Below are 72089 nucleotides of genomic sequence, written 5' to 3'. Positions count from 1 at the left end.
GGATTAGATATCGGTTCAATACTGCATATTTTTGCTGGATCGGCTATTGGTCAGCTAGTACCGATCCAAATCCGATCTTGCGCGTGCGCTATATTCTGTGTTTAAAAGCCAAACAAGCCATGAAGATAGCCTATTAGATGCACTAGAAAGTTGTCATGTGGGCCCACTATATCCCAAATGTTCCGAAGCCATTCTATAGTTTAATGTGAAGCACAGATAAATATTCAAGTGCTTTAACTCATGTTGATTTCAATGCTTCTCCAATCATTCACAGTTTAAACTGCGTGTTGAGTTTATGACAAGCACCCAAACCCCCCGTCTACACATGCCGACTGTTTATAACGAAGTAAAATAAAATAACTCAGCAAACGGAGATAAACCAACTCTGCCTTCACAGTTCAGTCTGCGGCTGCTCATTAACACTTGATGAGTTCACTACACCGGTGGTCAGAAAATTGCGCACCGCAGTTATTATAAATCACAAATAATCAGTGTTTTCAATCACAAGAGACTTATTTTAGATTTCAAATGCTAAAATACACATTAGTAGTAGCAGAACAACCCTTTATAGTTCATCAAATACACCACAGTTGTCTGTGAAAAGCCCAATAATCATATTAGGCATAATCTGACAATGTGCTTCATACAGTATACACATTGTGTGCATCAGTAGACATTTTGTGTAATTGTACTTTCAAGAGTTCACACTTGGCTGATAATCAATAAAGCATAATTGGCATGCTGTCCCGGGAGAGAGCCCTGAGCTTGTAATATCCTCGAGCCCGAGGCTCCCTCTTGTGAGAAGAGCGAGAGGGGAGTTTGAGCTCAGGTAGGTCACAAAACTGTAAATACTGTAAAGCAGACTACAGAGCCAATGAGGTGCCAGCCGTGCTGATCATAAGCACGTGATCCTCTCAAAATTAGTTTATGAATAAACCACACCTTGCGCATACCGGTCAGTTTAGGACCATGATCTGTTCACACTGCAGATCTGATATTGGCCACTTTTATAACAACAGTGTGAACAACTATGCAAAAACATCAGATCTGAGAATAAATCTGATTTGAGCACTAAGAGTGAACGTAGCCTCAGTCAGGGTGTCCATGGGGTCTAAAAGAGTCTTACATTTTAAAAACTAAACTTTTATGCCTTAAAGTCTTAAATTCACTAAAATATGGTGTTGTGTGTCTTAAATTCTTTAAAACAGGCCTTAATTTTTTTTTGTCCATGTAAAGCTAGCCAATCGCTACAACCAACAATCCATCTAAAACAACACAAACTCATTTAACAAATGTGAAATTAATTAACTCTATTTGCCAATATGGTTTCATTATCTTCCTTACATCCTTACAGTAACATTTGTTCAAAATTTCTCCATGTATTTATGCATAAATGTTGTGAATAATTGTTATTTTATTAGTTTTTAAAGCTTCGCTTTTTTCTGGAAATGTTATGGTAAAAATACAAATACAGTAGTCAACATCTGAAAGTTGTTCACAATTATCCTAAGACAGGAATGGACATTGTTCAGTAGTTTTAAGACAACTTTGATGAAAGATCCACTTCAAATGTTGACTTCTGTAAATGTATATAACTGTTCTGACACGTTATTTAAACTAAGTGTCTAAGAAACAAATGAATTTCACTGGGGCAAGTAAAAAAATGTACCACTGGCCATTACAAAAAATCCTTAGCGATCTGCCCTGTTAATGTCGGAAATTTCATTTACAATGGTCTTAAATTGGGCTTGGTGAAACCTGCAGAAACCCTGCTTCATATTGACATTGCTCTTTTATATATGTATTTTACATACAGGACTGTTGTAAACCCACAAGCGTCTTGGAAAGATGCCAATAAGCTTAGGGTGTAATTTTGCCATTTGCTATAAAGGTGCGCGACTTACACGGCGCACACATGTGCAAGCGGAACACACATGAAGCGCACGCATTTTCCAGCTGCACCTAGTTGAAAACATCTGAACTTTTCTGAACGCTGCAAGCGCACCGTGATTCATTCAAGTAGAACTAACCAACCTGCTTCACACTTTGTATGGAATATACACATTTCAGTAATAACGGCAGACTAATTACCTCAGACAAACACAGCACACCCATACAATACAGCACTTTTTAATTTTCTCTATAAACTTGCTTTGGAGCTCTGAGAAAAAGCTTGATGGTCACCTAGTTAAGAGAGACGCCAGGAGAGCGCCAGCGCAAAATGCATAGAAAATGGTGAAGGAATTCTCACGCTTGGCACTTCAGGTCAGAATAACAATCCAGCTCTCTTCCTGCTGGTATTTGTATTGCATCACCAGCATACTACTACTAATAAAGGGTTTACGCATTAAAACAGCTTTTAGGAAGTGGAATTGGAGCTCAAGCTCCCTCTCGCTGGCGCTCAAATGGCTCTGTCGTTTGATCTGACAAATAGTGGCATTAGCAATTAGCATAGTAGTTTGTTTTGTTAGATTCCAGGGTTTAAATGGTGTCTCTTACATTTTTTCAGGCAACACATACCATTTGCTAAGTCAGGACTTTTGCTAAACTATTTGAATTTAGTTTGTTCTCCACAAAACCCCAGAAAAAATTGTAATATATAACATATGCTGCATTGAATCTTTATCTGCATTTCTGTATGTTTATTTGTTTAAAGTTTACTGTCATGATGAATAGATTATTTCACACTCATTTTTAACTGAAACAACACCATTAAACAAAACTACACAAGATTTATTTGAAATGCAATGCTTTTTATTCTGTTCACTTAAACACTTAATTCTTATATGAAGTGAAATCACATGATCTGCCACTGATTACAAAAGGGTTGAAGCTGTAAGATCATTCTTTAACAGAATATGAAATGATTATTTAAAAACAACAATGCTGAGTATATGTTTCCTCTTTTAAAAGTCATTAAGCAAAAACTCATTTAGAAAGGATCAAATGAAGAAGAGCGCAAACAAAACCCAATCAAAGGTAAATCAACTGATACTCTGCTGCTGAACGATCTGCTTTTACATTACAGATCTTTTTCAACTGTATTCACTTTCATATCAGTGTAAGTGACGCCTTTGTACTGGCCCTTGGTATCGTACTTTAACACACTGCCATTCTTGCAAGTGATCTTCACTGTGCCAGTGTACGGCAGGTCAAAACTGGCTCTGCCAATAGTAATGTGAACATCCACCTTCTTCTTTGGTGGGATTTCAACAGTGGTGGTCAGGGTTTCATTTCTCTCCTCTGTCTCCTCCAGACCATAAGTGCTTTCAGTTCCAACAGTAACACTGTATTCTGTAGAAACCTCTACAACTTCGGGAATCCCAGCTGTCACCGACATACGGAATGTTGATGAGAAGCTGGAAGTCTCAGACCATGAAAATGTTTTGATCACTTTCTTTGAGCTTTCGATTGTTTGGTGCTGAGTAGCTGAGGTTTCGTTCTTACAAGTGACTGACTTGATCTCTTCCATAGCCACCTTTGGGATCAGCTCCTTGATGGTGGGATACTTGACATTGGTGAGAACTGATGACTGAACTGCTTTGAGAAACATGAACCCCATGCAGGTGATGTCTTCACTTGATCTTCCAACAATGCCAAGACAAAATCCAGAGCCAACATCACGGGGATATTCAGTTTTTAAACCCCAGTCTGTCATATGTGCAAAAAATTCTACACCCTTGGTGGTCTTGAATTTGATGGCCCCGAGACGTGTTCCTGCTCCGTTCCCCCAGAGGGACAGTGAGGTGAAAAACTCTCCAGGTGAAAACACATACTCTTGATGTGATCCATAAGGTTCTCCAAAGGTTTTGTCTCTACCATCTGTAAGCCAGGCCCTGACAGCCTTGATCTGCCATCCTCCAACCCAAACCCAGATCTTCTGCAAACTGGCCCCATTTTTTTCACCAGTAAATGAAAACGGTGTACCTCCTCCTCTACCACATAGCTCTAATGTTGTTGGGTAGGCCATCTCTGAGGAAATTAGATATAAAGATCACAATATTAGCATCATGATTATTTTATAGACACATTTTAATATGGTTCATTTGTATTTTTTTTCTTGAAGACCCAACAAGCATCCATAACAATTTTATTTGTTCCTTGTTTCTCATTAACTTGGTGTCACAATTACTGCTATATTGTATAATATCCTTATGCCATTTAAAGTTTCAAACTGTGAGCTACATGCATTACATTTAAGGTGCCCATAACAAGAATTACACTCACTTGAATGAATGAAGTCTGAAGAAGAGCTTCTCAATATGCAACTCGTCAGGTGAAAGCCAGAGAAGTGACAAGCGCATGATTGGGATGCTGCTTAAATAGAGCTGGCAGTACACACGCAGACTCTATGAGTCAGACATTTGCATTAAAAAGGATAGATGCATTTGGTCATAAAGGGTTGGTCTCCTGTGGGAGAGCAGGGATGAAAGTAACAAAATGAAAAAGAAACAAAGCGAAAAATTCTTCAAGAGGAACTTCAAGCACACAAATGCATCTACTTCAAATATTTACCATGTGATCATGTTTAGGAAGTCAGTGTATTTCATGCAAATATTGACCTTATTCTCCGCAGATGAGCGGGCGCTACCATTTGAATCTTTTTGGCACGAGACTTCCGGTCTCATTCACTTCCATTCATTTTCAGACATTAAAAACTGCTCGTTTCGCTGTTTGATGTTGCAAACTGATATTTCCTTGTTATAGCATGACAAATTGTGAAGTTAGATGACTACATTACCCCCTATGCTTAAAAACTCTTTCAGATGGGGAGCTAGTAGCTGTGAAGCACAACAGAATAAAGCAAAAAGCCACTCTGGTGACATCTTTACATTAGGCTTGGGCGGTATTGCTGTATTATGGTATATCGCGGGATCTAAAAATAGCAACGATGTCAGTTTCAATACCGTTATACTGTCAAGAAATATTAAATATCCTTTATTTAATGCCTACAAAAACGTATGCATGGTTGTCATCACGGGACAGTGTGGAGGAGAGAGAGAGGGAGGGGGAGTGGTGAGGTGACGAGTCGTGCTCCAAAGTGACCTGCAGTTTGCCAGTATTTCCGGTTTCGACTGGAGACGTGGTAAACATGAACGAGAGGTCTGCATTAGAGCTGAAGATCTTTGCCCGAACCCGGCGGGACTCAAAAAAATCCAAATCCCTGCATTAAAATTCATTCCTGCAAAGGTGAAACAAAGATGACGGAGAAGTTAAAAAAAAAAAGCTAATTTTGACTGCGGTCAAGCCAGTCACTAGTTCAGAAGAAGCGGTTATTCTAGCCGCCAAGGTATTTCAGCGGTCGCTCATACACTGCGTATTATAGTAAAGCACAAACCACAAGCTGACAGGTAAAAAGACGAGGTCACTCGCTACAGTGAAACTGCTGTCATGGAAAATTAAATGGATGTTCCTGGCTGGTAGAAGATGAAAAAACAATCCTACCCAAAATTAGCCAGATCACAACTCTGCATCTCGGCCTGTAGCAGCAGGAAAGGGTGTTCAGTGCTGCTGGACACCATGAGTGAAAGACTTAGCTAAAGCCAGTGGATTTAATAATGTTCCTCCACAAACACACATAGCCTAATCTTGGTGAGTAAAGGGTTTTTAAATTAAATAAATTAATATTAGTTAAACCATATAATCATAATGTAGTCAGAGTATACAGGCTTGGCATTATTCTTTTAAAATTCAGCTTCACCTTAATGCCAGATTGTGAAGAGAAGTGGCAAAACAAATCTTGCAGAGCCTTTATCTTAATTTCGTTATTGCCAAAATACCCGACATCATTTAGAGTTTTTTTTCATTTGATAAGCAAGATTTCTTTTCATTGGTGTGTTAGCCAATTTAATGGCTAAGGGTATGTATACCTAAGTTAGGCCTATTCAGAGTGCTGAGATGTTTTGATTGTTACTGAGTACTTATTTAATTTTTTGTTCCAACTTCCAAGTGGCATATAGTCTACGTTTGTTACGAATAAATTATGTTGAAACATATAAATGACTCATTCTTGAAAAAAATGCAAAAGAGCTGTGTGCATGAGCACATTTGTATAATGTAAACAGGTTTGGGCTTTAAAAAGCTGTCAATCAAAATGTACCTGTCGGGCTCATGCCCCATCGGGCCTTATTTTTATGGCCCGATTACAGCTCTCTGCATTCCCGCTGGAGTAAATTTCTAAATAAACCGTGGGAGCGGTGTGTGTGTAAGAGAGAGAGAGGTGCTGTGCTTTTCTTCGCTTCTCTCTCTCTCTCTCTGTGTGTGTGTGTGTGTGTGCGTGCGAATGAGAGGAGTATCCCATGCAGAATACAAAGACAAGCAGATGACCGCAAGCCTAAGGTCGCAAATAAGGTATTCAGTTTCTGAATGGTTTAGGCACAAGCTAACGGTTTGGTGATGCTGTCTGAGCCTTACGTCATAATTTTTTTTTATTATGCCGGTAATACTGGATACCGGGGTAAAATATGGGAGCGGTTTGACGGTATCAAAATTTGGATACCGCCCAAGCCTACTTTACATCCTTTTTTTATTCACAATCTCCTCACTGCTGCTATACAGCACTCATTTTCACATGTATTGTTATTCTGACCTGAAGTGACAAGCGTGAAGTTTCCTTCACCATTTTCGATGCACTTTGCGCTGGTGCTCTCCTGCCGTCTCTTGACTAGGCGACTGTTACAACCCCTGGGCAGTCTAGGGAAGTGGGGTTGCACACTTGATGAAGGATTTTGTTCAAACAAACACTCAAAGAAAATTGTACTCAAAGTAATGACCACATACAAGAATTGCTGTGCAAATAAAGTGATTTATTACAAGTGGTGATAAGTGAAGCAGTGAGTGAGCTATTTACAATTTACAACCAAAACAAAAACCTATATTAGAAAGACTGGCTATGGGTGGCGCTAAAGCAAAGAAACAATCAAAACCAAACAGTCTTACTAATATCAAATCCCCGCTAATGTAGTCTAATAAACAATAATGTGAAAAATAAATCTTCAACGTCCAAGACGTCTTACCTAAACTACACTATCCACTTAACCAAAAATACACGGGTTGGTGCTCACCCCCTTCCCTAGTGTATCTCTAGACAGTTGAACTCCTATGTGTTGAAATGTATGTCACGTGACCTACTTACCTACCAGTCTTTCTATCAAAACTCTGTAGGGAAACATGAGGAAAGGGAATGAATGATTACACAGGTAAGAACAGACTGTGACTAAACCAAAATAACAACACAGTGTAAATAAAGGATAAGACGGACAATATATCACAACAAAACGGGGATATAAACAGGTTCAATCAAGAGAGCTAAAAGCACAGAAACAAGTAACAAGGTGAGCCAACAAATACTGCCCAACTGCTTCTTCTTCTTCTTCTTCAATTTAATGGCGGTTGACAAACAACAAAATGGTGTATTTCCGCCACCAACTGATATGGAGTGTGGATCATTTTGATTTAGCCCTCACCTCTGCCCAAATGCTGCTGCTTCTTCTTCTTCGCTGTTTTATGGCAGTCGGAAACCAACTTTTGGTGCATTTGCCCAACTGCTGGCAGACCCCAAAAAAAAAAGAAAAAAAAAATATATATATATATATATATATATAGTGAGCTGGAGTAATCTAATTGGTTGAACCTGGAACAGAGTTGTCACAGAGGAACCAATCAGCATAAAGCAGTGTCAGGATTGGTTGCATCAAGTGGATGTAAACCAGCCAATCAGGAACAGCAGTAGGCAAAAACAAGGAAGTGAACTGGAGTGATAAAAAGGAAAAACACAATGAGACACATAATACGCTTGTTATTACGCGAGTGTCCCGGAAGCAGTTGGCCACGGGGGACGTAGGTTGATGACGTCAACAGAGTAATGGCGGCGAATTCAAACAATCAAAATAATCCAAAGAATAGAAATCGAGAAAATAAAGTTGGGAATGGATCGGAGACTCTAAGAGTAGAGAATAGTGGTGAAGAGGAGGAAGAGGATGATATGGATATAGGATGGACACAAATAGAAGGACGATACGGGAAAAAAGCATCTAGGAAAAGGAAAAAAGGTAAGGAGGACGCATCGGAAAGTAGTTAGCTAGCGAGTGAGGAGGAAGGGGTTGGAGAAAAAGCCAAATTAGGATTTAGGATAATATTAAGATTCAAGGAAGAAATGGGAGTTTGATCAAGGAATAAATCCAAAGATGTTGACACATGAATTAAAGAAACAAGTAGGTGAAATCGCATTCGCAAAGGTGCTTCAGGATGGGGCGTTAATGATTGTGTGCAAAAACGAAGAACAGAAAAATAAGGCAATGAAAGTAAAAACAGTGGGGAAGAAGGTTGTTATGAGTAGTAAGATCATAGGTCAGAATTCATGGATATTTGGTGTGATAAAAGGAGTTCCTATTGGGGTAACAATGGAGGAATTAAAAAAGAATCTTGATGGAGGTAAAGTCATAGACGCAGTTAGATTGAAGATTAATACAGAAGCAAGAAGATTGGACAGTCTGTCAGTGCGCATTACATTTGAAGGAAGAGAAATGCCACATAAAGTCAGAATGGGATTCATCAGCTACCCAGTTATAGAATACAATGCACCTCCAATGAGATGTTACAACTGTCAGAGGTATGGGCACACAGCAGCTTTATGTAAATCAAAAATAAGATGTGCGCGATGTGGAGGGGAACACGAATTTGGAAAGTGTGAAGAAGGAGTGGAGGTGAAATGTTGCAACTGTGGAGGAGGACATAATGCTGCATATGGAGGTTGTGAGGCAAGAAAAAGGGCAGTGGAAGTTCAGCAGGAAAAAGAAAAAAAACAATCTAACTTACGCTGAAGCAGTAAAGGTAGTGAGGGAAAAGAGGAAGTCAAATGAAACAGTAAGATTTGATTCAGGTAAGAAAAATGAAGGAGAAGAAAGAATTGGTGAAAGTAGGTCATCAGAGGATTTGGTGTTAGTAAGCAAGAAAAATTTTGTACTCTTCATGGTAGAAGTAATTAACTGCACTGCCCAAACAGAAAGAAGAACAGAAAAGATACATATAATAATTAAAGCAGCAGAAAGGTATCTGGAGATAAAGGGTCTGAAGAGTGATGATATAAGAAGAAGCCTCAGTTCAGATTTTCAAGAGAGTCAGGAGATAGGAATAGGTTAGTAGGGTTATGTTGAGAATCCTACAATGGAATGCAAGAAGTCTATGTGCTAATGGACTAGAGTTTAAGGCAGGGGTCTCAAACTCGCGGCCCGCGGGCCTTTTGCGGCCCTCAGTGCAATATTTTGTGGCCCGCGCCGATCGCTGTACACTGACAGAATCAGCGGAGCGGGGAGAGAGAGCGTTTCCCGCTCAGCTGATTCTATCCGTACACAGCGGTCACTGGCATTCCCCGCCCGCTGTGTAAACAAAGGAGCGGGGATGCCGGTGACGTCACCACGCACCCCGCCCCTTTGTTAGACGCTGTGACGGGCGGGAAGAACCAAGGTAAGCTGTTCCCGCCCCTGCCTGCCACTTAGCTACAGCCTGCATCTTACAGGGCTCGAAATTGCGACCATTTTGGTCGCATATGAGCCTGAAAATTAATCTATGCGACCTCATAATATATTTGGGCGCATTAGTGCGACTGCAGATAATGGTTGTAGTGCGACCTGTTTTGATTTATGTTTTGCCGCTATATTGGTTCATATTAGCTGTCAATCACTCAAGGTATTCCGCTGTCAGATGACAGGGAAGGAGCTTTTATAACCACGGGAAATGCAAACGGCAGAAGAGTAAAAACTTAAAGCGCACAGGTTTGCAAACCCCACCTAAAGTTGAGGTGCAGATGAGAGCGATCATGACACGTCACGTGGTGAATAATGATCCACCAGCTGAGATCAATCGAGTACGCGCTTCATGGAGAAGGCGCCCGAATCTCCATGCGTTGCATTCACTGCGTGTTCAGCGCAAATGTCCGCTAAAAGTCAAATCTAATACTGTACATATCATCGCCAAAGAAGCTCGCCTTTACTAAGTTTACACTGAAACTGTGGCTCATAACAAACAGCGGTATTGCACCGGTGGTCATCGCAAGAATCCTGCGCTGCCTGCTCATAAATTGGGTCGGCTGACTCGCCTGCTTTTCTGAATGTTTCTGAACATTTAAATTGACACAAACTGAAACCAAAACTTTTAAAGAGTGATAGAAGTGAGACTTTACTTTCTTTCTTTCTTTTGTCTATTCTTTTTTGAGGTGTATATTATTTTTATTTTTTATTTATTTACTGATGACTGCTTTGCAGCTTTCATCATTGAATTGAATGATTTATTATAATATTTTGTTTGTTTTGTAGCAGAAATATTATTTATTAAATTGACATGCATTTATAAACAGCAGTACAAAATAAATATTTCTTACTGCAATGCTTCATTTATGTTTGATGCAAACTATACAATTCTTTTTCATAAAGTAACAGACTTTTTATAGCAGATAACCTACATTCATGCACATTCAAGGCAGTATCATAATGAGAAATGTTATTCATTTTTACTATTATTGTCATTTTCATCATCATTATTATTCTATAATTATTAGACAATCATTTTGGAATTATTGCACACAAATATCAATGTCATCTCAGCATTAGTTAGATAGTTGTTTCTGGTTTTTGTCAGTCCTATTGATGTTGTTTTAAAATGCAATAAATCCCTTAAAAAGCAATTTGCAGCGGTGCTCATTCATTTTTGGTGGGTGCTCCTAAATTTTTTCTGGTGCTCCTAAATTTATTTTGGTGCTCCTAAATATTTAAAGTTGGGAGCACCGGTGCTACCAAGTAAAAAAGTTAATTTCGAGCTTTTTTCCCACTTTTTCCCTAGGACTTGGCCTTTTTGGGAGCACATATTTGTGTGAGAAGTTATTCTCCACCTTGAACTTCAATAAGTCAAAGTACAGGTCTAGACTTAATGATGATCATCTTCAAGCCATACTGAGGGTCTCAACTGCTTCCGCTCTAAAGCCAAATGTGGTTCAGATTTGTGAGAAGAAGCGCTGTCAAGTCTCTGGCAGCAAGAAGTAGGCAAAAGATGCCATGTTCAGAAGAACTGTTCATAATCTTCACTCAATGTTCTATTAATGTTCAGGACACTTCATGTTCAGAAGAAATAATTAAAACTGTTAATAATGACATTTGAGGACTTTTTTTGTGAAATCCCTTATGCGGCCCAGCCTCACCAAGACTTTGCCTCCTGCGGCCCCCAGGTAAATTGAGTTTGAGACCCCTGGTTTAAGGGATATTTAAGTAAAATGAAAGAAAAACCTAATGTAATATGTATTCAGGAAACTTGGTTGAACTCAAGGTTAGATTTTGTTTTAAAGGGATATGTAAGTGTAAGAAGGGACAGGGAAGAAGGTATAGGTGGAGGTTGTGTCACGTTTATAAAAGGAATGCCTTATAGAATTTTGGAAAAAGGAGTAAACCTGGAATATATAGTGATAGAAATATGGTATGGAATAAAAGAGTATGTTATAATAAATTTTTATAACCCATGTAAAAAACTAACAATGGATAGTATGGAAGAAATAAAAGGTCTAAATGAAGAAAGGGTTATATGGTGTGGTGATTTTAATGCACATAATACACTATGGGGAGGAATAATAACAGATAGAAATGGTATGGTAATAGAGGAGATTATAGAAAAGAAAAATTTGGTATGCATGAATGATGGAGGATATACACGAATGGATGTAAATACAGGCAAAGAATCAGCACTTGACCTAACAATTGTGTCAAATTCACTGGGTGGAATTACAGTATGGGAGGTCATAAGGAAATGCTCAATTGGAAGTGACCATTTTCCTATTATTAGTTCAATTATAAATAGTGAGAATAAGAATGTTAATAAAGGTAATTCTGGAAAATGGAAGTATGAGAAAGCTGATTGGGAGAAATTCAAAGAAATAAGTGAAGAAGGGTTGAAAAAAATTAAGATGAATGAAGATATTGAAATTGAAAGGTTATATGCAGAGTTGAGTAATGTAATTCGGCATGCAGCAAATGAAAGTATTCCAAAGAGTTCAGGAAAAAGAGTAGGGAAAATGGTCCCATGGTGGAATGACCAGTGTACAATAGCAGTAAGAAAAAAAAGGAAGGCATTTAAAATTCTAAAGAGAACACATAATTTGCAAAACTTGATAGAATATAAGAAAGCTCAGGCAGAAACTAGGAAAATAATCAGAGAAAAGAAGAAAGAATATTGGAGATCATTTTGTAATGAAATTGGGAAAAGTACTCCGGTTGAGGAAGTATGGAATATGATAAGAAAAATAAGTGGTATTAGAAGAGAATATGAATACCCAGTATTAAATGTAGGAAGCAAGAATGCAGTATATGATAAAGATAAAGTAGAAATGTTTAAAAATGAGTTCTTAAAAGTAAACAGCTCCAATAACTTGACAAATGAAAGTAAGAATATGAGAGAAAGAGTGTTATCTGGGAATTGTAATATAATGGAAAAAAGGACAGTTACCGAAGGTACGTTAGATGTCTTGTTCACCTTTTCAGAAATGAAAAGGGCATTAAAATACACCAAGACATCAACTCCAGGACAAGACGATATAAGCTATGTGATGTTAAAAAAGTTAGGTGAAGAGTCACTAAGGAAAATTCTGGAATTTTATAACAGGGTGTGGGAAGAAGGGAAATTGCCTCTAGAATGGAAGGAGTCATTAATTATACCAATAAAAAAATCAGGTAAAGACCCTAGTAATCCTTTAAGCTATAGACCAATAGCACTAACATCACACATGTGTAAATTAATGGAAAAAATGATCACGGACAGACTTGGGTATCACTTGGAGAAAAAAAAACTTTTTCTCCCCTTATCAAAGTGGATTCAGAAGTGGAAGAGGTACAATGGACTCAGTTATTAATTTAGAAACAGACATTAGGAAAGCGTTAACTAATAAGGAAACAGTAGTGGCAGCTTTCTTTGATATTGAGAAAGCATATGATATGCTATGGAAGGAGGGCCTGTTAATCAAGTTGAACCAAATAGGAATAAGTGGTAGACTATTTAATTGGATTAAAGAGTTTTTAATTGAAAAATATATTAGAGTAAAGATTGGGAAAGATGTGTCGAGTAGAGGAATTATTGAAAATGGTACTCCACAAGGCAGTGTTATAAGTCCTTTGTTATTTCTAATTATGATTAATGATGTTTTTTCAAGTTTAGAAAGAAATATCAATAAATCTCTGTTTGCAGATGATGGAGCTCTATGGTTAAGAGGCAGAAATGTGGACCATATAGTTAATAAAATGCAAACAGCATTAATTAAAGTTGAGAACTGGTCAAATAAATGGGGTTTTAAATTTTCTGTGGAAAAAAACAAATATATTTTCTTTACAAACAATAAAAGTAGTATTGACCTAAAACTGAAAATATATAATATAGAATTAGAACAAGTAAAAATGATCAGGTTTTTAGGTATGTGGTTAGATTCTAGAGCTACATGGAGTAATCACATCAGTAAGATGCAGGAGAAATGCAAAAGAATTTTGAATGTAATGAGATGCATTTCTGGGCGTGAGTGGGGAGCAGATAGACTAGCTTTAAAAACTATTTATGTAACAATGATCAGAGCAATTTTAGATTATGGTTGTGTGGCATACAGTTCAGCAGCAAAGTCACAATTAGAAAAACTTGAAAGAATACAATCCCAAGCTCTTATAATTTGTTGCGGAGCATATCCTTCCTCTCTAGTTCCAGCTTTGCAGGTGGAGATGGGGGAAATGCCAATTCAACTAAGAAGGAAACAACTGATATTGACATACTGAGCAAGAACAAAAAGCCAAGAGGTTAATCATCCTGTAGAAACACTAATGGAGGTATGTTGGGAATATGGGAAAAAGAAAATTAATAGCTTTAACTGGATTATTGAGGAATTAGTACAGGAAATAAAATGAAATTAATATAATATTATACCATCAATAGTTCTATCAACAACACCTTTATGGATATTACCACAACCAAAAATAGACCTCAAATTATTGAAAGTGAGACAGGAAAAAGGACAGGAGTTAACAGAGGGATATCTAACAAGAGAGTATATCGGGACAAAATATGATCAGTATACACACATTTTTACAGATGCATCAAAAGATCCGCAAAGTGGCCGGGTGGGGATCGCATATATTATTCCAAGTTTAGATGTGTTAGAAGGGAAAAGAATATCTAATCATTTGTCAGTATTTACAGGAGAGCTGCTTGCAATTATGCTAGCAGTCAACAAAGTTTATGAAATGGATCTAAACAAGTCGATAATATGTTCTGATTCAACTTCAGCGTTACTATGCCTGGATATTAAAAAAATCGGAAACTAGGCAGGACATTATAATAGAAATTCTTCAATTATTACAAAATTTAGAACAGAAAAACTAAATAGTTGAGTTTGTATGGGTGCCAGCACATTCAGGAGTTGAGGGCAATGAAGCAGCAGATAGATTAGCAAAAACAGTCATGGCAAAAGAGAGCATAGAAATGAAAATCAGGTATAGTAGGGCTGAACTTAAATCAGTAATTAAAAAGGGAATACACAAAACGTGGCAAATAAGTTGGGACAATGAACAAAAAGGCAGACATTTATATGCAATACAACCAAAGGTAGGACAGATTTTGAAATCATGGGGGAGCAGGAAGGAGGATTGTATTCTTTCAAGAATAACGATAGGACATACAGGGCTGAACGCTACATTACACATGATAGGAAAACATCCAACAGGGTTGTGTGATGGATGCAGAGAGAGAGAGAGACAGTAGAACATGTAATCATTAGCTGCAATAAATACACAGAGGAAAGAAATATGTTAATTAATGACCTACAGATAAATGATGAACAAATAACACTGAAAGAGTTTTTATATCAGGAAGGAAAGAAATGGTTGATTCAATTCTTAAAAAGAACTGAGTTAATACATAGGATATATAATGTCTAAATATATTTATTTAATTAACTTAATTATTATTTTATTTATAACAATATTAAGCTTTCTCCTCTCTTCTACCATGTTTTTTATGTCTCGGCTGTGAAGGACCTGAGCTGTAGATGGAGGAGCTGAACACGCAGCAACATCGAATGCTCGGGTTTTGAAAAGTCAAGAGGTAAAAAATAAATAAATAAATAAAATAAAAATAAGAGGGTCTCTGATCCATAACCCACAGTAGGTGGCGGTAATGCTCTGATAAGAATGCGAACCGCCAATAAACACCAGGAAGAAGAAGAAGAAGACACATAATACAAACATCAATAACCAATACGTGCTGGTACGAAACAGCGACCATCAAGCTTTTTCTTAGAGCTCCAAAGCAAGTTTATAGAGAAAAGTAAAAAGTGCTGCATTGTATGGGTGTGCTGTGTTTGTCTGAGGTAATTAGTCTGCCGTTATTACTGAAATGTGTAAATTCCATACAAAGTGTGAAGCAGGTTGGTTAGTTCTACTTGAATGAATCACGGTGCGCTTGCAGCATTCAGAAAAGTTCAGATGTTTTCAACTAGGTGCAGCTGGAAAATGAACACGCTTCATGTGTGTTCTGCTTGCACATGTGTGCACCGTGTAAGTCGCGCACCTTTATTGGAAATGGCAAAATTACACCCTAAGCTTATTGGCATCTTTCCAAGACGCTTATGGGTTTACAACGGTCCTGTATGTAAAATACATATATAAAAGAGCAATGTCAATATGAAGCAGGGTTTCTGCAGGTTTCACCAAGCCCAATTTAAGACCATTGTGAATGAAATTTCCAACATTAACAGGGCAGATCGCTAAGGATTTTTTGTAATGGCCAGTGGTACATTTTTTTTACTTGCCCCAGTGAAATTCATTTGTTTCTTAGACACTTAGTTTAAATAACGTGTCAGAACAGTAATATACATTTACAGAAGTCAACATTTGAAGTGGATCTTTCATCAAAGTTGTCTTAAAACTACTGAACAATGTCCATTCCTGTCTTAGGATAATTGTGAACAACTTTCAGATGTTGACTACTGTATTTGTATTTTTACCATAACATTTCCAGAAAAAAAGCTAAGCTTTAAAAACTAATAAAATAAAATTTATTCACAACATTTATGCATAAATACATGGAGAACTTTTGAACAAATGTTACTGTAGAGATGTAAGGAAGATAATGAAACCATATTGGCAAATAGAGTTAATTAATTTCACATTTGTTAAATGAGTTTGTGTTGTTTTAGATTGATTGTTGGTTGTAGCGATTGGCTAGCTTTACATGGACAAAAAAAATTAAGGCCTGTTTTAAAGAATTTAAGACACACAACACCATATTTCTGTGAATTTAAGACTTTAAGGCCTAAAGTTTAGTTTTTAAAATGTAAGACTGTTTCAGACCCCACGGACACCCTGACTGAGGCTACGTTCACTCTTCGAGGCTTAGTGCTCAAATCAGATTTATTCTCAGATCTGATGTTTTTGCATAGTTGTTCACACTGTTGTTATAAAAGTGGCCAATATCAGATCTGCAGTGTGAACAGATCATGGTCCTAAACTGACCGGTATGCACAAATGTACAATCACACAAAATGTCTACTGATGCACACAATGTGTATACTGTATGAAGCACATTGCCAGATTATGCTTAAAATGATTATTGCCCTTTTCACAGACAACCGTTGTGTATTTGATGAACTATAAAGGGTTGTTCTGCTACCACTAATGTGTATTTCGGCATTTGCAATCTAATATAAGTCTCTTGTGATTGAAAACACTGATTATTTGCGATTTATAATAACTGCGGTGCGCCATTTTCTGACCACCGGTGTAGTGAACTCATCAAGTGTTAATGAGCAGCCGAAGACTGAACTGTGAAGGCAGAGTTGGTTTATCTTTGTTTGCCAAGTTATTTCATTTTGCTTCATTATAAACAGTCAGCATGTGTAGACGGGGGGTTTGGGTGCTTGTCATAAACTCGACACGCAGTTTTAACTGTGAATGATTGGAGAAGGATTGACAGGCGCAGCGGAGGGAAGCATTGAAATCAACATGAGTTAAAGCACTTGAATATTCATCTGTGCTTCACATTAAACTATATAATGGCTTCAGAACATTTGAGATATAGTAGGCCCATATGACAATGTTCTAGTGCCTTATAATAGCCTACCTTCATGGCTTGGTTGGCTTGAAAATGTCAACTTAGAGACTTTGTTGCTATATTTAGTGACTTTTCAGACCCCCTTAGTGACAAATTTTCTAGGGACTTTTTTGTTTTACTGGAGATTTTTTTAGATTGTCATTTCCAGGTAGCTAAGAATTCTGGCCCAGATTTGGCATAAAGCTTTGGCATTCGTTTGGCACTGGCATACAGCATGTGAGTCAAACATGGCCCGGGTTTAACAGAGGTGGGTTTCACACAAGACTTGGGCCAGATATCAATTGTAGTGTTTGGCCTAGATGTAAAAAATGATATGCGGGCCACATAAGTTTAGCCTACCTTGACCCACTTTTAAAATATATTTAAATTGTTTTTGAGTAAAGAAAAAATTCTACCTATCAGGTCACTTTGAGAAAAAGTGTGGCTTTGTGGGTTTATCAAATTCATTGCAGTGATGACACCAACATATCTGGCCCAGTTATGGGTTATTAACTTGGCCCTTGTCTGGAAGCCAGAATTGGTCCAATCATGTACCGTAATTCACTGTGGCATGTGGGTCAAGCAAAAGCTGATTGTGCGGGCCAGAGAAATTTTGCTATATGGGATACTTTACCACCTCTACTCTTCTCAATGAGCTGCGGGTGATGCTGTTGATCCCTCCCCAGCCTCAGAGCACTGACAGGTGGCCCAGTCCTCTTATAGCAACCTCTCCCACCTGCAGCCTGAAAGCAGATCAGTCCTCTGCGTACCGACGGCCAATTATGATTTAGCACCAGCAGTGTGAGGTATTTTCATTGTGCAGTGAAACCGATCTGCTTCTCTTTTATTTTAACAATTTTATTTGACTGTTAATTCTTTTATTGTTCACAATCACAGAGATTTTTGTCACAGTTTTGGAACTTGTCTGATTATATTACATCTAGGAGATTACTACAAATTCACTACAAATCTATACTGATATACTGTATTCAAAAAGTAATAAATTTAGTTAAGTTGACATGCATACATAAAGCGCAGTGCAAATATAAATACCCAAGTACCTGGATTGGTTCATCCCTAGTTTTTTCCAATATCGTGCTGTTTGTTTTTATGTCAAAATTACTGACACTTGCACTTAAAGTACACTTAAATGATTGAATAAATACAGAATTCAGTACTCACCATAACTTTGATGAAGGAAAATCACATCTCTCCCATTGCTGTGCTGGATCTGATTTGAATCTGCTGCAACCAACACTGCAGATGTACAAGCGTTTGCCACAAATATTTCACTTCTGTTTGACAAATTGGCTGAGCACAATTTAATATGTTTGTTGAAAATATGTGTTACATTTTAGCTTCAGACAATCCGCTAAACTGAATACAGTGGATTTTTTAGTTAGAGGCTAATTATTGGGAAGTAATTTGTTAAGTCAATGTTTTCACAATTTAACGAGTTATTTTTACAGTGCAGCCACTCAATTGAAAAAGACAGGGAAAGTGTACAATAAAATCATAATACAACCAATGGAGAAATGCAAAGTCAAACAGCAGAACCCAAGAAACATGAAACTGCATTTATGGTTGTTAACAAAGGGTCTGCAAGAAACAACTGTAAGTCCAGTATCACAATATCATGACTGTTAACTGTATTGTCAGAAAAGACTATAAGAGCTGTAATGTGAAGCATGAATAAAATGAAATAAAAGACTAGCCGACGTGATTCAGAGAGATCAATGTTTGAAGGCTGTGTATTAAATCGAAGCCGACGCAATAGTAACACCAGAGAAACTTCCCTGTTGTGATGATGGCACCACTAAAAGCAGAATAGAGTGATCTTCAACAAAGAGGAATCATCAGAGCAGTGTTGTGTAGTACAGGGTGGGTTAGCAGGCTTGTCATTGTCATTTTAGCCATTGTAGCACAAACAGGATTAAGCTGGCATTTTCTAGCTATCTCTGCAGTATTTAGCCTCGTCTCATTTGCATGATGATTTGCAGACTAAATGAAGCTAGTTTAAGCTTCTACTGTATGGAACTAAACAGGTGTGAATCAATTTGCTGTGGTAAACTCATTTATGGGGGGACAAAAGAATTGTTGATTATAAATTATTTTCATCCGCAATCTTGAAACCAAACAGAAATCTGAAATGTCCATGTGTGAACTAGGCATGGGACGATACCGTTTTCAAGGTATACCACGGTTTGGAAAAGTCAAGGTTTTAAAACCGCCCAAATTTTCTGTAATTGTTCCTAAGATATGCATAAGATTTTTATTTTTTTGTTTTTTTTAGGACAACAGTTTCTCCAGCAGAAAATATATCTAAAGATGTCATTTTAAACTGTAAAGAAATCTGTGTTTTTAAAACTAATGAAAACAGCACAAGTCAATGATTCATTGTAATTAATTAGCCTGACATTTACTGCTCCAAAATATTATAAATGTTTCTCAAAATAAGATACATTGTGTTCAAAGGGGAAAAAGGTTTTAGTTTTTATCCAGACATTTAAAAAGTATATATTTTACAATATTTTTTACAATATAAAACAATATTTTTATCCAAGGTTATCATAGCGTGATAAGATTCATTCTGCTACGAACACCGCGGCAAGAGCCTCTCCACAACAGCTACGGTCAGCTAACGCTAAACCAGAGAAGGACGCCAAGTCCTTGAAATCGGAGATTCTTCTTTCACTGAAAACTGAAATCTCGGCGGTGATAAAATCAGAAATGAAAAAAGCTCTTGTCGACGACTTCGACTTCCTTAAAAATGAGCTACAAGCATTAAAAGCAGAAGTTAAAAATAACATGGCGGCGATTCATTCTGAGATTGATCAAGTAAATCTGAGACATGGAGACCGGATTGTCGACATGGTCAGACGAGGTGGTAACCTTGCAAACCATGGTAAACTCCCTGAAGACGGAGGTGACGGAGCTCCGGGACAAATGCGAGGAGTTAGAGGGAAGAGCGTGGCGGTGTAATATCAGAATACTGGGGGTGCATGAGATGCCTGGATCAAATTCTACGACTTCGGTCTTAAAACTGTTGAGAGAGGCGCTGCAGCTGGACAAAGATGTGCTCATTGATTGCTCACACAGAAGTCTGGCTTCAAGGAAACCCGGCGGGAAACCAAGAGCGATAGTAGCCAAACTTCACTACTATCAAGACTGTGTTGAAGTTTTGAACCGAGCGCGCACCCGTGCTCCACTTCGGTACAATGGAGAGTCAATTGCTATATTCCCGGATTATACTACCAAAGTCGCCAAAGCCAGAGCCGCGTTCACCGAGGTTAGGAAGTTGCTCCTTAATCGCCAGAATGTCCGGTTTGGCATTCTATTCCCAGCCCGTCTTCGTATCACACACAAAAGGGAAGAAAAAGAATTCACTGATGCAGAAAAAGCGATGACCTACGTGAGAAACCACATCATTCCTGCAGAGGAGCGTGAGTGAGACTGTTTTCGGGTTTTTTCAACTATTCTGACAGTAACGTTACTCTATCAGGTTCCATCCGTGCGAAGGCAGCTAAACTAGTTGCATTCAATGGACTATTGTCAATGTCACTGCTGTTAGACTGCTACAGTTTCACCAGCTTATGCTGTTAATGTTGTTCTCTTTCTCCTTTCTGTGTCAGTGCTGATTACCCGTGTTCATAAGCTTACTGGAGCCTAATAGTTCTTTATTTTTGTTTCTCTTACAACTTAAAGGTTGCCTTATAATGAAAGAGTTTGTATGGATGAATATATTTCTGTTGATTTTTATTTTATTAATTTATTATTATTTATTAATTTATTATTATTTTTCTTTATTTCTCTCTTAAATAACATAGCAGATGTTGCAATACTACGATGACAATGCGCTCAACGTTCAACGGGAGCCTGAACGGTCAGCTCTAAAGAGTTCTCTAACACAAACACATATGTGTGGATTTGTTCTTGAGGGGTACCATGTTTGCCTCGTTTCTCTAGGCACCGGATGGGGTAGGGGAGGGTGGGATTATACCAGACTTGTTTATCTCTTGGAATTATTTCATGTACATTTTTCTTCCTTTCTATTTGCTCAGCCAGACCTAAATTTCAAGTGCACTAAACTTATTACTCAGTAAGATATGACTGACCCTAATTGTACTAGAACGCTGGATGGATTCTCATCAGTGAACTTTGTGAGCTGGAACGTGAAGTCACTTAACCATCCAATTAAGAGGAAAAAGGTATTTACACACTTAAAACAACTTAAGACCGATGTTGCGTTTCTTCAGGAGATACATTTGCGCACAACGGATCTGTACAGAATAAAAAGAGGATGGTCAGGACACGTTTATCATACTAATTTTCACACAAAGACTAGGGGGGCAGCCATCCTCATTGATAAAAATATTCCATTTACAATGACTAATGTTGATTCTGATTCTGCAGGGCAATATATTATTGTGACAGGGCAACTTTTTTCGATTCCGGTTATTCTGGCCAATATTTATGCACCAAACTGAGGCAATCCACAATTCTTTTCAAAAAATTTTTTCCGTTTACCAAACATGACATCACACCATCTTATCCTTGGTGGTGATATAAATTGTGTACTTTCCCCTACCTTAGATCGCAGTTCCTCCAAAAAGACGCCTTCATCTAAATCGGCACACACAATCCAGCTTTTTCTTAAAACATATGATGTAGTAGACGTATGGCGGTTTCGTAATCCTACTGCTAGAGCATACTCCTTTTTCTCCCCAGTGCATAAGAGCTATTCTCGCATAGATAACTTTTTCCTGGATAAAAGACTTTTATTTTCTGTAACTATGTGCTCTATGATGCCATAGTAATTTCAGATCATGGTCCGCTTACCATGAAAATCAGCATTCCTAATACACAAAAAAGTTACTGCCCTTGGAGGCTTAATCCTCTTCTCCTATCAGAAGAGTCTTTTACCAACTTCATTTCATCTGAAATACATTTTTTTCTTGACACTAATCAAACTACAGGAATGTCATATTCAACTATATGGGAATCTTTAAAAGCTTATCTACGAGGCCAAATCATTTCGTATTGCGCAAAGAAAGCAAATACAGTGCGTCTTAAAGAACTAACAGATCAAATACTGAAACTAGATATGTTATATAGCCATCAACCATCTCCTGACATAATGAAAAAACGTCTGATCTTGCAGACCGAATTTGATATCCTAACAACGCAACAGGCGGAATATCTCCTCTCCAAATCTAGACATGGATGCTACGAACATGGGGAGAAAATTGGACGCGTTCTCGCACATCAGTTACGACAAAGAACTGCCAATCAGGCTATACCTGCAATCAATCATGAACAAGGTTCAAAATGTACAGATAACCTCAAAATTAACTCCTGTTTTCAAAATTTCTATCAAGTATTATACACATTAGAATGTCCAACTATACCCTCTAGGTTGGAGAATTTTTTAAGATCCCTACACGTTCCATCTGTAGACCCAAATATAGCTGATTCATTGGAGAAAGGCGTCTCCGCCCTGGAAATAATATCCGCAATTGGATCTATGCAAAGCGGCAAGTCCCCAGGGGAGGACGGATATCCGACAGAATTCTTCAAAAAATTCTCAGACCAACTCGCTGTAACGAGGAGGCTGACACGGAGGGATCCATTATACAGTAGTTATTAATCACACTCTCACTCAATCAATAAGCACAAAGGTGCAAACACACATCAACAGTAGCAGTAAGGGTTTCAAGGCTGGCGGATGACAGACACAGAGTGAATTACCAGGCATGGGTCAGAGGCAGGCGGCGTGATTCAGAGTCTGTGTATCAGGCTTGGGTCGAGGGCAGGCAGCGAGTATCAGAGTCCGTGTATCAGGCTTGGGTCGTGGGCAGGCAGAAAGCAAAGCAGAGTCAGAAACGGGCTGGAGTAATACACAGGAGATCAGGCAGGATATAACGCTCAGTAATGCTGGCCAAGGCTAAACAAGACTTCGCAATGAACTGGAGTAGAAGAGTGGCTTAAATAGGAAGCGTGGGTCATTAACTAGACTCAGTTCAGGTGTGTGCACAATCAGTCTAGGTGGATGATGTAATGTTTAGAAATCCGGGGATGGCGGCCTCTACTGGCCAGCGAGGGGAATGACTGGGACCGAGTCGGTGACACTCGCCTCTTTACTGAAGTCAGTTTTTGAAGAATCACTTTCAGGTAAGACCTTACCTCTGACCACGCGCCAAGCAATAATCTCTGCAATTCTCAAAAAAGGAAAAAGCCCTTTGGAGTGCAATTCATTTCGCCCAATTTCTCTCCTAAACACGGATGCAAAAATACTTACCAAGGTTCTGGCATGCCGACTAGAAGGTGTTCTTCCTTCCATTAAATCGCCTGACCAAACAGGCTTTATTAAAAATCGTTACTCTTTTCAACGTCAGATGCCTTTTTAATATCCTTTATAGCCCCTCTCCACCTGGTGTACCGGAAGTTATCCTCTCACTTGATGCCAAAAAGGCGTTTGACCGGGTGGAGTGGGGCTATCTTTTCAACACGCTGGAGAGGTTTGGACTTGGCAATAAATTCATATCAAGGATTAGACTTTTATATACTTCTCCAAAAGCTGCTGTTCGTACTAATAAAAATCTGTCCCCTTTCTTCGAGCTTAAGCGTGGTACAAGACAGGGAAGCCCCATGTCACCGCTTCTTTTTGCGGTTGCAATGGAGCCACTAGCCTTAGCTCTTAGCAAAATATGGACATCAGAGGAATTCATTGAGCAGGGAAGGAGCACAAAGTCTCGCTCTATGCAGACGACATGCTACTATATATATCACAACCCCTTTTGAGTCTTCCTAAGCTAATGGTCCTACTAAAAGAATTTGGCAAAACTATCCGGCTACAAGGTCAATGTTCAAGAAAATGAGCTGATGCCTGTTGGCACTAGTAATGATGAGAATCCTTTAGATTCACTCCCCTTTAAAATTAGCCCTAAAAAATTCAAATACCTCGGCATATGGGTTACAGATAAACATAAAGAGCTTTATGCTGCTAACTATCAGCCCCTGTTATCTAATTTAAATCAGGATATCGATCGATGGGATCCCTTGTCTCTCTCACTGGGTGAAAGAATGAATACAGTAAAAATGAATTGCCCAAGTTTTTATATATATTTCAATGCCTTCCCATCTTTTTAACTAAGTCTTTTTTTACGAAGTTAAATAATCAGATATCAAGTTTCATTTGGAACCAAACCCCCCCCCCCCCCACCCCCCCACCCCCCCCCGGATAAAAAGAAGTGTTCTTCAGAGACCTCGCTCAATGGGAGGAATGGCACTCCCTAATTTCTTGTATTACTATTGGGCGGTTAATATTCGGGCACTGTTATACTGGATGGATAACAATAATGATAACACTGACAATAAATGGCTGAATCTGGAGCGGGCATCTGTAAATTCCACTTCCTTAAAAGCCTTATTGTGTTCTAAGTTGCCATTTATTCGGCTTCTAATTTCACCTTTAACCCTGTGGTTTTGCACTCAATCAAGCTCTGGAACCAACTCAGAAGATCTTTTGCACTTACAGATCTTTCTCACGCTGCCCCAATTGCACTGAATCATATGTTTGTCCCATCATTAATAGATGGGGTCTTTGATATGTGGTCCAGAAGAGGTATGGTATCACTGTCTGATTTATATATTGACGGCAGCTTTGCCTCCTTTGAGCAGCTGGTACAAAAATATCACATTCCCAAATCACGTTTTTATCGATACCTGCAACTTCGGAATTTTGTATTCTCAAACTTCATATGTTCTCTCTTATGTCCTCCAACTGGCCTGTTGGATTCGATTTTGATTGTAAACTAGTCAGAAAGCGAACTATTAGTACAATATACGAATACTATATTCTCATAACTTGATGCCTTTGGACCTCCTCAAAAATAAATGGGAGACTGATTTAAATGAGCAAATCACAGACGACACCTGGCACAAAATAATACAGGGAATATTTTCGTCATCCATCTGTCTTAGACATGCTGTCATTCAGTTTAACATTGTACATCGTCTGCACTGGTCTAAAGTTAAACTTTCTAAGATCAATGCTGATATAGACTCCACTTGTGATAGATGCGGGCAAGATCCAACCACTCTCCTACACGTTCTGGACATGTCCAAAGCTTTACACTTTTTGGCAGCCCATCTTTGAGACCTTTTCTAAGATCTTTACTAAAAAGCTTGCACTGTCCATTTATTGCACTTTTTGGCGTAACTCAGATAGACTCCCATCTAGAGATGTGGGAAAGAATAATGGTGTCTTTCTGTCTGCTCTTTCGTAGCTAGGAGACTGATATTACTGAAATGGAAAGACCCAGCACCTCCAACTTATAGTCATTGGATAAGGGAAATCATGTATCATATCAAGTTGGAAAAGATCAGATACACAGTCAGAGGGTCTACTAGAAAATTTTATAACATATGGAAGACTTTTCTTATGTTTGTTGAAGATATGGAGGCAGAGAACATAGTAATGTGAATCCCTGTCGCTGTCATCTTTATCTTTATTTACTACTATTATTTTTTTTTCTTTTCCTCTTTTTATTATTGTATTTTACCTATTTATTTTTGGATATCTGGCTATATGAGCTCTGTATATTGAACTATGTATTTCATACTGTGAACATTGTTTGTCTGGTATTTGTGTGTGTGTGTGTGTGGGGGGGGGGGGGGGGGGATGGGTTCTTAGTTCTGTTGAACTTATGTTATACTGTAAACTACAGCTTGTAAAACTAAATAAAAATACCTTGATCAAAAAAAATAATAATTAGCTTCATTTAGTCTGCAAATCATCCTGCAAATGAGACGAGGCTAAATACTGCAGAGATAGCTAGAAAATGCCAGCTTAATCCTGTTTGTGCTACAATGGCTGAAATGACAATGACAAGCCTGCTAACCCACCCTGTGCTACACAACACTGCTCTGATGATTCACTCTAAATGGTGAATTGATGCTCATTTCCCAAAAGGGCAGACTTATGAGAGAAAAGAGAAGTCAGCAGGGTTTTGTCTCTGCATCGTTTGAGGTGACTACATCTCGACCAAATGGTAACAATTGTAGAATGGGGATGGGTGTGGTGCACAGAGAACCATCTCATCAATGTTGTTAATACTGCATTGACATGATAAGATAGAGAGAACAGCTGGGTTAACAGCCAAGGAGCAACTTCATTAACATCTAAAGGAAACATCAAAAACAGTATAAAGGTTTGAGTTTAGGAAAGTTCAGGGTTCATTCTGACTCCGGTGAACCCAAGGTACTGCCATGTATTTTGAGACTGCTATGCTGAATAAACATCTTCATTTAGATTTTCTTCGTCATCATTTTTTTTCTTACACAAGGTTATCTATATCAAAGAACTGCAAATAAGCAGATGTTATAACAATTTATCGATAAAAACACACCTCGTTTTCTTGCTGTCCACGGCTGTGGTTTGCTGATAAAATGAAAAACAAAAGACGGGGAGGAGCTGAATTCTGCCACCGTTTTCTTATCAAATTTAAAGGAGACTGAGCGATAATTTAGTGTACAGTTTATGAGCTAATTGCAAAGGTTTTAGCGGGGCTGAGTAGAAATTTACGGGAGCTACAGCACCATTAAAATAGACCTAGCAATGCCCATGCTTTGTAATATTTTATTAAGTTTGATTGATTGATTGATTTTATTTGACAATTTTACCAAAAAAATATACAAACAAGTCCAGTTAGACTAATTCATACAAATTCATACATAAAATACACAAAAAAAGCCACAGGCTTATTTCCATTGTGGTCCTCGATTCTTAAATGGAGGAGCAAATCATTAATGGCTTGCAAACATCAACAGCTCAGCAACTCGGCACAATAAAAAAACTTCAACTTTAAAACAACCACTTTTTAATTTCCCTTCTAAAAACACTCTCAATTTGAATCTCTTTAAAATGGTGGGCAAAATATTCCAAGCAGCAGAGCTCATACACAAAAAAGAATTTGTACCCGATTCACTCTTGAATCTATATGGGTAATTATCCCTGCTGCGTGCTCTTGTAGAATGACTGTGCACCTCGCTGACTAAAACAAATTAATTAAGAAAATTTTTTGGGACCGTTTTCTTTAAAATCTTAAAAACCATCACTAATTTTAAAAACTTTAGCCTCTCCTCAACTTTTAAAAAATTACTTTGACTTTAATTTTCTTTATTTGAATGTGTCAGTGGAGGAACTTTCATAATAATTCTACACAACTTATTTTGGGCTGTATGCAATTTATTTTTCATTTTTTTAGAAGTACCGCTGTACCAAAAGCTGCAGGATAGTCAAAGTATGGCTGCACTTATGCACTAGCTAAAATTTTGAGAGTTTTGGTATCTAGGAGCACTGCCTGTCTTGCTAAAAACTTTATTCTAGAACAGATTTTTGAAAATGCAAAAATCTAAAATGCAACCTAAGTATTTCACTACGTGTTTTGGAGTAACAACTTGAATCTTTGCCCAGACACATTTTCTTAATTTCGCAGCTGAATCAAATAAAATAAATTCAGTTTTACCCAAATGTAAGGACAATTTATTAAGACAAAACCATTCAGAGACTTTATATCTTTATATATAAACTTTTTATCTCTTTATATAATCAATTAAATATAAAATTGTTGAACCAGTAGAATGATTTTTCCTAAAACCGGATTGAAATTCATACAATATGTCCTATTTTAAAAAATAATTTACAATCTGCTTATAAATAATTTTCTCCATCACTTTAGACAAAAGAACTCAATTGATACCGGCCTATAATTATTAACATCAAACCTACAACCTTTCTTAAAAAGAAGAATAACTCGTGCTTGTTTTAGCTCATCTGGAACTTTACCATGACAAATAGAAAGATTAATAATATGTGTAACCATTGGAGAGATTAATTTCGCAGAGTCTTTTAGGAACTGCACTGGTATATTATCTAACCCTGTTGCTCTACTATTTTTTAATGCTTTTGATTTCTTAAATACATTAACCTCATCTACTTTATTGAAAACAAAACTTCCTAAATTAAAACCACATTTGGCATAATAATCTACAACTAATTTATCATTAAAAAAGCATTTTGTACTGGGAGCTTTTTAACCAATTTCTCTGCCACAGTTATAAAAAATCTATTAAAATAATTAGCAACCTTTAACTGATCCGAAATCAATTTTCCATCCACCATAAGGCTAATTTTAGAGCAATTAGTTTTAGACTTTTTTTGATGCCCTAAATCATTTAATAATCTCCATAATTTTTGCGAATCTTGCTTAGTTTCTTTTATCTTATCCTTAAAAAAATTCTTTTTAACTTTTTTACCTCATCTTTTACTGCATTCCTTTTCTTTTTAAATTGCTCATAATAAATTAAATTGTTACTATCTTTTTTAAACATTTTAAAACTATCACTACGCTCCTTAATTGCTTTTCAAGAGTTCACACTTAGCTGATGATTGATAGTAAAGCTAGTTTGGCATGCTGTCCCGGGAGAAAGCCCTGAGCTTATAAGATCCTCGAGCCCTGGGCTCCCTCCCGTTGCAAGGTAAGAGGGGAGTTTGAGCTCAGGTAGATCTCGATTACTCCCCTTCTTGCTTGTTGTAGCTAAGTGTTGGATATGTATGCTGAAAGGTGTACTCAGAGTTTAGCTAAAGTATTTATATTAATTGTTTAGAGTGCTTGTTTTTGAACTGTGGGAGGAAACTGGAGGACCCGGAAAAAATCCACGCGACCATGGGGAAAACGAGCAAACTCTGCACAGAAATGCCGTCTGATTTGGAAAGGAATTAAACCAGGGGCATTCTTGCTGTGAGGCAAAAGCGCTAATCGCTGGCCACTGTGTCGCTCGTTTGAAAGGAGGGAAAGTAGGGTTGGGTGGGGGGGGGGTTTCTTCAAGACGAAGATATTGAGATGAGAAAAGTCTGGTTATTTATAGCGAGTTAAGGATCGTCCGATAGGATAATCAGTCATTAGCTAAAGTTGGAACAGCTGTGAACAATCATAAGCATGTGATCCTCTCGACATTTGTTTATGAATAAACTTTACTTAAAATACTAGCCTTCATCCAAGGTTCAGTCCTTAATTCTTAATTTTTTAAAAGGTGCAACTTGATCCAAAACTTTTAAAAAGTTTGTCTTAAACCTTGCCCAAGCCCTATCTACATCATCACACTGCAAGACCTGAGACCAGTCAACCTTGCTAAGTTCAGTCATTAAAAACTGTGTACTATATTTCTTGAGAGATCTTAGTTTCACTGTATTATGGTGTTTTATAGCCTCTTTCCTAGCTTTCCTAGTTGCATAAACAATACAGTGATTATTGATACCAGCATCTATAACACCACTTCTCCAAATTTTAGAATTATCAGAAACCAATACAATATCAATGATAGTTTTTGTTATAGGGGTAATTCTTGTCGGGTCCATAATAATCTGTTTAAGCACATATGAATCACAAAATATTTTAAAATGTTTATACATTGATGAATCTCGTTTTTAACATGTCCGTATTCAAGTCACCCATAATTATTAACTCTTGACCAATCTTAAAATTTGACTTACTTAAAATCCCATCTAGAGTTTCATAAAAATCTTTCTGATCAGGCGGGCGATAACAAAACCCAACTAAAATTGCTTTGCTACTCGGTAACATTAAGTCCAACCTAACAGCTTCAACCGCGGAGCTATCCAAGTCCATTCTCTCTTTAAACATAACGTCCGATTTAATATATACACATACTCCTCCACCTTTACGATTTCTGTCCTTTCGAATTAAGTTGTAGTTTGGTATATGTATCTCTGCACTCGATATTGAATCATCTAGCCATGTTTCACTGCAGCCAAACAGAGTAACATTGAATTCCTGACACAAATATCTCACCTCACTTATCTTTGGAAGCAGACTTCTCATGTTAAGATGAACCATATTCAAACCAAGTGTGCCGCAAGCCTGCGTTTGAGTGAAGGTCTAGGCCGTTAGGCCCTGGGGGCTGGCTGCAGTACAAGTCATAAAGCCCGCCTCCTCTGTGTTAATGAAGGAGACTTGAGCCCAAATAAAAAAAATTATTACACTTGCAATAAAATGACCCGAAAGATGGTTCTGGTCGATTAAGGCACTGGTTATTGTGCTAAAATAGGTGCAGATTCTCATTTTTGTAAACAGTTTGTTTTTAGCAGTAATTTAATGCTGGGCGTGTCATCGTGATTGACAGCTGTGATTGACAGTTTCTCAAAGCAGCGCGTCTGAGCTTCAGCAGGAGACTGAAGTGTTATTATTCGATTTCTGTGTTATTTTACCATGACAACATGAGTTCAGCAGTAAACTACAGTTTCTGACATACATGATCTGGTGGAACACTGTTTATTCGCTAAGGTCAGGGCTTTTTTCGGGCTTTATTAGTTTGCTGATACACGCCTAACCACCCAGATAGCAAAATACACTCGGACCAGTTCGGCTAGATTCTCGCCTGCCGGAGACTTACCCCACAGAGCTCAGACTGACTACCTCTGCTGGACCTACTCCGGATGCCTGGACTCACTGCCCGATTCCAGCCCGAGTCAATCAAGCAAGATGCGGCGGTCCAGCGAGCCGGCGCTGCAAGCTGGAAGCTCGACTATGCTCATTTTCGCGGCTCCTCTTCTGGCTCCATCAGACAGTCCTTCTGCGCATGTCAAGGCTCCAATTTCAGCAGTCTTTTGCGACAGTTTGTGCCCGTCATGCAGGCGTTTTGCCCTCAAGGCGTTCAATGGGAAAAGGGGCTGTCGCGTCATCCATATTTTTTACAGTCATTGATTCAAACCCTTTAAGGTACAAATGTCTCTTAAATCACTTATCTTTGAATTCGTTGGATCCCGTAATAAAACACCTTCTGCTGACCCAACTTCTGGCCTCAGTGTCCTCAGCATTCCACCTTCTACCATAGAAGTAGAAAACATATCCACCGACCCATTATCCATACTAATTACTTCTCTTGTTTCAAAACAGGGAATCAAATCTCTCCACCGGTCAGATATTGAGCTCTATTCCGCGGCGATTTCCGAACACCTGTTTCGCACATCATTCAAATCTCGGAGCTTCACATTAGAATCACTCGAAAAGTTTCCTTCATAATCCATTGGAGAAGGCCCAGGAGACTGATCAAACAGCAGACACATCATTATAATCGCCCAGTCACTTGAATTTCTTCGCATTTGTCTGATGCGACGTTGTTTCTTTGGACAGTGAAGCCATGGCCGATAAAAAAGCGAAAAAATAACGCCCTTTCCAAAGCCGAAGTGTTTACATCCACGTCTCATTTGATTAACCTTACTCTTAATATTAAAGGAAAAATCATCTTTCACTTCTAAAGTACGATTTAAGAGTATAACTGAGCAGCGTGATTAACACTCCACATGTGCCTGCCGCCATTTCTTTACACATGTCACTTTTAAGAGTCTCTTTAACACTAATGTTATAAAGAGATCAGAAATTTTGTTTAAATATTTTATTTTTGACTATTTGCCCTAATAATATTAGTAAATTAAAAAAAGTGGGTAAATGACAAAAAATCCTAATGCTTCTAAATATATTGTTAAAAAATTTTTTTATTTTTATTATATTTTATTTTAATAATTATTAATACTGAATGATATGAAACATGATATCATGATGATATGTTTGCAGTGTTGCCTAGCCTTATATCTACATGAAATACACTGACTTTCAAAACATGTTCACATGGTTAATATTTGAAGTAGGTGAATTTGTGTGCTTGAAGTTCCTCTTAAAGAATTTTTCGCTTTGTTTCTTTTTCATTTTGTTACTTTCATCCCTGCTGTCCCACAGGAGACCAACCCTTTATGACCAAATGCATCTATCCTTTTTAATGCAAATGTCTGACTCATAGAGTCTGCGTGTGTACTGCCAGCTCTATTTAAGCAGCATCCCAATCATGCTCTTGTCACTTCTCTGGCTTTCACCTGACGAGTTGCATATTGAGAAGCTCTTCTTCAGACTTCATTCATTCAAGTGAGTGTAATTCTTGTTATGGGCACCTTAAATGTAATGCATTTAGCTCACAGTTTGAAACTTTAAATGACATAAGGATATTATATAATATAACAGTAATTGTGACACCAAGTTAATGAGAAACAAGGAACAAATAAAATTGTTATGGATGCTTGTTGGGTCTTCAAGAAAAAAATACAAATGTACCATATTAAAATGTGTCTATATAATAATCATGATGCTAATTTTGTGATCTTTATATCTAATTTCCTCAGAGATGGCCTACCCAACAACATTAGGGCAATGTGGTAGTGGAGGAGGTACACCGTTTTCATTTACTGGTGAAAAAAATGGTGCCAGTTTGCAGAGGATCTGGGTTTGGGTTGGAGGATGGCAGATCAAGGGTGTCAGGGCCTGGCTTACAGATGGAAGAGAAAAATCCTTCGGAGAACCTTATGGATCACATCAAGAGTATGTGTTTTCACCTGGAGAGCTTTTTACCTCACTGTCCGTCTGGGGGAACGGAGCAGGGACACGTCTCGGGGCCATCAAATTCACGACCAACAAGGGTGGGAAATTTTTTGCACATATGACAGACTGGGGTTTAAAAACTGAATATCCCATGGATGTCGGCTCTGGATTTTGTCTTGGCATTTGTGGAAGATCAAGTGAAGACATCAACCTCATGGGGTTCATGTTTCTCAATGCAGTTCAGTCATCAGTTCTCACCAATGTCAACTATCCCACCATCAAGGAGCTGATCCCAAAGGTGGCTATGGAAGAGATCAAGTCAGTCACTTGTAAGAACGAAACCTCAGCTACTCAGCACCAAACAATCGAAAGCTCAAAGAAAGTGATCAAAACATTTTCATGGTCTGAGACTTCCAGCTTCTCATCAACATTCAGTATGTCGGTGAAGGCTGGGATTCCCGAAGTTGTAGAAGTTTCTACAGAATACAGTGTTACTGTTGGAACTGAAAGCACTTATGGTATGGAGGAGACGGAGGAGAGAAATGAAACCCTGACCACCGCTGTTGAAGTCCCACCAAAGAAGAAGGTGGATGTTCACATTACTATTGGCAGAGCCAGTTTTGACCTGCCGTACACTGGCACAGTGAATATCACTTGCAAGAATGGCAGTGTGTTAAAGTACGAAACCAAGGGCCAGTACAAAGGCGTCACTTACACTGATATTAAAGTGAATACGGTTGAAAAAGATCTGTAATGTAAAAACAGATTGTTCAGCAGCAGAGTATCAGTTGATTTACCTTTGATTGGGTTTTGTTTGCGCTCTTCTTCATTTGATCCTTTCTAAATGAGTTTCTGCTTAATGTTTTTTAAAAGAGGAAACATACTCAGCATTGTTGTTTTTAAATAATCGTTTCATATTCTGTTAAAGAATGATCTTACAGCTTCAACCCTTTTGTAATCAGTGGCAGATCATGAGATTTCCCTTCATATAAGAATTAAGTGTTTAAGTGAACAGAATAAAAAGCATTGCATTTCAAATAAATCTTGTGTAGTTTTGTTTAATGGTGTTGTTTCAGTTAAAAATGAGTGTGAAATAATCTATTCATCATGACAGTAAACTTTAAACAAACAAACATACAGAAATGCAGATAAAGATTCAATGCAGCATATGTTATATATTACAATTTTTTCTGGGGTTTTGTGGAGAACAAACTAAATTCAAATAGTTTAACAAAAGTCCTGACTTGGCAAATGGTATGTGTTCCCTGAAAAAATCTAAGAGACACCATTTAAACCCTGGAATCTAACAAAACAAACAAACTACTATGCTACTTGCTAATGCCACTACTGTGTGCTCCAGAAAAAAAATCTATTAAGAATCAAATCAGAAAAACCAGTAGAAAGTGAAAATACAAATTTCGTAAAGCTTGGTCTCCTAAACATCAGGTCACTTGCACCTAAAGCACTTATCATTAATGAAATAATAACAGAAAACAATCTTAATGCACTCTGTCTCACTGAAACCTGGCTGAAACAAAATGAATATATTAGCTTAAATGAAGCAACTCCTCCAGGATTCTTATATAAACATGAGGCTCGTCAAACTGGTCGTGGTGGTGGAGTTGCATCAATCTTTAGTGATTTCCTTAATATTAATCAGAGAAAAGGACTTATGTTTAGCTCCTTTGAAGTATTAGCGCTTAATGTTCAGCTTCCAGATACTATGCAAAAACCTGTTATCTCTCGCTTTAATCACCATATATAGACCCCCAGGACCCTATGTCAATTTTCTAAAATAATTTTTTGATTTTATTTCTGACATACTAGTCAAAACTGATAAAATGCTAATTGTAGGTGACTTTAACATCCATATAGATGACGCTAACGATAGATTAGGGCTCGCGTTTATGGATTTAATACACTCACTTGGGATAAAGCAAAACGTTGTGGGTCCAACCCATCGCTTAAAGCATACATTAGATCTAATTCTGTCTTATGGAATCGAGGTTATTGACGTAGACATTATACCACAAAGTGATGATATTACAGATCATTACCTCTTACTATAAAAGCTGTGTTTACCTAAAATCAGCAAACCCGCTCCAATACTCCGCCCTAGTAGAACTATTGTTCCGTCAACTAAAGATGAATTTATAAATAACTTACCGGATCTCTCTCTATTTCGTAATGCACCCGCAAACTCAAATGATCTTGATGTAGTAACCAGCAGTATGGATGCCGTCTTTACTAGCACACTAAATACTGTGGCACCCATCAAATTAAAAAAGGCTAGTGAGATTAAAACTACACCATGGTATAATAGTCTTACTCGTGTGCTCAAAACAGCAACCCGCGCCCTGGAACGTAAATGGAAAAAAACTAATTTAGAGGTCTTTAGAATTGCGTACAAAGACAGTATGTCCAGCTATAGGAGGGCTCTAAAATCTGCCAGGACCGAGCACCTGCGCAAACTGATAGAAAATAATCATAACAATCCTAGATTTTTATTTAACACCATCTCTAAATTAGCAAATATTCAGTCATCCTTGGAACAAACTGTTCCACCGCAAATTAGAAGTGATGACTTCATGAATTTTTTCAGTGATAAAATAGAAGGCTTTAGACAGAAAATAGGAGATGCCAAACTTTCTGCAGTGGCTTATACTCCAAATCCTGTAAATATTTCACTGAATCATAATAACCTACACTGCTTCAAAATCATAGAACAGGAAGAGCTAGATAAAATTATAAATAGCTCTAAACCAGCTACGTGTATGCTGAACTCAATTCCAACAAAATTACTGAAAGAACTGCTACCTGCTATAGGAGAACCTCTTCTTAACATTATCAATACTTCTTTATCTATAGGCCATGTTCCAAACTCTTACAAGCTAGCTGTTATTAAGCCTATTATTAAGAAACCGCAACTGGACCCCAACTACTTAGCTAACTATAGGCCTATTTCAAATCTTCCATTTATGTCTGAAATACTAGAAAAAGTTGTTTCTACTCAATTATGCTCCTTTCTGCAGACGAACAATATTTTTGAAGTGTTTCAGTCAGGTTTCAGGGCTCATCACAGTACAGAAACTGCATTAGTGAAAATAACCAATGATTTACTCTTAGCTGCTGACCAAGGGTGCGTCTCGCTATTAGTTTTACTCGATCTTAGTGCGCCATTTGAAACCACTGACCACAATATCCTCATAAATCGCTTAAAGTCTACAGACATCCAGGAACAGGCTCTACAATGGTTTAAGTCATACTTAACTGACCGTTACCAGTTTGTGAATATTAATGGACAGCCTTCACAAGTCAGCTCAGTAAAGTATTGGGTGCCTCAAGGATCAGTTCTAGGCCCTGTACTGTTTACAATTTACATGCTACCTTTGGGAGACGTTATTAGAAGACATGGGATCAGCTTTCACTGCTATGCAGATGATACTCAATTATATATTTCAACTAAACCTGACGAGACGTCTGAACTGTCTAAACTAACTGAGTGTATCAAAGACATTAAAGACTGGATGACCAACAATTTTCTTCTCTTAAACTACAACAAAACAGAATTATTACTTATTGGGCCTAAATCTTGTACACAGCAGATCTCGCAACTCAATTTACAATTAGAGGGATACAAAGTTAGCTTTAGCTCTACTATAAAAGATCTGGGTCTCATATTAGACAGCAATCTAACTTTTGAAAACCATATATCCCATGTCACAAAAACTGCCTTCTTTCATCTGAGAAATATCGCTAAATTACGTAATATGCTATCCATCTCAGATGCAGAAAAGCTAGTCCATGCTTTTATGACTTCTAGGCTGGATTACTGTAATGCTCTGTTTGCTGGCTGCCCAGCATCCTCTATTAACAAACTTCAATTAGTACAAAATGCAGCTGCCAGAGTTCTGACCAGGTCTAGAAAATATGATCATATCACACCAACTTTATCCTCCTTACACTGGCTGCCTGTTAAGTTTCGTATTGAATTTAAAATATTACTTCTCACCTATAAAGCTCTAAATAATCTAGCTCCTGTTTATCTAACCAACCTTCTGTCTCGCTACAATCCAACTCGCTCCTTAAGATCTCAAAACTCAGGGCTTCTGGTAGTACCTAGAATAGAAAAATCAAGTAAAGGAGGTCGAGCCTTCTCTTTCATGGCTCCTACACTCTGGAATAGCCTTCCTGATAACGTCCGAGGCTCAGACACACTCTCCCAGTTCAAAACTAGATTAAAGACCTATCTGTTTAGTAAAGCATACACTCAATGCATCACCTAGCAGGTTCCACACAGGCTTCTGCATCTTGCTTATATACACTATAAACAGCAGCTACGCTAATTATTCTCTTTATTCTCTATTTTCACCTGGGGATACTCATCCCGAGGTCCTCAGATTATGCAGAGTCACTGACTGGATCTAAGACCAGCGACGAGATGATCCCAAGGTTTCCACATCCGGGACCAGGACATATCCTAAGCTGCTGCTGCGCTGATGGTCATGGGGAGTGGAGAACATGAGTCTGATTGTTGCCCGTTTCTGTGTGCATGTTATCCATCCGTTATTCATCTCATTCCATTTTCTCAGTTTACACTGTTTACAAGGCTTGAACGAAGCAGACAGGTAAGAAAGTCACGTGACATACATTTTGCAACACTTAGGACTACTCTTATGTATAGTACATTAGGTTAGGGGTGAGCGTCACCCCTTGTACTTTGTAGATAGATAGATAGATAGGTAGGACTCGGAAGAGTCTTTGCGTGTTTATTTAAAGGCCGTTATTTTGCCTTTATTTACATTATCTAACAGTAAACAAAAACAACAAATTAATAAAAAATAAAGAAAATAGTCACAAATTTTTGGTATCTACTCCGGTTGTCTTTTGCACTTAATTCACTGTTTATATAAATTTATTTTAATTGCACATAAATGTCAAACCCTATTCCCTAGACTAACATCAGGGGTTTGTAACAGGCAGGACAATGTAAATTTTACATTGTTCTCCTTTCTGGTGTTAGCTATTAGCGGTGTTGGGAGTAATGCAATACAAAAGTAATGTATTACAGTAACGTATTACTTTTTCCTGTAACGCAGTAGTGTTAGGCATTACTAACACAGTTTCAATAATATTTTACTCAGTACATGTTCAGTAATGCTTGCGTTACAACAAACTTTTCGCCTGCAAGACATTAACAAATAACAAATACCTCAGTTCTATTTCCTGTTTGGTTAGTGAATATATGCATGTGTTAAGCTCCCTCTGGCTTTTGCACCTTTTTTACTTTGAATGCTGAATGATTTCAGCCTCTCAGCTCGAGGTCTGAGGCTATTGGCTCAGCCCGGTTCCCAGCAGCGGAAAAGAAGCAAATAGATAAAAATGGTGGAAGACAGTACAGTCAGTGGATTCATTTAGTCTTTTTAGAGGCATTTAGATCTTTGTTTGATCTGTTTTCTTTCTAAGCAGTTAGGCGATATTTAGCCTATATATTTATTTCTATGGCCTAAAATGACTGAGGTTGAGGGGTTTTTCCTTTAATTGCACTTTTTTTCTGAAAAAAGCTATGTTTATCATGCTCACTTTGTGCATGACAATTTTATGTAGTAAACCATTTGAATTTAAAGGGAATAAAATAACGGAAACAATAAGAAAATAAAAAGCACATCTTGTCATGGCATTGGAGTTTACATATAATCAGTTAAATCAAATCAGGCCTTTATTTGTCACATACACTTTCATATAGCGAAGTTATGAAAGTGTAACCCCCCCCCCCCCCCCCCCCCCCCCCCCACATTAGGACACAATTCAGGAGAGGGAGGCGTAAAAACTCCCTTTCACCTTGCTCTTGAATTAGGGCAGAGTGAGATCAGGGAGAAAAAAAGCCCCAGCAGTCAAGCACATGAACACACAGACAAGACATAACAGGGGTAGATATAGTTCGATGAGGGCGGGCAGCCATCTGTTCCTGCAGCCAGGGGGCGCTAGTCACAGACCCACCTACCCCCTCTAGTAGGTGAAAGCACACAAAGACGTAGGATGAGGGGCTAGGTAGTGATTGTCTATCTGTAGTTGTGTGTTTGTGTGTATGTAAGCCTGTAGAGTCTAACAGGTGTCCTTGATAGGGAGCAGGTATTTCAGAGCATCTCCTTATCTTGCAATCCTGGAGCCAAGAACGTCTGGCAGAAAAAAAACAAGGAGCCGAAAGAGTAGAAAAGTACTTCTACAATTTCACAGATATTTAATCTCCGTCACTTTGTGTCCAGATCTGGCCAAATGTTGTTGCAAAGCTGCTATTTTCATTCCCGATGTTTTCCAATTTGCGGTCTAGGACCATCATTATTAGCGAGCCTACCCATAAGCGTTTCAATCAAACCGGCCAGGCTGGTGGGGTTTTGAGCAGCACTGACCGCTTTCCTCAATCGTTGATACCCCAGGGCCCCACATAAGCCCATCAGCAGAAACCCTGTTATCAAAGTTCTGAATAGGTAAATATCTTCAACATCTTCCAGAGAGAGAGAGAGCAGCCAGGCACACGACGCGCCACTTCTCCCACCGATCCATCACGGATCCAGCTGCAAACATCCCCGCAGGGCAAGTCTCGTCGAGAAGATGGTGTCAATTGCATTCAGAGACAAGTTGATCAAATCTATAATTCCTTATTCGTTTGGATAGCAGGGCAAGGAGAGCCTCAGAGATAGAATAAGATGAAGACAAGAGAAGCTAGCAGAGAGAGATGTGGGACGGAAAGGGAAAAAGTGCGACCGCCTTCGCCAAGAGCCAAAGAAAGAAGCCTGTTGGCCTGTTGTGTCTAATATGAATATAGCCAAGCTATTCACAGATATTGCCAAATAATCACTTTACCTCTGCCATACTTTAAACACATTTAGATCATTTGTGATTCTGGCTGATATTCTTTTTTGCATTGTCTTGAGCCTTCACGTTGCCAAATACTAAATTATTAGTAGCCTGGATGGATCATTCTACATCATATCACTTTCTGTAAAATGCTCTGCAGTACATTTTTCGTTTTAGAATGTTAAATTCTTATTCTGTAGTTATTTTTGTAAAAGTAACTAAAAATTAACATAAGAGTTACGTTACAATTCTGAGGCAGTAATTTTAAAAGGTAAAGGATTACTTTTATATAACAGTAACAAGTAATCTGTAATGTATTGCAGTTGTTACAACCTCTCTCAAAAATAATAGCTTGTTTTAAACAGAGAGAAAGCAACATAAAAAGAGAAACTTAGTAAACATTGTAATCATTTTTAAATCAATTTATTTTTACCAGAAAACCAATAATAACGATAACAAATGCTTACCCCACAACAAACGAATGAACTAATAAATCCCCAGAAAGAAACAATTATGAAGGACAAGAAAACAACCACAAAATCAAATGCTGTCTGGTCCACTAAAGCTGTGTCTTCCTTTCGCCTCCTCGTTGGCATCTTTATCCCCTCTCCAATTAATGACGCATGCACACTCGTATCAAAAGCCAAGAAAAACAAAGGAAGGTTCATAAAAAAAAGAAGAACACAAAGAAAAAGACACAGACGTAACACAGTTTAGAAGTAACTTGCACAACACTGGCTATTAGACTCACACTATTTTACTCTACCACATTGGTACTCTCCTGCTTCTGTGTTTACCAAGCTTGGTGACCTTTGCTGCTGAGAAACCCAGCACTGTGAAAAGGGTCTATGCTCAGCCATTCTCGCATTGTACTCTTCATTAAAAAAAAAAGAAAAAAAATGAGCACCACTGCCAGCACATTTCTATACTTTATGCTGAATAGAATAGACAGTTAATGCTGTAATAGCTGCACACATCACTTTTATTGAACACAACATATCCATCGTAAACTATCCTGCCCGGACAACTAGAAAAACAAGCAATTGTCACAGAGAATGCAGTCCATGCCACAAAAATCCTTAACAACACAGAATCAAAGAATGACAGGACAAGCTGAATTGTTACTGATGCTCACTGAATGTTCTAGAGTCAAAAAAACATTAGTGCCGTCAAAATTAGCGTGTTAACGCATGTGATTTATTTGAAATATTTAACACATAAATAAATTCAATTACATGGTTGCAGTTTTTTTTTTATTTCCTGTTGTGGTCGACGTCTGTTCAACATGCAAAGAAATATGCACAAGACCAATTTGACTTGACTTTTTTGACTTACTTTAAATTTGACTTGACTCAATTTGACTTACTTTAAATCCCATCTAGAGTTTCAAAATAACCATTCTGATCAGGCGGGCGATAACAAAACCCAACTAAAGTTGCTTTGCTACTCGGTAACATTAAGTCCAACCAAACAGCTTCAACCGTGGGGCTATCCAAGTCCATTCTCTGTTTAAACATAACGTCCGATCTAATATATACACATACTCCTCCACCTTTCAGATTTCTGTCCTTTCGAATTAAGTTGTAGTTTGGTATATGTATCTCTGCACTCGATATTGAATCATCCAGCCATGTTTCACTGCAGCCAAACAGAGTAACATTGAATTCCTGTCACAAATATCTCACTTCACTTATCTTTGGAAGCAGACTTCTCATGTTAAGATGAACCATATTTAAACCAAGTGTGCCGCAAGCCTGCGTTTGAGTGAAGGTCTCGGCCGTTAGATCGCCCCCTGGGGGCTGGCTGCAGTACAAGTCATAAAGCCCGCCTCCTCCGTGTTAATAAAGGAGACTTGAGCCCAAATAAAAAAAATTATTACACTTGCCATAAAATGTCCCGAAAGATGGTTCTGGTCGATTAAGGCACTGGTTATTGTGCTGAAATAGGTGCAGATCTTCATTTTTGTAAACAGTTTGTTTTTAGCAGTAATTTAATGCTGGGCGTGTCATCGTGATTGACAGCTGTGATTGACAGTTTCTCAAAGCAGCGCGTCTGAGCTTCAGCAGGAGACTGAAGTGTTATTATTCGATTTCTGTGTTATTTTACCATGACAACATGAGTTCAGCAGTAAACTACAGTTTCTGACATACATGATCCTGGTGGAACACTGTTTATTCGCTAAGGTCAGGGCTTTTTTCGGGCTTTATTAGTTTGCTGATAACAGGAACTGATGCCCGATTCCAGCCCGAGTCAATCAAGCAAGATGCGGCGGCCGAGCGAGCCGGCGCTGCCGCATGCGAGCCGGAATCAGCCCGCGACGCCGCGAGTAGGTTATGTGCGCTACGGCCCGGAGCTGGCGCGATTGAATATATAAAACCCTCATATTTGTTAACGTTATTACATCCATTTGTGTTGATATGACAGCAAACGCATGCTGAGAAGTTCGGGAGGCGTGGTTGATTTTACATAAAGCGTTTGGTTGGAAGCTCGACTCTGCTCATTTTCGCGGCTCCTCCTCTGGCTCCATCAGACAGTCCTTCTGCGCATGTCAAGGCTCCAATTTCAGCAGTCTTTTGCGACAGTTTGTGCCTGTCAAGCAGGCGTTTTGCCCTCAAGGCGTTCAATGGGAAAAGGGGCTGTCGCGTCGTCCATATTTTTTACAGTCATTGATTCAAACCCTTTAAGGTACAAATGTCTCTTAAATCACTTATCTTTGAATTCGTTGAATCCCGTAATAAAACACCTTCTGCTGACCCAACTTCTGGCCTCAGTGTCCTCAGCATTCCACCTTCTACCATAGAAGTAGAAAACATATCCACCGACCCATTATCCATACTAATTACTTCTCTTGTTTCAAAACAGGGAATCAAATCTCTCCACCGGTCAGATATTGAGCTCTATTCCGCGGCGATTTCCGAACACCTGTTCCGCACATCATTCAAATCTCGGAGCTTCACATTAGAATCACTCGAAAAGTTTCCTTCATAATCCATTGGAGAAGGCCCAGGAGACTGATCAAACAGCAGACACATCATTATAATCGCCCAGTCACTTGAATTTCTTCGCATTTGTCTGATGCGACGTTGTTTCTTTGGACAGTGAAGCCATGGCCGATAAAAAAGCGAAAAAATAACGCCCTTTCCAAAGCCGAAGTGTTTACATCCACGTCTCATTTGATTATCCTTACTCTTAATATTAAAGGAAAAATCATCTTTCACTTCTAAAGTACGATTTAAGAGTATAACTGAGCAGCGTGATTAACACTCCACATCTGCCTGCCGCCATTTCTTTACACATGTCACTTTTAAGAGTCTCTTTAACACTAATGTTATAAAGAGATCAGAAATTTTGTTTAAATATTTTATTTTCGACTATTTGCCCTAATAATATTAGTAAATTAAAATAAAGTGGGTAAATGACAAAAAAATCCTAATGCTTCTAAATATATTGTTAAAAAAATTATTATTTTTATTATATTTTATTTTAATAATTATTAATACTGAATGATATGAAACATGATATCATGATGATATGTTTGCAGTGTTGCCTAGCCTTATATCTACATGAAATACACTGACTTTCTAAACATGTTCACATGGTAAATATTTGAAGTAGATGCATTTGTGTGCTTGAAGTTCCTCTTGAAGAATTTTTCGCTTTGTTTCTTTTTCATTTTGTTACTTTCATCCCTGCTCTCCCACAGGAGACCAACCCTTTATGACCAAATGCATCTATCCTTTTTAATGCAAATGTCTGACTCATAGACCCAGAGCGTGTGCACTGCCAGCTCTATTTAAGCAGCATCCCAATCATGCTCTTGTCACTTTTCTGGCTTTCACCTGACGAGTTGCATATTGAGAAGCTCTTCTTCAGACTTCATTCATTCAAGTGAGTGTAATTCTTGTTATGGGCACCTTAAATGTAATGCGTGTAGCTCACGGTTTGAAACTTTAAATGACATAAGGATATTATATAATATAGCAGTAATTGTGACACCAAGTTAATGAGAAACAAGGAACAAATAAAAGTGTTATGGATGCTTGTTGGGTCTTCAAGAAAAAAATACAAATGTACCATATTAAAATTTGTCTATATAATAATCATGATGCTAATTTTGTGATCTTTATATCTAATTTCCTCAGAGATGGCCTACCCAACAACATTAGGGCAATGTGGTAGTGGAGGAGGTACACCGTTTTCATTTACTGGTGAAAATAATGGGGCCAGTTTGCAGAGGATCTGGGTTTGGGTTGGAGGATGGCAGATCAAGGGTGTCAGGGCCTGGCTTACAGATGGAAGAGAAAAATCCTTCGGAGAACCTTATGGATCACATCAAGAGTATGTGTTTTCACCTGGAGAGCTTTTTACCTCACTGTCCGTCTGGGGGAACGGAGCAGGAACACGTCTCGGGGCCATCAAATTCACGACCAACAAGGGTGGGAAATTTTTTGCACATATGACAGACTGGGGTTTAAAAACTGAATATCCCATGGATGTCGGCTCTGGATTTTGTCTTGGCATTTGTGGAAGATCAAGTGAAGACATCAACCTCATGGGGTTCATGTTTCTCAATGCAGTTCAGTCATCAGTTCTCACCAATGTCAAGTATCCCACCATCAAGGAGCTGATCCCAAAGGTGGCTATGGAAGAGATCAAGTCAGTCACTTGTAAGAACGAAACCTCAGCTACTCAGCACCAAACAATCGAAAGCTCAAAGAAAGTGATTAAAAAATCTTCATGGTCTGAGACTTCCAGCTTCTCATCAACATTCAGTATGTCGGTGAAGGCTGGGATTCCCGAAGTTGTAGAAGTTTCTACAGAATACAGTGTTACTGTTGGAACTGAAAGCACTTATGGTCTGGAGGAGGAAGAGGAGAGAAATGAAACCCTGACCACCGCTGTTGAAGTCCCACCAAAGAAGAAGGTGGATGTTCACATTACTATTGGCAGAGCCAGTTTTGACCTGCCGTACACTGGCACAGTGAAGATCACTTGCAAGAATGGCAGTGAGTTACAGTACGAAACCAAGGGCCAGTACAAAGGCGTCACTTACACTGATATTAAAGTGAATACGGTTGAAAAAGATCTGTAATGTAAAAACAGATTGTTCAGCAGCAGAGTATCAGTTGATTTACCTTTGATTGGGTTTTGTTTGCACTCTTCTTCATTTGATCCTTTCTAAATGAGTTTCTGCTTAATGTTTTTTAAAAGAGGAAACATACTCAGCATTGTTGTTTTTAAATAATCGTTTCATATTCTGTTAAAGAATGATCTTACAGCTTCAACCCTTTTGTAATCAGTGGCAGATCATGTGATTTCACTTATAAGAATTAAGTGTTTAAGTGAACAGAATAAAAAGCATTGCATTTCAAATAAATCTTGTGTAGTTTTGTTTAATGGTGTTATTTCAGTTAAAAATGAGTGTGAAATAATCTATTCATCATGACAGTAAACTCTAAACAAATAAACATACAGAAACGCAGATAAAGATTCAATGCAGCATATGTTATATATTACAATTTTTTCTGGGGTTTTGTGGAAAACAAACTAAATTCAAATAGTTTAACAAAAGTCCTGACTTGGCAAATGGTGTATGTGTTCCCTGAAAAAATGTGAGAGACACCATTTAAACCCTGGAATCTAACAAAACAAACAAACTACTATGCTACTTGCTAATGCTACTACTGTGTGCTCCAGAAAAAAAATCTATTAAGAATCAAATCAGAAAAACCAGTAAAAAGTGAAAATACAAATTTCGTAAAGCTTGGTCTCCTAAACATCAGGTCACTTGCAAATAAAGCACTTATCATAAATGAAATAATAACAGATAACAATCTTAATGCACTCTGTCTCACTGAAACCTGGCTGAAACAAAATGACTATATTAGCTTAAATAAAGCAACTCCCCCAGGATTCTTATATAAACATGAGGCTCGTCATACTGGTCGTGGTGGTGGAGTTGCATCAATCTTTAGTGATTTCCTTAATATTAATCAGAGAAAAGGACTTATGTTTAGCTCCTTTGAAGTATTAGTGCTTAATGTTCAGCTTCCAGATACTATGCAAAAACCTATGTTATCTCTCGCTTTAATCACCATATATAGACCCCCAGGACCCTATGTCAATTTTCTAAAAGAATTTTTTGATTTTATTTCTGACTTACTAGTCAAAACTGATAAAATGCTAATTGTAGGTGACTTTAACATCCATATAGATGACGCTAACGATACATTAGGGCTCGCGTTTATGGATTTAATACACTCACTTGGGATAAAGCAAAACGTTGTGGGTCCAACCCATCGCTTAAAGCATACATTAGATCTAATTCTGTCTTATGGAATCGAGGTTATTGACGTAGACATTATACCACAAAGTGATGATATTACAGATCACTACCTCTTCCTATATAAGCTGTGTTTACCTGAAATCAGCAAACCCGCTCCAATACTCCGCCCTAGTAGAACTATTGTTCCGTCAACTAAAGATGAATTTATCAATAACTTACCTGATCTTTCTCTATTTCGTAATGCACCCGCAAACTCAAATGATCTTGATGTAGTAACCAGCAGTATGGATGCCATCTTTACTAGCACACTAAATACTGTGGCACCCATCAAATTAAAAAAGGCTAGAGAGATTAAAACTATACCATGGTATAATAGTCATACTCAAATCTCATCACCAGTGGACATTCAAATACAAGAACTTTGTTCAGTACTGTTGCCAAATTGTTGAAACCACATGATTCTGTTTCCCTTGATCCTATTCAGTGTGTTCCCTACTCTAATTTTCTCCATGCTAAGACTGATCATATTCATCATGAATTGCTAAATTCTGTTTTGATTGTTCCCAATTATCAGTATGATTATAGCCATGTTAGCGGGTCAGTGAGTATTCTCTCTAATTTTGAACTGCCCTCAGTTGATTTTATTACTAGGGAGATCATGAAGTCTAAGACCTCTACCTGCTCACTTGATCCCCTACCTACTGTTTTAGTTAAGTCTTGCATTAATTCACTATCCTCTTTTATTACATCTATAGTGTGTTCTTCACTATCAACTGCTACTGTTCCTTCATCTTTAAAAATGGCCTCTATAACTCCAATACTCAAAAAGACTGGGGCTGATACTAATGACCTAAACAATTTTAGGCCAATTGCCAACCTTCCGTTTGTTTCAAAAATACTGGAAAGAACAGTAGCAGCTCAACTTCAATCACATCTGCTTACTAATAACATCTATGAGCACTTTCAATCTGGGTTTCGCCCTAAACACAGCACAGAAACAGCCCTCACTAAGGTTGTAAATGATCTTCTTTTAGCTGCTGATTCTGGTTACCTGTCCATACTTATTCTTTTAGATATTACTGCGGCTTTCGATACTATTAGTCATTCACTATTATTGGAACGACTGGCTTCTATAGGAATAGCTGACAACGCACTTTGCTGGTTCTCTTCCTATTTAAGTGACAGAAAACAGTTTGTGCAGATAAAAAATAGACGCTCCGATCCTGTTTCAATCCTTCATGGTGTTCCTCAAGGGTCAGTATTGGGGCCACTTTTATTTATTATTTATATCCTACCTTTAGGTCATATATTTCGTTCTTTTGGCATACATTTTCATTTTTATGCAGACGATACACAAGTTTATATCTCCACAAAACCTACAACATCGCACCCCCCTTCTGACCTTACCAAATGTCTAAATGAGATTAATACATGGATGACTAATAATTTCTTAAAGTTAAATGCCAGTAAAACCGAAGCCCTTTTGGTTGGCTCAAAATCTGTTTTATCCAAAGCTCAATCTTTTACCCTGTTTGTTGATAACTCCCCAGTCAATTTCTCAACCCAAGTGAAAAGTCTTGGGGTTATACTGGATGGCATGCTCTCATTTAGTTCTCAAATTAGTAATATCTCACGTTCTGCCTTTTTTCATTTGCGTAACATTGCAAGACTTCGCCCTTCACTATCTCAACAAAGTACTGAAGTGCTTGTTCATGCTTTGGTTACATCACGGATTGATTACTGTAACTCGCTTCTCTCTGGTATTCCTGATAAACAAATTCATAAACTACAGTTGATTCAGAATTCAGCGGCTAGGATAGTCACCTGCTCGCGTACTTCTGATCACATAACTCCGATTCTCTTTCACCTGCACTGGCTTCCTGTTCACTATCGTATACAATACAAAATCCTCCTCTTAACATACAAAGCTCTTCATAACCTGGCCCCTCGCTATCTTTCTGATCTTCTTCATTTGTACACTCCTTCACGCTCACTGAGATCATCTTCTGCTGAACTGTTATCTGTCCCACACTTTAAGATGAAGTCATTTGGAGGCAGGGCTTTAAGTTGTACAGCACCGAAGTTATGGAATTCCCTGCCTTTGCACATTCGCCAGATGGACTCTATTTCCAATTTTAAATCTCAGATAAAGACGTTTTTGTTTAGGATAGCTTTTAATGATTTGCTGGTTTAATTATGCTGATTGTCATTTTTACTGCTTGCATTTTTATGATGTGCTTGTAATCTGCTGTAAGGTGTCCTTGAGTGCTTTGAAAGGCGCCTAAAAATAAAAGGTATTATTATTATTATACTCGTGCGCTTAAAACAGCAACCCGCGCCCTGGAACGTAAATGGAAAAAAACTAATTTAGAGGTCTTTAGAATTGCGTACAAAGACAGTATGTCCAGCTATAGGAGGGCTCTAAAATCTGCCAGGACCGAGCACCTGCGCAAACTGATAGAAAATAATCATAACAATCCTAGATTTTTATTTAACACCATCTCTAAATTAGCAAATATTCAGTCATCCAGAACAAACTACTCCACCGCAAATTAGTAGTGATGACTTCATGAATTTTTTCAGTGATAAAATAGAAGGCTTTAGACAGAAAATAGGAGATGCCAAACTTTCTGCACTGGCTTATACTCCAAATCCTGTAATTATTTAATTGAATCATAGTAATAACCTACACTGCTTCAAAATCATAGAACAGGAAGAGCTAGATAAAATTATAAATAGCGTTAAACCAGCTACGTGTATGCTGAACTCAATTCCAACAAAATTACTGAAAGAGCTGCTGCCTGCTATAGGAGAACCTCTTCTTAACATTATCAACACTTCTTTATCTATAGGCCATGTTCCAAACTCTTACAAGCTAGCTGTTATTAAGCCTATTATTAAGAAACCGCAACTAGACACCAACAACTTAGCTAACTATAGGCCTATTTCAAATCTTCCATTTATGTCTAAAATACTAGAAAAAGTTGTTTCCACTCAATTATGCTCCTTTCTGCAGACGAACAATATTTTTGAAGTGTTTCAGTCAGGTTTCAGGGCTCATCACAGTACAGAAACTGCATTAGTGAAAATAACCAATGATTTACTCTTAGCTGCTGACCGAGGGTGCAACTCGCTATTAGTTTTACTCGATCTTAGTGCGCCATTTGAAACCTCTGACCACAATATCCTCATAAATCGCTTAAAGTCTACAGGTGTCCAGGGACTGGCTCTACAATGGTTTAAGTCATACTTAACTGACCGCTACCAGGTTGTGAATATTAATGGACAGCCTTCACAAGTCAGCCCAGTAAAGTATGGGGTGCCTCAAGGATCAGTTTTAGGCCCTTTGCTGTTTACAATTTACATGCTACCCCTGGGAGACGTTATTAGAAGACATGGGATCAGCTTTCACTGCTATGCAGATGATACTCACTTATATATTTCAACTAAACCTGACGAGACGTCTGAACTTTCTAAACTAACTGAGTGTATCAAAGACATTAAAGACTGGATGACCAACAATTTTCTTCTCTTAAACTCCGACAAAACAGAATTATTACTTATTGGGCCTAAATCTTGTACACAGCAGATCTCACAACTCAATTTACAATTAGAGGGATACAAAGTTAGCTTTAGCTCTACTATAAAAGATCTGGGTCTCATATTAGACAGCAATCTAACTTTTGAAAACCATATATCCCATGTCACAAAAACTGCCTTCTTTCATCTGAGAAATATCGCTAAATTACAAAATATGCTATCCATCTCAGATGCAGAAAAGCTAGTCCATGCTTTTATGACTTCTAGGCTGGATTACTGTAATGCTCTGTTTGTTGGCTGCCCAGCATCCTCTATTAACAAACTTCAGCTAGTACAAAATGCAGCAGCCAGAGTTCTTACCAGGTCTAGAAAATATGATCATATCACCCCAATTTTATCCTCCTTACACTGGCTGCCTGTTAAGTTTCGTATTGAATTTAAAATATTACTTCTCACCTATAAAGCTCTAAATAATCTAGCTCCTGTTTATCTAAGCAACCTTCTGTCTCGCTGCAATCCAACTCGCTCTTTAAAGATCTCAAAACTCAGGGTTTCTGGTAGTACCTAGAATAGCAAAATCAAGTAAAGGAGGTCGAGCCTTCTCTTTCATGGCTCCTACACTCTGGAATAGCCTTCCTGATAACGTCCGAGGCTCAGACACAGGCTTCTACATCTTGCTTATATACACTATAAACAGCAGCTACGCTAATTATTCTCTTTATTCTCTATTTTCACCTCAGAGGCCCTCAGATTATGCAGAGTCACTGACTGGATCCAAGACCAGCGACGAGATGATCCCAAGGTTTCCATCTCCAGGACCAGGACATATCCTGAGCTGCTGCTGCACTGATGGTCATGGGGAGTGGAGAACATGAGTCTGATTCCAGCGACGCTCCAGGGACAGACGAGTCTTCGCTGAGGCCACCTTCTAGCCTCCACCGCGGTGACTGAAGCTTTTGACTGAGACTTTTGGCCAGCGGAGAAATTAAAATGGTCATGCCCAACTGAGTCTGGTTCTCTCAAGGTTTTTTTCTTCACTCCTATCAGGTTAAGTTTTTTTTCCCTCTCTGCTGTCGCCACTGGCTTGCATGGTTCAGGATTGGCAGAGCTACGCATCGATGAATTGGCTCTTCAGTGTTTGAACTCTCAGTAATGATTTTAAACCACACTGAACTGAGCTAAACTTAAACACTAAAAACTGAACTACACTGTTCCAGTTACTATGACCATTTATGTGAAGCTGCTTTGACACAATTCACATTGTTAAAGCGCTATACAAATAAAGCTGGATTCACAGGTGTGAAAGCACCCTTACTGTGTATTTTGTTGTTGCCCGTTTCTGTGTGCACGTTATCCATCCGTTATTCATTTCATTCCATTTTCTCAGTTTACGCCGTTTACAAGGCTTGGACGAAGCAGACAGGTAAGAAAGTCACGTGACATACATTTTGCAACACTTAGGACTACTCTTATGTATAGTACATTAGGTTAGGGGTGAGCGCCACCCCTTGTACTTTGTAGATAGATAGATAGATAGGACTCGTAAGACTCTTTTCGTGTTTATTTAAAGGCCGTTATTTTGCCATTATTTACATTATCCAACAGTAAAGAAAAACAACAAATTAATAAAAAAATAAAGAAAATAGTCACAAATTTTTGGTATCTACTCCGGTTGTCTTTTGCACTTAATTCACTGTTTATATAAATTTATTTTAATTGCACATAAATATCAAACCCTATTCCCTAGACTAATATCAGGGGTTTGTAACAGGCAGGACAATGTAAATTTTACATTGTTCTCCTTTCTGGTGTTAGCTATTAGCGGTGTTGGGAGTAATGCAATACAAAAGTAATGTATTACAGTAACGTATTACTTTTTCCTGTAATGCAGTAGTGTTAGGCATTACTAACACAGTTTCAATAATATTTTACTCAGTACATGTTCAGTAATGCTTGCGTTACAACAAACTTTTCGCCTGCAAGACATTAACAAATAACAAATACCTCAGTTCTATTTCCTGTTTGGTTAGTGAATATATGCATGTGTTAAGCTCCCTCTGGCTTTTGCACCTTTTTTACTTTGAATGCTGTATGATTTCAGCCTCTCAGCTCGAGGTCTGAGGCTATTGGCTCAGCCCGGTTCCCAGCAGCGGAAAAGAAGCAAATAGATAAAAATGGTGGAAGACAGTACAGTCAGTGGATTCATTTAGTCTTTTTAGAGGCATTTAGATCTTTGTTTGATCTGTTTTCTTTCTAAGCAGTTAGGCGATATTTAGCCTATATATTTATTTCTATGGCCTAAAATGACTGAGGTTGAGGGGTTTTTCCTTTAATTGCACTTTTTTTCTGAAAAAAGCTATGTTTATAATGCTCACTTTGTGCATGACAATTTTATGTAGTGAACCATTTGAATTTAAAGGGAATAAAATAACGGAAACAATAAGAAAATAAAAAGCACATCTTGTCATGGCATTGGAGTTTACATATAATCAGTTAAATCAAATCAGGCCTTTATTTGTCACATACACTTTCATATAGCGAAGTTATGAAAGTGTAACCCCCCCCCCCCCCCCCCCCCCCCACATTAGGACACAATTCAGGAGAGGGAGGCGTAAAAACTCCCTTTCACCTTGCTCTTGAATTAGGGCAGAGTGAGATCAGGGAGAAAAAAAGCCCCAGCAGTCAAGCACATGAACACACAGACAAGACATAACAGGGGTAGATATAGTTCGATGAGGGCGGGCAGCCATCTGTTCCTGCAGCCAGGGGGCGCTAGTCACAGACCCACCTACCCCCTCTAGTAGGTGAAAGCACACAAAGACGTAGGATGAGGGGCTAGGTAGTGATTGTCTATCTGTAGTTGTGTGTTTGTGTGTATGTAAGCCTGTAGAGTCTAACAGGTGTCCTTGATAGGGAGCAGGTATTTCAGAGCATCTCCTTATCTTGCAATCCTGGAGCCGAGAACGTCTGGCAGAAAAAAAACAAGGAGCCGAAAGAGTAGAAAAGTACTTCTACAATTTCACAGATATTTAATCTCCGTCACTTTGTGTCCAGATCTGGCCAAATGTTGTTGCAAAGCTGCTATTTTCATTCCCGATGTTTTCCAATTTGCGGTCTAGGACCATCATTATTAGCGAGCCTACCCATAAGCGTTTCAATCAAACCGGCCAGGCTGGTGGGGTTTTGAGCAGCACTGACCGCTTTCCTCAATCGTTGATACCCCAGGGCCCCACATAAGCCCATCAGCAGAAACCCTGTTATCAAAGTTCTGAATAGGTAAATATCTTCAACATCTTCCAGAGAGAGAGAGAGCAGCCAGGCACACGACGCGCCACTTCTCCCACCGATCCATCACGGATCCAGCTGCAAACATCCCCGCAGGGCAAGTCTCGTCGAGAAGATGGTGTCAATTGCATTCAGAGACAAGTTGATCAAATCTATAATTCCTTATTCGTTTGGATAGCAGGGCAAGGAGAGCCTCAGAGATAGAATAAGATGAAGACAAGAGAAGCTAGCAGAGAGAGATGTGGGACGGAAAGGGAAAAAGTGCGACCGCCTTCGCCAAGAGCCAAAGAAAGAAGCCTGTTGGCCTGTTGTGTCTAATATGAATATAGCCAAGCTATTCACAGATATTGCCAGATAATCACTTTACCTCTGCCATACTTTAAACACATTTAGATCATTTGTGATTCTGGCTGATATTCTTTTTTGCATTGTCTTGAGCCTTCACGTTGCCAAATACTAAATTATTAGTAGCCTGGATAGATCATTCTACATCATATCACTTTCTGTAAAATGCTCTGCAGTACATTTTTCGTTTTAGAATGTTAAATTCTTATTCTGTAGTTATTTTTGTAAAAGTAACTAAAAATTAACATAAGAGTTACGTTACAATTCTGAGGCAGTAATTTTAAAAGGTAAAGGATTACTTTTATATAACAGTAACAAGTAATCTGTAATGTATTGCAGTTGTTACAACCTCTCTCAAAAATAATAGCTTGTTTTAAACAGAGAGAAAGCAACATAAAAAGAGAAACTTAGTAAACATTGTAATCATTTTTAAATCAATTTATTTTTACCAGAAAACCAATAATAACGATAACAAATGCTTACCCCACAACAAACGAATGAACTAATAAATCCCCAGAAAGAAACAATTATGAAGGACAAGAAAACAACCACAAAATCAAATGCTGTCTGGTCCACTAAAGCTGTGTCTTCCTTTCGCCTCCTCGTTGGCATCTTTATCCCCTCTCCAATTAATGACGCATGCACACTCGTATCAAAAGCCAAGAAAAACAAAGGAAGGTTCATAAAAAAAAGAAGAACACAAAGAAAAAGACACAGACGTAACACAGTTTAGAAGTAACTTGCACAACACTGGCTATTAGACTCACACTATTTTACTCTACCACATTGGTACTCTCCTGCTTCTGTGTTTACCAAGCTTGGTGACCTTTGCTGCTGAGAAACCCAGCACTGTGAAAAGGGTCTATGCTCAGCCATTCTCGCATTGTACTCTTCATTAAAAAAAAAAGAAAAAAAATGAGCACCACTGCCAGCACATTTCTATACTTTATGCTGGATAGAATGGACAGTTAATGCTGTAATAGCTGCACACATCACTTTTATTGAACACAACATATCCATCGTAAACTATCCTGCCCGGACAACTAGAAAAACAAGCAATTGTCACAGAGAATGCAGTCCATGCCACAAAAATCCTTAACAACACAGAATCAAAGAATGACAGGACAAGCTGAATTGTTACTGATGCTCACTGAATGTTCTAGAGTCAAAAAAACATTAGTGCCGTCAAAATTAGCGTGTTAACGCATGTGATTTATTTGAAATATTTAACACATAAATAAATTCAATTACATGGTTGCAGTTTTTTTTTTATTTCCTGTTGTGGTCGACGTCTGTTCAACATGCAAAGAAATATGCACAAGACCAATTTGACTTGACTTTTTTGACTTACTTTAAATTTGACTTGACTCAATTTGACTTACTTTAAATCCCATCTAGAGTTTCAAAATAACCATTCTGATCAGGCGGGCGATAACAAAACCCAACTAAAGTTGCTTTGCTACTCGGTAACATTAAGTCCAACCAAACAGCTTCAACCGTGGGGCTATCCAAGTCCATTCTCTGTTTAAACATAACGTCCGATCTAATATATACACATACTCCTCCACCTTTCAGATTTCTGTCCTTTCGAATTAAGTTGTAGTTTGGTATATGTATCTCTGCACTCGATATTGAATCATCCAGCCATGTTTCACTGCAGCCAAACAGAGTAACATTGAATTCCTGTCACAAATATCTCACTTCACTTATCTTTGGAAGCAGACTTCTCATGTTAAGATGAACCATATTTAAACCAAGTGTGCCGCAAGCCTGCGTTTGAGTGAAGGTCTCGGCCGTTAGATCGCCCCCTGGGGGCTGGCTGCAGTACAAGTCATAAAGCCCGCCTCCTCCGTGTTAATAAAGGAGACTTGAGCCCAAATAAAAAAAATTATTACACTTGCCATAAAATGTCCCGAAAGATGGTTCTGGTCGATTAAGGCACTGGTTATTGTGCTGAAATAGGTGCAGATCTTCATTTTTGTAAACAGTTTGTTTTTAGCAGTAATTTAATGCTGGGCGTGTCATCGTGATTGACAGCTGTGATTGACAGTTTCTCAAAGCAGCGCGTCTGAGCTTCAGCAGGAGACTGAAGTGTTATTATTCGATTTCTGTGTTATTTTACCATGACAACATGAGTTCAGCAGTAAACTACAGTTTCTGACATACATGATCCTGGTGGAACACTGTTTATTCGCTAAGGTCAGGGCTTTTTTCGGGCTTTATTAGTTTGCTGATAACAGGAACTGATGCCCGATTCCAGCCCGAGTCAATCAAGCAAGATGCGGCGGCCGAGCGAGCCGGCGCTGCCGCATGCGAGCCGGAATCAGCCCGCGACGCCGCGAGTAGGTTATGTGCGCTACGGCCCGGAGCTGGCGCGATTGAATATATAAAACCCTCATATTTGTTAACGTTATTACATCCATTTGTGTTGATATGACAGCAAACGCATGCTGAGAAGTTCGGGAGGCGTGGTTGATTTTACATAAAGCGTTTGGTTGGAAGCTCGACTCTGCTCATTTTCGCGGCTCCTCCTCTGGCTCCATCAGACAGTCCTTCTGTGCATGTCAAGGCTCCAATTTCAGCAGTCTTTTGCGACAGTTTGTGCCTGTCAAGCAGGCGTTTTGCCCTCAAGGCGTTCAATGGGAAAAGGGGCTGTCGCGTCGTCCATATTTTTTACAGTCATTGATTCAAACCCTTTAAGGTACAAATGTCTCTTAAATCACTTATCTTTGAATTCGTTGAATCCCGTAATAAAACACCTTCTGCTGACCCAACTTCTGGCCTCAGTGTCCTCAGCATTCCACCTTCTACCATAGAAGTAGAAAACATATCCACCGACCCATTATCCATACTAATTACTTCTCTTGTTTCAAAACAGGGAATCAAATCTCTCCACCGGTCAGATATTGAGCTGTATTCCGCGGCGATTTCCGAACACCTGTTCCGCACATCATTCAAATCTCGGAGCTTCACATTAGAATCACTCGAAAAGTTTCCTTCATAATCCATTGGAGAAGGCCCAGGAGACTGATCAAACAGCAGACACATCATTATAATCGCCCAGTCACTTGAATTTCTTCGCATTTGTCTGATGCGACGTTGTTTCTTTGGACAGTGAAGCCATGGCCGATAAAAAAGCGAAAAAATAACGCCCTTTCCAAAGCCGAAGTGTTTACATCCACGTCTCATTTGATTATCCTTACTCTTAATATTAAAGGAAAAATCATCTTTCACTTCTAAAGTACGATTTAAGAGTATAACTGAGCAGCGTGATTAACACTCCACATCTGCCTGCCGCCATTTCTTTACACATGTCACTTTTAAGAGTCTCTCTAACACTAATGTTATAAAGAGATCAGAAATTTTGTTTAAATATTTTATTTTCGACTATTTGCCCTAATAATATTAGTAAATTAAAATAAAGTGGGTAAATGACAAAAAAATCCTAATGCTTCTAAATATATTGTTAAAAAAATTATTATTTTTATTATATTTTATTTTAATTATTATTAATACTGAATGATATGAAACATGATATCATGATGATATGTTTGCAGTGTTGCCTAGCCTTATATCTACATGAAATACACTGAATTTCTAAACATGTTCACATGGTAAATATTTGAAGTAGATGCATTTGTGTGCTTAAAGTTCCTCTTGAAGAATTTTTCGCTTTGTTTCTTTTTCATTTTGTTACTTTCATCCCTGCTCTCCCACAGGAGACCAACCCTTTATGACCAAATGCATCTATCCTTTTTAATGCAAATGTCTGACTCATAGAGCCTGCGTGTGCACTGCCAGCTCTATTTAAGCAGCATCCCAATCATACGCTTGTCACTTCTCTGGCTTTCACCTGACGAGTTGCATATTGAGAAGCTCTTCTTCAGACTTCATTCATTCAAGTGAGTGTAATTCTTGTTATGGGCACCTTAAATGTAATGCATGTAGCTCACGGTTTGAAACTTTAAATGACATAAGGATATTATATAATATAGCAGTAATTGTGACACCAAGTTAATGAGAAACAAGGAACAAATAAAATTGTTATGGATGCTTGTTGGGTCTTCAAGAGAAAAATACAAATGTACCATATTAAAATGTGTCTATATAATAATCATGATGCTAATTTTGTGATCTTTATATCTAATTTCCTCAGAGATGGCCTACCCAATAACAGTATGGCAATGTGGTGGTGAAGAAGGTACACCGTTTTTATTTGCTGGTGAAAAAAATGGTGCCAGTTTGCAGAGGATCTGGGTTTGGGTAGGAGGATGGCAGATCAAGGGTGTCAGGGCCTGGCTTACAGATGGTAGAGACAAAACCTTCGGAGAACCTTATGGATCACATCAAGAGTATGTGTTTTCACCTGGAGAGCTTTTTACCTCACTGTCCGTCTGGGGGAACGGAGCAGGAACACGTCTCGGGGCCATCAAATTCTCGACCAACAAGGGTGGGAAATTTTTTGCACATATGACAGACTGGGGTTTAAAAACTGAATATCCCATGGATGTCGGCTCTGGATTTTGTCTTGGCATTTGTGGAAGATCAAGTGAAGACATCAACCGCATGGGGTTCATGTTTCTCAATGCAGTTCAGTCATCAGTTCTCACCAATGTCAACTATCCCACCATCAAGGAGCTGATCCCAAAGGTGGCTATGGAAGAGATCAAGTCAGTCACTTGTAAGAACGAAACCTCAGCTACTCAGCACCAAACAATCGAAAGCTCAAAGAAAGTAATTAAAAAATCTTCATGGTCTGAGACTTCCAGCTTCTCATCAACATTCAGTATGTCGGTGAAGGCTGGGATTCCCGAAGTTGTAGAAGTTTCTACAGAATACAGTGTTACTGTTGGAACTGAAAGCACTTATGGTATGGAGGAGACGGAGGAGAGAAATGAAACCCTGACCACCGCTGTTGAAGTCCCACCAAAGAAGAAGGTGGATGTTCACATTACTATTGGCAGAGCCAGTTTTGACCTGCCGTACACTGGCACAGTGAAGATCACTTGCAAGAATGGCAGTGTGTTACAGTACGAAACCAAGGGCCAGTACAAAGGCGTCACTTACACTGATATTAAAGTGAATACAGTTGAAAAAGATCTGTAATGTAAAAACAGATTGTTCACTAGCAGAGTATCAGTTGATTTACCTTTGATTGGGTTTTGTTTGCGCTCTTCTTCATTTGATCCTTTCTAAATGAGTTTCTGCTTAATGACTTTTAAAAGAGGAAACATACTCAGCATTGTTGTTTGTTTTTAAATAATAATTTCATATTCTGTTAAAGAATGATCTTACAGCTTCAACCCTTTTGTAATCAGTGGCAGATCATGAGATTTCACTTCATATAAGAATTAAGTGAACAGATTAAAAAGCATTGCATTTCAAATAAATCTTGTGTAGTTTTGTTTAATGGTGTTATTTCAGTTAAAATGAGTGTGAAATAATCTATTCATCATGACAGTAAACTTTAAACAAACAAACATACAGAAATGCAGATAAAGATTCAATGCAGCATATGTTATATATTACATTTTTTTTCTGGGGTTTTGTGGAGAACAAACCAAAATTCAAATAGTTTAACAAAAGTCCTGACTTGGCAAATGGTGTATGTGTTCCCTGAAAAAATCTAAGAGACACCATTTAAACCCTGGAATCTAACAAAACAAACAAACTACTATGCTACTTGCTAATGCTACTACTGTGTGCTCCAGAAAAAAAAATCTATTAAGAATCAAACCAGAAAAACCAGTAAAAAGTGAAAATACAAATTTCGTAAAGCTTGGTCTCCTAAACATCAGGTCACTTGCACCTAAAGCACTTATCATAAATGAAATAATAACAGATAACAATCTTAATGCACTCTGTCTCGCTGAAACAAAATGACTTTATTAGCTTAAATGAAGCAACTCCTCCAGGATTCTTATTTAAACATGAGGCTCGTCATACTGGTCGTGGTGGTGGAGTTGCATCAATCTTTAGTGATTTCCTTAATATTAATCAGAGAAAAGGACTTATTTTTAGCTCCTTTGAAGTATTAGCGCTTAATGTTCAGCTTCCAGATACTATGCAAAAACCTATGTTATCTCTCGCTTTAATCACCATATATAGACCCCCAGGACCCTATGTCAATTTTTTAACATCCACATAGATGACGCTAACCATACATTAGGGCTCGCGTTTATGGATTTAATACACTCACTTGGGATAAAGCAAAATGTTGTGGGTCCAACCCATCGCTTAAAGCATACATTAGATCTAATTCTGTCTTATGGAATCGAGGTTATTGACGTAGACATTATACCACAAAGTGATGATATTACAGATCATTACCTCTTACTATATAAGCTGTGTTTACCTGAAATCAGCAAACCCACTCCAATACTCCGCCCTAGTAGAACTATTGTTCCGTCAACTAAAGATGAATTTATAAATAACTTACCTGATCTTTCTCTATTTCGTAATGCACCCGCAAACTCAAATAATCTTGATGTAGTAACCAGCAGTATGGATGCCATCTTTACTAGCACACTAAATACTGTGGCAACCATCAAATTAAAAAAGGCTAGAGAGATTAAAACTATACCATGGTATAATAGTCATACTCGTGCGCTCAAAACAGCAACCCGCGCCCTGGAACGTAAATGGAAAAAAACTAATTTAGAGGTCTTTAGAATTGCGTACAAAGACAGTATGTCCAGCTATAGGAGGGCTCTAAAATCTGCCAGGACCGAGCACCTGCGCAAACTGATAGAAAATAATCATAACAATCCTAGATTTTTATTTAACACCATCTCTAAATTAGCAAATATTCAGTCATCCTTGGAACAAATTGTTCAACCGCAAGGTTTTAGACAGAAAATAGGAGATGCCAAACTTTCTGCACTGGCTTATACTCCAAATCCTGTAAATATTTAATTGAATCATAGTAATAACCTACACTGCTTCAACATCATAGAACAGGAAGAGCTAGATAAAATTATAAATAGCTCTAAACCAGCTACGTGTATGCTGGACTCAATTCCAACAAAATTACTGAAAGAGCTGCTACCTGCTATAGGAGAACCTCTTCTTAACATTATCAACCCTTCTTTATCTATAGGCCATGTTCCAAACTCTTACAAGCTAGCTGTTATCAAGCCTATTATTAAGAAACCGCAACTGGACCCCAACTACTTAGCTAACTATAGGCCTATTTCAAATCTTCCATTTATGTCTAAAATACTAGAAAAAGTTGTTTCCACTCAATTATGCTCCTTTCTGCAGACGAACAATATTTTTGAAGTGTTTCAGTCAGGTTTCAGGGCTCATCACAGTACAGAAACTGCATTAGTGAAAATAACCAATGATTTACTCTTAGCTGCTGACCAAGGGTGCGTCTCGCTATTAGTTTTACTCGATTTTAGTGCAGCATTTGACACCATTGACCACAATATCCTCATAAATCGCTTAAAGTCTACAGGCGTCCAGGAACAGGCTCTACAATGGTTTAAGTCATACTTAACTGAACGTTACCAGTTTGTGAATTTTAATGGACAGCCTTCACAAGTCAGTACAGTAAAGTATGGGGTGCCTCAAGGATCAGTTTTAGGTCCTTTGCTGTTTACAATTTACATGCTACCCCTGGGAGACGTTATTAGAAGACATGGGATCAGCTTTCACTGCTATGCAGATGATACTCACTTATATATTTCCACTAAACCTGACGAGACGTCTGAACTTTCTAAACTAACTGAGTGTATCAAAGACATTAAAGACTGGATGACCAACAATTTTCTTCTCTTAAACTCCGACAAAACAGAATTATTACTTATTGGGCCTAAATCTTGTACACAGCAGATCTCACAACTCAATTTACAATTAGAGGGATACAAAGTTAGCTTTAGCTCTACTATAAAAGATCTGGGTGTCATATTAGACAGCAATCTAACTTTTGAAAACCATATATCCCATGTCACAAAAACTGCCTTCTTTCATCTGAGAAATATCGCTAAATTACAAAATATGCTATCCATCTCAGATGCAGAAAAGCTAGTCCATGCTTTTATGACTTCTAGGCTGGATTACTGTAATGCTCTGTTTGTTGGCTGCCCAGCATCCTCTATTAACAAACTTCAGCTAGTACAAAATGCAGCAGCTAGAGTTCTTACCAGGTCTAGAAAATATGATCATATCACCCCAATTTTATCCTCCTTACACTGGCTGCCTGTTAAGTTTCGTATTGAATTTAAAATATTACTTCTCACCTATAAAGCTCTAAATAATCTAGCTCCTGTTTATCTAAGCAACCTTCTGTCTCGCTGCAATCCAACTCGCTCTTTAAAGATCTCAAAACTCAGGGTTTCTGGTAGTACCTAGAATAGCAAAATCAAGTAAAGGAGGTCGAGCCTTCTCTTTCATGGCTCCTACACTCTGGAATAGCCTTCCTGATAACGTCCGAGGCTCAGACACAGGCTTCTACATCTTGCTTATATACACTATAAACAGCAGCTACGCTAATTATTCTCTTTATTCTCTATTTTCACCTCAGAGGCCCTCAGATTATGCAGAGTCACTGACTGGATCCAAGACCAGCGACGAGATGATCCCAAGGTTTCCATCTCCAGGACCAGGACATATCCTGAGCTGCTGCTGCACTGATGGTCATGGGGAGTGGAGAACATGAGTCTGATTCCAGCGACGCTCCAGGGACAGACGAGTCTTCGCTGAGGCCACCTTCTAGCCTCCACCGCGGTGACTGAAGCTTTTGACTGAGACTTTTGGCCAGCGGAGAAATTAAAATGGTCATGCCCAACTGAGTCTGGTTCTCTCAAGGTTTTTTTCTTCACTCCTATCAGGTGAAGTTTTTTTTCCCTCTCCGCTGTCGCCACTGGCTTGCATGGTTCAGGATTGGTAGAGCTACGCATCGATGAATTGGCTCTTCAGTGTTTGAACTCTCAGTAATGATTTTAGACCACACTGAACTGAGCTAAACTTAAACACTAAAAACTGAACTACACTGTTCCAGTTACTATGACCATTTATGTGAAGCTGCTTTGACACAATTCACATTGTTAAAGCGCTTTACAAATAAAGCTGGATTCACAGGTGTGAAAGCACCCTTACTGTGTATTTTGTTGTTGCCCGTTTCTGTGTGCACGTTATCCATCCGTTATTCATCTCATTCCATTTTCTCAGTTTACGCCGTTTACAAGGCTTGGACGAAGCAGACAGGTAAGAAAGTCACGTGACATACATTTTGCAACACTTAGGACTACTCTTATGTATAGTACATTAGGTTAGGGGCGAGCGCCACCCCTTGTACTTTGTAGATAGATAGATAGATAGGACTCGGAAGACTCTTTTCGTGTTTATTTAAAGGCCGTTATTTTGCCTTTATTTACATTATCCAACAGTAAAGAAAAACAACAAATTAATAAAAAAATAAAGAAAATAGTCACAAATTTTTGGTATCTACTCCGGTTGTCTTTTGCACTTAATTCACTGTTTATATAAATTTATTTTAATTGCACATAAATGTCAAACCCTATTCCCTAGACTAATATCAGGGGTTTGTAACAGGCAGGACAATGTAAATTTTACATTGTTCTCCTTTCTGGTGTTAGCTATTAGCGGTGTTGGGAGTAATGCAATACAAAAGTAATGTATTACAGTAACGTATTACTTTTTCCTGTAACGCAGTAGTGTTAGGCATTACTAACACATTTTCAATAATATTTTACTCAGTACATGTTCAGTAATGCTTGCGTTACAACAAACTTTTCGCCTGCAAGACATTAACAAATAACAAATAACCTCAGTTCTATTTCCTGTTTGGTTAGTGAATATATGCATGTGTTAAGCTCCCTCTGGCTTTTGCACCTTTTTTTACTTTGAATGCGGAATGATTTCAGCCTCTCAGCTCGAGGTCTGAGGCTATTGGCTCAGCCCGGTTCCCAGCAGCGGAAAAGAAGCAAATAGATAAAAATGGTGGAAGACAGTACAGTCAGTGGATTCATTTAGTCTTTTTAGAGGCATTTAGATCTTTGTTTGGTCTGTTTTCTTTCTAAGCAGTTAGGCGATATTTAGCCTATATATTTATTTCTATGGCCTAAAATGACTGAGGTTGAGGGGTTTGTCCTTTAATTGCACTTTTTTTCTGAAAAAAGCTATGTTTATCATGCTCACTTTGTGCATGACAATTTTATGTAGTGAACCATTTGAATTTAAAGGGAATAAAATAACGGAAACAATAAGAAAATAAAAAGCACATCTTGTCATGGCATTGGAGTTTACATATAATCAATTAAATCAAATCAGGCCTTTATTTGTCACATACACTTTCATATAGCGAAATTGACCCGAATTTGAAAAAGGAAATAGGACACATTTCAGGAGAGGGAGGCGTAAAAACTCCCTTTCACCTTGCTCTTGAATTAGGGCAGTGTGAGATCAGGGAGGAAAAAAAAGCCCCAGCAGTCAAGCACATGAACACACAGACAAGACATAACAGGGGATGTAGATATAGTTAAATGAGGGCGGGCAGCCATCTGGGACGGAAAGGGAAAAAGTGCGACCGCCTTCGCCAAGAGCCAAAGAAAGAAGCCTGTTGGCCTGTTGTGTCTAATATGAATATAGCCAAGCTATTCACAGATATTGCCAGATAATCACTTTACCTCTGCCATACTTTAAACACATTTAGATCATTTGTGATTCTGGCTGACATTCCTTCTTGCATTGTCTTGAGCCGTCACGTTGTCAAATACTAAATTATTAGTAGCCTGGATAGATCATTCTACATCATATCACTTTCTGTAAAATGCTATGCAAAATTCTTATTCTGTAGTTATTTTTGTAAAAGTAACTAAAAAGTAACATAAGAGTTACGTTACAATTCTAAGGCAGTAATTTTGAAAGGTAAAGGATTACTTTTATATAACAGTAACAAGTAATCTGTAATGTATTGCAGTTGCTACAACCTCTCTCAAAAATAATAGCTTGTTTTAAACAGAGAGAAAGCAACATAAAAAGAGAAACTTAGTAAACATTATAATCATTTTTAAATCAATTTATTTTTACCAGAAAACCAATAATAACGATAGCAAATGCTTACCCCACAACAAACGAATGAACTAATAAATCCCCAGAAAGAAACAATTATGAAGGACAAGAAAACAACCACAAAATCAAATCCTGGCTGGTCCACTAAAGCTGTGTCTTCCTTTCGCCTCCTCGTTGGCATCTTTATCCCCTCTCCAATTAATGACGCATGCACACTCGTATCAAAAGCCAAGAAAAACAAAGGAAGGTTCATAAAAAAAAGAAGAACACAAAGAAAAAGACACAGACGTAACACAGTTAAGAAGTAACTTGCACAACACTGGCTATTAGACTCGCACTATTTGACTCTACCACATTGGTACTCTCCTGCTTCTGTGTTTACCAAGCTTGGTGACCTTTGCTGCTGAGAAACCCAGCACTGTGAAAAGGGTCTATGCTCAGCCATTCTCGCATTGTACTCTTCATTAAAAAAAAAAAGAAAAAAAAATGAGCACCACTGCCAACACATTTCTATACTTTATGCTGAATAGAATGGACAGTTAATGCTGTAATAGCTGCACACATCACTTTTATTGAACACAACATATCCATCGTAAACTATCCTGCCCGGACAACTAGAAAAACAAGCAATTGTCACAGAGAATGCAGTCCATGCCACAAAAATCCTTAACAACACAGAATCAAAGAATGACAGGACAAGCTAAATTGTTACTGATGCTCACTGAATGTTCTAGAGTCAAAAAAAAACATTAGTGCCGTCAAAATTAGCGTGTTAACGCATGTGATTTATTTGAAATATTTAACGCATAAAAAAAATCAATTACATGGTTGCAGTTTTTTTTTATTTCCTGTTGTGGTCAACGTTTGTTCAACATGCAAAGAAATATGCACAAGACCAAGGAAGCGCTTTTAGAAGAAAAGTTTTAAAATTAAAAAATTTATGTTACATCCCCAGGCTATCTAGCATTTCCTCCAAAGTTTCATGTAATTTTAGGTTTTAATTTTAATCTTTTGACTTTAACTGCAGTTCACTTTGATTCAGCAACATATTGTTCATGCCTTGTGACAGTTATTGGATGAGAACATGAAGTAAGGACTGCTGGAAAAGTGAAAAAAAGAAAAACCTTGTGATCCGGGGGGTCCTTTAAAGTAATCAAAAATCACTGTTTACATGGTAGACTCAATCTCAATCATTGTAGCAAAGTTTGTTTGTAGGATGGGACGAAGAGAATGTTGGGGATATAAGGTAAGTAGTTTTTTTTTTCTAATAGTTGGTATCTTTTATGCATCGAGCCACTGGAGAGGAGCACAGAGTGCTATACTTAGTTTCATGCTTGCTGAGTTTGGCGAGGGAAAAGTCAGAAGCGTGCAAAAGCGACCCCCCCGCAAAGTATAGATTTTACCTTGGTGAAAACCTGTTGTCACTGCTCTGACCATTGGAAGGTATCCCGTCCCCTCCTTTTTAGTGAGATCAGTCAATGAGCTGACGAGGCCCGAATGATTAGCAACAAAACGCCTATAATCTGCCAATATCCCTTAGTCAAATCCAACGTCGAATAATATCGAGCAGCACCTAACCGGTTGAGCAACTCGTCAAATGTGGCATTGTATATACGTTGAATTTCGATACAGTGTTGACTATTCTATAGTCAACACAGAACTAGACTGAGCCATCTGTCTTAGGAACTAAGAACTGTCTTAGGAACTTAGGAACTAAGACTATCGAGCTGGCCCAATCACTCTGTGACTTTTCTACCATATCAATTTCAGCCTATTACTCAATTCTTAATTTTTTCTTGTGTTCAGGCAGGTGAAATGGCTGGGTCCAAATGACCACACCTGGTTTGGTCTCAATATGATGCTGAATCAAGTTAGTACAACCCAGCAGGGGTGAGTAAGCGCGTGATGTCAGCTTGGGATATTTCCACCTGAGCAACCTGCCCCCTGTCTGGCAATTTCTTTTCCCAAGAGACAACTGCACATAAGACCCCTAATAATCTATTTAATCCAGGTCAATTGGTTCCCAGAATTAGTGGGTGTTTGAAGCGTGGGCTAACCGTTACTTTGACACTATGCTTTTTACCCCTGAATTGAATACCTACAGCCATTAGCAGGTAGTGGATTACATCACCGTGTACATGGTGTTGTCTGAGAAGCAGCCTGGGGTTCAAGCTCCAACCCTCTGTCCTGATAAGCGCCCTACCTTCAGCGGGATCTGCTGTGGATCTGCTTCAGAGCACCGCTGTCTGGGTGCTGGTGTGGGCGGTCTCTGCACTCTGGGAACAGGATGGGGAAAGAAGAGGGGGAGAAGAACAAGAGGTTATTTCACTGACCCTGGACCTTGCCACCAGGTGATCCTCCGCCAGCCGGATGGCCGTCTACAGATCCTCAGACTGGTGGCATTGGATCCACTCCGACATTTGGGAGGGAAGGCAGTCGATAAACTCCAGCACCACAGTTTCCATTATCTGGGCGATCCTACAGGCCATCCTGTAGCAGCCATCTGCACTAAGGGTTGACCGCTTTCTTTCTGTTCCATCAAACAGAAGAGCTGGTGTTGCTCCTCCTGATTGGGACCGGCCTGCTGGAGAATAGCTCGCTTCAGGTCGTCATACTCCAGGAGATTTTGGGTTGGTAAATGCTGTGCGGTGAGTTAGGCTTCACCCGACAACAGCAGGATGACCTTTACCGACCACTCGGCCTGCGTCCAGCCACACACCTCCACCATCTTCTGAAAGAGACCCAGGAATGCTTTTGAGTCATTCTGCAATGTCATTTTAAAAAAAGGTAATGGGTGGGTGGCAGATGTTGGAGCGGGCTGGATCTCCTGGGTCAGCAGACTCTGGATTCGCTTGCGGTCCTCCCGCTGGGCCTCCATGAAACTTTGGAAAGGTTGTTCCTGTGCTTTCTTCAGTTCCACCAGCGCGTCATGTTTTTGTTGGTGGAGAACTACAAGGGCCTGGATGGCTTCCGTAAATGGCAGCCTTGATGGAGTACTCATTCTGGCAGTGAGGCTTCTTGTCCTTCCCGGGTTTCACCACCACTGTAGCAAAGTTTGTTTGCAGTATTAGAAGAAAAAGACAGGGTCGGCGATAAAAGGTAAGCAGAAGTTTATTTTTTATTATTCGGAACAAAACAGGTGAAGCTGTGTGTGCCACATCATCCCCTGATAATGTCAACAGACTAGACTGTCTTAGCAACGGGCTGATTGTGAAGGAGGACTACGCAAAATTGTTTCTACTTTAATAATGTTCTCAGCTCTCAGCAATACAATTTTTTTCAATGAGTACAATTGTTCGTATTCATTACTTTATTATTATATATTTTTTCAATTTCCATATCTGCAATGCCATTATTTTGGATTTTTTGTTGTTGTTGTCCACTTAGAATTCAACATGGAAATTATTTTTTTCTATTTATCGCCATTGATTGTTTGGAAATTCAAATGGCACTGTAACCACGGGGAGTGACACATACAACTGGAGTTTGGATCCAAAAGCAGGTGTAATTTTAGTCAGGCAAGCAATGGTCAATATGGGTGCAAACAGGTGTGTGAGGACAATTCAGAATCGTAGTCGAAGTAACATGCAAGAGGTCGTAAGGCAGGCAACAGACTAAGACAGGGAGGCTAACAAGGCTAAGGTCGGTACACAGGATAACAAGACTAGGAAACGCGTTGTAGTGCTACTCACAGTAAACAAGACTCTGCAAACTGAATGGGTGAGTTTGTGGCTTAAATAGTGTGTGCAATCAGTCTCTGACAATCCTCAGGTGGTGTGAATGTAATCAGTTTAGATAAGGAAGAATGTGTGTCAGGGCGAAGTGCGTGTATGCATATGTAGTCCAGAAATGGCAAAATTGTAGTCCCTGAGATATTGTGAGAGAGATCAAGTGATCTATGGAGTAGTGATCGCTGGTGATTGTGACAGAACCCCCCTTTAAGGAGTGGCTTCCAGACGCTCCTAATAATGTTCCGGTGGGAGGTTGAGCGGAGGCGGAACAGGGGGAGGGATGGAGGGCCAGGATTATGTAGCTGGGGCGACCTGTGGCGTGGCGCTACGGAGGACCCGGAGCATAGAGCTGAGGAGGACCCGGAGCATAGAGCTGTGGAGGGCCCAGAGAGTGGAGCTGCGAAGGGCCCGGAGAGTGGAGGTGCGGAGGGCCCGGAGAGTGGAGGTGCGGAGGGCCTGGAGAGTGGAGCTGCGGAGGGCCTGGACGGTGGAGCTGCGAAAGGCCTGGAGAGTGGAACTGTATAGGGCCTGGAGACTGGAACTGCAGAGGGCCTGGAGCATGGAGTTGCGTAAGGCCTGGAGCGTGGAACTGCGGAGGGCCTGGAGCGTGGAGCTGCGGAGGGCCTGGACGGTGGAGCTGCGGAAGGCCTGGAGAGTGGAACTGTATAGGGCCTGGAGAATGGAACTGCAGAGGGCCTAGAGCATGGAGCTGCAGAAGGCCTGGAAAGTGGAACTGCGGTGGGCCTGGAGCATGGAACTGCGGAGGCCCTGGAGCGTGGAACTGTGGAGGGCCTGGAGCTTTGCGGGGAGCTGGCAGAGCTGGAGGCTTGTGGGGAGCCGGCAGGGCGAGCCGTCTGGGTGGCGCCGGCAAGGCGAGACGTCTAGGGGGCGCCGGCAGGTCGAGACGTCTGGGTGGTGCTGGCAGGCCAAGGAGTTGGGCTGGGACCAACACTGAGCTGAGCTCTGGGACTGACACTGGAGGATGTTCTGGGACTGGAGAGACCATCGCTGAAGAGGCCTTTCTCTTAAGTCCCCGCCTTTGTGTGTGGGTTATCTCTTGGGGCTTAGTCATGGTCTGGGACCCTTCGTGAGACTCAGGCAGCAGTAGCTCTGGCAGCTCTGGCGGCATCGACTCTGGCTGCTCTGGCAGAGGCAGCGGCGTCGACTCTGGTGCTTCTGGCAGCTCTGCAGGATCTGGCAGCTCTGGCAGTGACTGAGGATCTGGCAGTACTGGTGGCAGTGGCTCTGGAAGTGGCAGTGACTCTGGCAGCTCTGGCGGTATATATATAGATATATATACATATATTCATTAATTTATTTCTTTTCAGCTTAGTCCCTTTATTAATCAGTGTTCGCACCATGAACTGCCAACTTATGAATAGCATACAAACCAACCCTGGAAAATACCCATACATTCTTGCATTCACACACATACTCTACGGCCAATTTAGCTTATTCAATTCACCTATAGCGCATATCTTTTGACTGTTGGTAAAACCGGAGCACCCGGAGAAAACCCATGCGAACACAGCGAGAACATACAAACTCCACAGAGAAATGTCAACTGAACCAGCCGAGAATCGAACCAGCAACCATCTTACTGTGAGATAATTGTGCTACCCACTGTGTCACCGGGATGCCTAATATGACAATTATTGTCACTTAAAATTATATTCAAACTTACAATGCAAATATTTAACACTAGAAACTGCACATAATTAGTACCTGTGGTGAATCTTAACTGCAATACCTAGTTCAACCACTGGGTGCCAATCTTACTGTTTTGACAAGATGTACACTGGCACTGTAAAGAACACTTGCAACAATGGCTGTGAATTATAATATAAACCAAGGGCCGATACAGTGATATCATAGTACAAACAGTTGAAATCACTATCAGTTGGTTAATCTTTGATAAGGTTTTCACTGCTTCTTTTCCTCTGATCAGTTTTATGTGTTATTCAAACATATAATGAAAAATATTTCATTTTACTGTCAACCCGTTGTGTAGTTTCATTCGGTGGTATTGTTATTTCATTAAATATTGGGCAGTGATGCCATCAGTGGGCAAGCAGATGAGGCACAAGCCAACTAATTAGAGCAGCTGGATCCTAATGCAATGTTATTGCCTATTCTTAATAGGAATCAAGCAACATCACTCTGTATTTAATGAAAATGGTATCAAATACAATTTATAGAATTAACTAAAAGCTAAACTTGAAAGATCACTTTTTGTTCCACCAATCAAAAGCAGGCTGCAGATCAAATTAGTCACCAGACTAATCCTTCTAATGCCAAATTCCTGCATGGGCCTGTCCCCCGCTCGACCACTACAGCCAAATGGGGTTTCTGCCAATGCTGACTCAGGAATTTAGATGTGTTTTCAAAACACTATTGCTCTATTTAAGCAGCAGCAACTCAGTCGAACATCATTCACTTTTCCCTAGTGATGTGTGATGACACTGGTTTCTGATCCGCTACCAAGTAGCATGAAGGTGAGTTTACCAATACGATACTGCCCAAAATTTATTGTTTGGGAAATTAAAGTAGCAAGTAGTGTACTTAAAAGTATCACTTTATACTGAATATGAGACATATTGTGGATTATTCTTGGTTATTGTTTATTGATGAAGGATTATCATACAAAAAAAGAGGCAACTTACATAATTACTGACAGAATCTGAGCATGTATATCCTTAAACGCCGCCTTTCCTCCTTTTCTGATGAAAACGTAGTTTAAAAATTTTCAAACATGAATTTTTAAAACATTTTTAAATTAAATTTTGATTTTGCAGATAATTGAAACAAAGTCTGGAGCATTTGTCAACATTAATTTAAAAATATATACACATCACACATCACCTTTTTGAGCATAATTTCCAAAACAAGTATTAAAAAATCTCATTACCGCAACAGTCTGCTAAATTGATTCTTACAAAAAAGCTCATTTATTTTGACATTTTTTAAAAAAAGGGATTATTAACAGTGATGTGAAATTATTTTAGATTCTAAAAATAACATTATTTTTAAATTAACAGGGTTTTTTATTTTTATTGTTATTTCTCATTACCGAAACACTGTACACAACTGACAACAGTTTTTTAAATGTATTTTGATAAAACCTGATGTGTTTTCAAAATAATGTGGCTAACCTGAAAGGACATAATTTGTAGATTATGCACATGCATTGAAAAGCAAACAATTAAAAAATATTAATAAAATATCACTTTAGGAACATTGGTTGCGGTAATGATAAATAGGTCACAGAATTTAGGTCAATCATTTCAACATTGATTTTAAGTATATCATTAGATTTTGTTAAACATTTAATGTAGAAAAAACAACACTGAATTTCAAATTTGCTTTATTATTAGTGCTTTAAAACATAGCTTTAATTTTAAAGAAAAATGTCCATTCGCTTGGATAAGCTGAAATAAATCATCATCCTCACTAGATAGTGTGGTCTCTAGTACAGCTTTAACCCTCGGGTGTCCCTTATTTAGGAATCAAATTGGTGGGCTTAGCCAGTCAAAAAGCGATGAACAACTAAAGTACCCACAGTTTTTAGCTTAGCATATTTAGCTAAAATGATTTAGCAATCATATTTATATAATACATGGTTTCCGCTACATTTATTCTTCCATAATGGGACGCCACACCAAAATTCATCCCGCCACGACTACATTACAGCTTCTCATTCAAAACATTTAATTTTTTTAATAGCGGGTGATACTCGCACCAAAACGTACTAAAAGGTAAGTGAATTATAACAGTGCAAACTTTTTTATAACCGTAGTAGTGCTGTGCATAATTTGTTTAACCCTTAAGGTTATGTGCTGACTGTCTGACTGACAGTTGCATGATGCGTGAGGCCAGCAAACACGACGTATAGCCGTTTCATTTTACTTCAGGACACATTAATATCGCTCTGTAGGTCTATTAGAGACATTCATAAATATTCCTAGCAAATCTAATAAATGCTGGAGACATAAACACACTAAATCGCTCTTCAGCAGCATTTATTTGAGAGCGCACAAGAAGATCTGCACGCTCTTGAAGTGGCTAATATTTGTGGGGGTGTGCAAGAAGTTTTGTGCACGAGCAGAGGGAATCGGCGTGCAAGCAAAGAGATCCCCATGCTGTAGGCTATTACATAAATGTGATCTCGACTTGTAATACTGCGCTTACTACATTTGTCATTGAAATAACGCTACAGGTTGTTGGTAGATCTGTGTAAAAGGCCTGCCGCCACAGCTGGAAAAAATCCTAGAGGAAACACTGTAATATTTTTATTATTTAGAATTTTGTTTGGGGGGATTGTGATAAAAATGTATATTTATGCAGTCAATTAACATACATTTCCCCTATTGAAAACAATGGAATTTTTGTAATTTTTATTTTTACTTAAGTTTAAATTAGTGCTTTATTTCCGAGTAGGGTCTGTCTGCAGAC

At 38.7% G+C, this 72089-nt stretch overlaps 5 protein-coding genes across 11 annotated transcripts in view; 4 read left to right on the top strand and 1 right to left on the bottom strand.

Moving 5' to 3' along the window:
- Positions 1 to 2732: 2732 nt before the first annotated feature.
- Positions 2733 to 18989, bottom strand: jac8 (jacalin 8). 7 transcript variants are annotated; one of them, XM_073907169.1, is made up of 5 exons: positions 18286 to 18989; positions 7136 to 7158; positions 6590 to 6693; positions 4228 to 4410; positions 2733 to 3972 (listed from the first exon to the last, which is right to left on the bottom strand). In XM_073907169.1, the coding sequence occupies exon 5, from the start codon at positions 3968 to 3970 to the stop codon at positions 3023 to 3025; it is 948 nt and encodes a 315-aa protein (XP_073763270.1). In that variant the 5' UTR covers positions 3971 to 3972; positions 4228 to 4410; positions 6590 to 6693; positions 7136 to 7158; positions 18286 to 18989; the 3' UTR covers positions 2733 to 3022. The 7 variants fall into 7 exon arrangements, with proteins under 7 accessions (XP_073763270.1, XP_073763271.1, XP_073763272.1 ...); XM_073907170.1 differs by having other exon boundaries at positions 4228 to 4349; positions 18286 to 18829; XM_073907171.1 differs by having other exon boundaries at positions 7140 to 7158; positions 18286 to 18640.
- Positions 18990 to 32056: 13067 nt separating this feature from the next.
- Positions 32057 to 33597, top strand: jac9 (jacalin 9). The gene is made up of 2 exons (NM_001113634.1): positions 32057 to 32105; positions 32360 to 33597. The coding sequence occupies exon 2, from the start codon at positions 32362 to 32364 to the stop codon at positions 33307 to 33309; it is 948 nt and encodes a 315-aa protein (NP_001107106.1). The 5' UTR covers positions 32057 to 32105; positions 32360 to 32361; the 3' UTR covers positions 33310 to 33597.
- Positions 33598 to 43235: 9638 nt separating this feature from the next.
- Positions 43236 to 44790, top strand: ntrnl3 (natterin-like protein 3). Its single transcript, NM_001386637.1, has 2 exons — positions 43236 to 43301; positions 43556 to 44790. Exon 2 carries the CDS (start codon positions 43558 to 43560, stop codon positions 44503 to 44505), a length of 948 nt encoding a protein of 315 aa, NP_001373566.1. The 5' UTR covers positions 43236 to 43301; positions 43556 to 43557; the 3' UTR covers positions 44506 to 44790.
- An 11953-nt stretch (positions 44791 to 56743) lies between these two features.
- On the top strand, positions 56744 to 58255 carry jac6 (jacalin 6). The gene is made up of 2 exons (NM_001110406.1): positions 56744 to 56771; positions 57026 to 58255. The coding sequence occupies exon 2, from the start codon at positions 57028 to 57030 to the stop codon at positions 57973 to 57975; it is 948 nt and encodes a 315-aa protein (NP_001103876.1). The 5' UTR covers positions 56744 to 56771; positions 57026 to 57027; the 3' UTR covers positions 57976 to 58255.
- Positions 58256 to 70081: 11826 nt separating this feature from the next.
- The window catches only part of ntrnl4 (natterin-like protein 4), a 7670-nt gene continuing 5662 nt past the window's right edge, over positions 70082 to 72089 (top strand). The window contains exon 1 of the mRNA NM_001386567.1: positions 70082 to 70132. The gene's annotated coding sequence lies outside the window, so the exon portion shown is untranslated. The remainder of the gene's footprint in view (positions 70133 to 72089) is intronic.

This window comes from Danio rerio, chromosome 7 (genome assembly GCF_049306965.1).
Source record: "Danio rerio strain Tuebingen ecotype United States chromosome 7, GRCz12tu, whole genome shotgun sequence".
Taxonomy (NCBI): domain Eukaryota; kingdom Metazoa; phylum Chordata; class Actinopteri; order Cypriniformes; family Danionidae; genus Danio; species Danio rerio.
Note: the sequence above shows the minus strand (reverse complement) of the source record. Positions and strands in the feature narration are given on the sequence as shown.

Coding starts and splice junctions, on each gene's coding strand:
- jac6 (NM_001110406.1), top strand. CDS start 57,028: ATGGCCTACCCAATAACAGTATGGCAATGTGGTGGTGAAGAAGGTACA.
- jac9 (NM_001113634.1), top strand. CDS start 32,362: ATGGCCTACCCAACAACATTAGGGCAATGTGGTAGTGGAGGAGGTACA.
- ntrnl3 (NM_001386637.1), top strand. CDS start 43,558: ATGGCCTACCCAACAACATTAGGGCAATGTGGTAGTGGAGGAGGTACA.
- jac8 (XM_073907169.1), bottom strand. CDS start 3,970: ATGGCCTACCCAACAACATTAGAGCTATGTGGTAGAGGAGGAGGTACA.